Raw genomic sequence first — 61,875 nt, forward strand, 5'->3', positions numbered from 1 at the left:
CAGAACTGTCCACCACTTTTGGCTAAAATATCCCACACTGATGATCAGGAATTTCTTAGAGGACTACTGTATATAAACAAAACAAAAAATCACAAATAAAAAAGACATGACTGAACTACAAACAGCTATGTTGAAACACGGTTCATATTTGTGTACATAAAGCTTTGTTTTTTGTTTTCTGTTTGCCTTCACTTCTAAATCCCTGTTGTGGAGCTTAATAAACCAGATTTCGCTCAGGAGCCCATCGAAGGACAGCTTGGATACAATAATATAACTGGTAACAGATGCAGAAAAAAAGAACATACAGTCATACAATCATATGGACATTAGTAAAGCTGTTTGCCAGATTAACTACAGACAGCAACCACAAACCAACAGATGCAAAGGAGACAAGCACAATTTCTTGGAGAGGAGCTTACAAAGTCACCACTGCTCCTGCTCATCTGTGAGGAGAGATTCTTGGAGAAGTGCCACAGGATCTGTAACAACCAGAACAGGTGGTAATTCTGTTATTCATCTGAACTTAAAGTTAGCACCACTGACATACCCATGCTGGTCCCAGTAGAACTCCAAATAGGACTTTATCCAGGGGCGTTTTCAGTGTGGGACCCCAGTGTTCACATTTGGCGACCTGCTTTGCTGTCCTGCCTTGCGGTACATCCCTTAACATATTTAATGAATGATACAGTATTTATATAAAACGAATACAAAAATAAAAATGAAAAGGTGCTCTACAAGTATTATTTCTCTTATGATAGTTGCTGACCCAGATGTGACACATGCTGAATCATAAGGTTCATCAGATGTTCAGGAAAGGTGTGTGTGTTTTCACAATCTCTTGGGATGGTTTGGTAGCTTACTGAGGTAATGTAGCTTTAACCCTTTCAGCACTTTACAGAAAGACTACCTTGTCTTGTATGGCTTATACTGAAAAACAAATAGATACACTGTACATATCCATATTAGTAGATCATATTAGTTTATTGGCCTTCTGGGTTTCCTATAAGATTAAAGTGGTCTGCAGTTTTAAGTAGAGTGATCTTTTGTAGTCACGCACACCGCATGCTTATGTGATTATAAGAGCTTTTAACATTATCTGAAAGGGGGCACACCAAACACAATTAGAGTAATCAACTGGTCCTACTGACAAAACTTTACCTCGTGGGGTTTTTTAAAGAGTTTTCAGAGTCTTTCATTCAGCTGTTTTTGACTGTTGTTAAAGAAGCATTCTGAAATGAACTCAGAAGTCAAATCTTTGTCAGGCGTGTCATTCTGCAACTGTTAAATGCAATAAACCAATAAAAATGTGTGCTTTTTGTCGGATGACTTGATACTTTTATGATTTGATTACGGTGACGATGAGTTCATTGGGTTGACTGTATGTGTCTGCAGTGATGTGTTGTAAACCCAGGCTATTGATTAAACTTCGGGATCTAAGTTTCAGACTCTGGATCTATAATATGTGTAATATATAAGACAACCAGCTAGATGCTGCACAGTTTTATTGCTTATTTTTGTGTCATTTGCAATAATTTGAGTAAAAGTTTTAAAGCAACTAAGCATGTTAGACCATATTCAATGTGAAAGTACAAGTGATGGAAAACAAGTTTATGGTTGTATTTATAAAAAAAAAAAAAAGTGTGTACTGCAAGCAGCCAGTGATAGCCAATTAAGAAATGTAATTACATTCTGTCTAAAGAGGATATTGATACTGTATAATCAACACGTTTCTTAACATTTGTCTGGGTTTGTTTTCTTCTTGGTTGTATTTTGTTCGTGCACACTAAGCCCTAAGAGAATGTCATTGGCATAGAGGAATGGATTAGCTGAGAGGATTTCAGGGTTTAGAAAAGTGTTATACTGTATTATCAGTATTATCCAGGATATTGTGGAAGTGGATGTATGTTGCAGGTATCTTAGACTTGGTATTTTTGAAACTTGATCAAATACCTTATTTGATACACGCTATTGAGAGTATCATCATCTGGGAATATATGGCGGCACCTGTCTGTTGGTCTGCTTGAAAAACATACATGTGCATACTGTGGATATAGGTCATGGTCATCTACTTTGTCCTGTTACTGATAGCTCTGATTTTGTGTGATGTTTGTTCAATGAGCATAACCAATGCTTATCATGTTAAAAGATAAAGGGGAGAAATCTGTGCATTTTAAAAGTGCACCTTACCTTACTGCATACTGACAAATGAAAGCATTTGTTTTTCTTTTGAGCTTTACTCATTTGCATCTCTTTTCCGGCTAAACTTGATAGCCGTGAAGTAATAAGTTGTAGGAAACATTATTTCAATTGCAAATAGGTTATAGCACTTCTCCATGAAATTAATGGAATGTGCAAATTTTAATCTGACTGGAGCGCCTGTTTTGAATATGTGTCTAATTTGATTTAAATGCAAACATTCAGGGACACAGAAGGAACCTTTTACAGATTTTTTTTAAAATGTAGTGCTTGTTTTATGTTTCCAAATCTGTATACAAATGGATGCGGAAGTAAAATGCATTTAAGCTTAATGCTTCTGGTCTTTAAGTTAGAGATGCTGCAACATCACAGAATACTCTGTTAGTGAATAAAATGCTCTTTTTCAAAAGACAGAGAAAGCCACATCTCTGATTTATTTAATACACCAGACGAGTACTAGATCAAAGTTTGAGAAACCTTTTCAACAAATTACCAGTACAGAAGCCATTACACTGATACCTTAGAAACAGGTCCACTGGATGATCCTGGTCACTCCTAATGGTAAGTTACACTTGAATTGAAGCTGATACATCACACTGATGGGAGTTATCAAACCAAAGTTGCAGACTGCATCAACATTTAAAGGTAGTGTTGGAGCTGAGAGATTTGTAAAGCATTATGTCATTAATATATAAGCAATGTTTCCATTGGCCTCACCTTGCCTGTACAAAGGTTAGGAAGCGTACTACATTTTATTTCATCCACTGACAACAACTTTTCTCATTTACATGGAGGTGTTAGCTAGCTGTAAACACCTGCAATGGATGCTTACAGCACAGACCAAGGTACACAAATAAAAAAGCTAGTTCTAATAAGTGTTTTTATAGGATAGCATATTGCAGGCTATTAGGTACAATATTTATCTAATAATGATGGTGTGCCAGAGATGACGGGAAGGGAATTAGATAAATATTATACCTAATAGCCTGGAATCAGCTAGGTTACTAATATTGTGCACATTGTATCTATGTACATTCAGTTTACTTTGTAAAAATCTATTATGATTTACAGTAATCTAGCAATCGTCATGGATTCTCATTAATGAACGGTAGTTGGAGAAGCAAAGTTAAAGGAAGAAGCCTCAAACGAAATAGGAGCAAGTGCTAAGGCAACCCAGTCATACAAGTCTACACCAGCTTTTTCTTTTTAGTGTAAACAGAAAAAAAATAACTTTAAAATAATTCTCATCGCGAATTACTCCGTGTTTTAAGATGTCGTTTTCCATCTCTGTTATTAGATACAATTTTTAGCTAATAAGTTTTCAAGCAACACTTGTATTTTCTTTGTATTCATTTCCAGTATTACATAAGGAGGTCATCTCTCATGTTATTTGATTTTCCTACATTTACTACCACTGGCCTAGATCATGTGGCAGTACTTCTGCTCCATATAAGTATGGAGTTCTTGCATTTTTTTCTTTTTTTTTTTTTTTTTTTTAAAGCTGCAAGAAATTAAAAGCCACACATTGTAAGTAGCATTATGCACATGGAAATAGTGTTTAGAATTGTGTTTGGGTTTTGTAAATAAAGTTTGTTGAAATGTATATGGTTGTGTTAACCATCCCCCTCCCTGATAAGACAGGAGTGGAATGTGGCCAGGTTTTAATTGGTTTATTACTTATCAATTAGCCCTGGCCACATGCTCTAAAAAAGAGCTGGAAATTCAGGTCCCTAGAGTTGAATGTCAGTGAGAGACAGATCGGCTGTGAATCCTCACAACTGTGTGTTAACCAGGGTGAGCAAGGAAATAGAAGGAACAACATATTGTTATCTTGATCACTGTGTGTATACCGGTATTGTTAGAACTAGGATCACAATGTGTCTACCAGGATCGCTAGTACTGGAAAGAATAGGGAAATAGCTCAAGGGATCTTGATCCCACAATCAGTATAGAGAGCAAGTATCAGGGAGACTCATCCTGTAGGGGGACCTCCTTTCTAGTGGAGCTGCGTGCCACTAGACAACAGTGTTTTCTTTTGAATGTTTTGTGTTTATTTAATCCTGCACTAGGACTACCATTGTTGGTGGTGGTTACCTGACACTGCAATTGATTTTTATTGTCAATTGTAAATCAAACCTTGAGGCCTGTCCCAGCATGCCAGCTGGAGACTGGTGGGCCAATGGGCCACTGCCCACGCACTTTTAACAGCGAGGGCGAGAAGGAAAAAAAAAGTATATATTTGAATACCTTGAATCTCATCATTCTTCCAAAACACAGTGACACAGATAAGCCAAATAAATCCACAAATTAAGACGACACAGGAACTGTGTTGATAGACAATGATCCTAATGTTTCGATAGCTGTGCCACCAGCTTCTACAGAGGTTCATTGAAGCTTTTAACGACCCCCCCACTTCCCCCCCCAAACCCCCGATTCACTTTTAGAAAGGCTCCGGTGTCGTTGATGTCGACCACAATCCCCCCCCCTCTCTCTCTCTTACTCAGTGTTTCACAGCGGATTCCCACATATATACACAGATCAAAATGTGTAAGGAACTGCTTTAATATGTGACTTCTTAACACAATATAGAGAGCGTGTTGTGACTGAGAATTGAACACAAATCTCCAGGTTCAGAGACTGGCTTGGCTCCATTTTCAGAGCAGACCGATCAGCTTTACTAGAATGGAATGCAATATCTTTGCAAATGTTCTTTGTATGTGCCACTGCCCACAATACCATTGCATAGGACAATAACAAAACATTGCCTCAATATCCACGGTACTTTTTAATGCAAGCAGGCTCAGCTGTAACCCTTGTAATGTACTAAACATAGGGGGTTAGTTCCAGGCAGTATTTCTCTGTAGAGTACATGGGGTATATTTTATCCTGATTAGTTTTAAATCTTCAACGGCCTTATGGCATTTTTACATTAGATTGAAAGCATCTATTGTATTTGCTCTAATACCACTTTAAAAAGCATTTTTTTTCCCCCAGAAAAAGCAAATGCAATCAAGCTAGACCTTAAAAAGCATAGTTTTTCCCTTTCATATTTGCAGTTCCGGTTGCAGAGATTTTAAGGCAGCCTTGGAACATCTTATAATGTAGGCTTGTCATGTATTTCAGAGCCCTCTAAATCAAAACGAGATTATTCATGGGCGGCTTCCGAGCCACGTTGCTTTTGAAATGCTAAAACGTGACACCAATGTGACTCTGGCATGAGATAAAATAAAGAGTCCATTTGAAGATGTTTAATAAGCATTAGGGTGTAATGCTGCTCATCTTAAAAGCAGGTGTGTAAAACTGACAAATTCTTATATTTAATGTCCTTCGAGTTAAGAACAGCATCAGTTTCTTTAATCTGTAACCAATATGTAAATAATGGACCACCCCCCACCCCCCACCCCCCCCCCCCCCCCCCTCATTAAGTATGAAAATAAATCACTGTGTGGTACTTTGAAACCTAACCCAGGGAGAAAATGTGCTTCTCATCTGTAACTCTTTTTCTTCTCTGAGAAAGGCTGATTTATTCTCATTTAAATCTGAAATATGTCTCAAGTGTTTCTCCTAAAACCACAATTGAAGAAATACAATGCCTGTTTAACCAACTGGCCATGGCATTGTCCTGCTGTGGGGCATGTTCTCCTGGTATACCCTCAGCCCCTTGATTACTCTGGAAGGACACCCAACAATGCTACACTTGTACCATAATGGTGATGGTCACTTTAAAGACGATAATGGGTAACCGTTTGTAACCCAAAATTAGGTACAGGTCCTAATAAAGTGGCCAGGCCGTGCATGTCAGATTTGTATGGAAAATAAGATTTTCAAACACTTCTCAGAGACGCATATTTTCCCTCAGGGACAGTGTGACAGTATATATATATATATAACTCAAAAGCATTTCTCAAATGAAGAGTTTTTTTGTTTTTTTTCCGTTAAGTCTTTCCAAAAGAGAGGCCAAGCCAGTAACTGGTAGGATTTCAGCCTTCCGGAAAACAGCCTTTGCTTGGCAAGGGCAGTCTTTCAGTGACCGAGCAGAGGAATTCATCATAATTTCTTCCACAAGACTCATTACATCTACAGCTGTTTCGTGCTGTAGTTATGTTATTCTATCAGTTGAGCAGTACATCTCTTAAATCCAGAGATACAACAGTAAACAACACATGGTCAGGAGTGATATTTCAAGTGATTATTTGGGAATAGTCATGTCACTCCAAAACTGTCTCTATGTATCAGCACATATATTAAGGAAAATATCATATTTACTCTGTCAACAACAGAGGCTGCTTCTGAAATGACTCCTAAAGGCTGAATTTCTGTACTGAGATGGTTTTGAGAATTGACCTCTAGGGGTGTGCAACTGTAAACACTGCTCCCTCTGCAACAATTTATCAGGTACTAAAAGCTCTGGGAGCCTCCACACTTTGAATATCATGAAATGGCGCACTTGATAGTAACTTTAAGGTTAGGTTGCAGTTAATGGTTTTGTGAATGATTGCGATTAAAGGTTAAGTTTATGTGCATATGCTCCTGGAAGATTGGGTGCCAACATATAAAAGGACAGCATACAAGGACAAAGGATGAGATTGGCTGGAATCGTTAGCAAACATGGTAAGTAATGATCTAAGAAGAAACAATAAAAATAAATAATAAGGGTATATTGTACTGTAAATATGGACTTGCACAAGGTAACTTTCCTACACTGTAATATAAGTCTGCAGTTCGCTTTCCTGTACCCATATACAGCAGGAATGCATTGAAAACCAACAATGCCTCACATAATATGATTATTTTCAATTACCCTATCTATCTTTGGGGCAGAGTACTCTGAATGTAACAATACTAAGAGAGTAAGAGAGATTGTGCAGCTTGAATTAAACTCGTTTAAACAACTATTGTGTATTTATTTGCATTGCCTTTCTTTCTTAGTGCCGTAATTAACACAAAAAAAGAACACAGGAAAATTGATATCCCATAAGGCTTTACTCAGACTATGTGTGTTAGGCCTGAAGAACTAAAAAACAATGCTTGCATGTGGTGCCCTTCACCTAGCCTTGCTGCATCAGGTGAACGTATATCTACTGTAATTACCAGACAATCTTAGATGTAGCATAACTTATAATACCATGTAAAGCATACTAAGGATCATAACTTTACATATTAATTCAAATAAAAAAATATGTGTGATGAGTGTCATTTTCTCTGTCCTCCCATTATCAGTAATTTTAATATTTTGCAAACACTCATGGTTACATTCAAATGTTTCTACTGCTGTTGGGGTCTATTTTAATGATCTAAACAGTGGTTGAAAGTACTGCCGTCCTATAAAGCTGTTTTTCTTTTTTGCAGACCTCATTCCACTCAACCCAGCTGGATTGATATAGTTAAAGAGCAGAACTTGGCTTTGTCTGGGAGACTCAGCGCTGCCTCACAATATTGATTGACAACATTGAGCGATAGACAGGGAGGCAGTTTGAATGAAAACTCCCTGACAAGGCTGGAAATTAGGTTAAGCATGGCACTGACTGCAAAGAGAGGTAGGTTTACATTTCTCTGGCTTGAATACTATTGAAAATTCACATGAATGTGAAGGTATGGGGTTAAATGTGGGTGTTACCTCCTTTGTCCAATGACAGCTTGACTTTGGGTGATGGTTGCAAGGATTATCCTGTCCATTTTGCAGATGTGTTTTTACCTGTCTTAAATTTGCATGGCTCTACAATCTTTTAACCACACTTTTTCTCCTTGCATATCAAGGATCTGTCTTCAATGCCACTTGTGTTGTCTGCTTAGTAATACAACATCTATTCCAAGGAACATGCATTAACCTAAAACCTGAAGAAGTTTTCAAGAACATTAGGATCAATAGGTGAAAATACCATTCCAATTATAGGTGCTGCGTTGTTATTCTAGTATTACTGCCGTTAATATTGCTTTTCATCTTTTGTGTAATGTGTAACCTGTCCTTTACTACAAAAATAATCCTGTTATCTGAACTTGATTGTGACCTGAAGATATACAGCACATTAACATCTGTTAAAACATTTCTTATTAGCCCTTGTAAAACTTTGCAAAAAGCAAGTTGCTGCACTAAAAGACGCCCAGGCAAATGCTCTTCTTTATATTTTCTGAATCTTAATGACATGAAAGTAGACCACCAAAAATCCTACACATATACATTTACTATGTACACTTGCAACCTTGCTTTCTGTTCTCATCAGAGTCATTTTGATTCATATGTTTTTTTATGTCAAATTATTTTCTTGAAGTCGGTAAATAAGGATTAGTAGCATATCTGATGTATTTGCTATTTATTTTTCCAATTAATCTGGAGGATCAGTGGCTTAATGCAGTAGCTGTCAAATCACCTGTCAGAATGGGTTCAAATCCACCTTAGGTCACTGCAGAACTGATTCTCGTAGTTTCAGTGGAGCAGACAGAAGTCCAGGTCACAAAACCATCATTCAATGTGCTACAACAGAGAGCCTTATGACTTTGCATTCGCTAGCACCTTGAACCCTGGTTTAAAACAAACACTTCCAAGAAGGTGGTCTGTGGCAGGGCTGAAGCTCTGCCCATGTAAATAACATTTTGTATTTTTGGTTTCTTTTTATTTGTATAAATAAAGTTGATATATTTTGAATTTAAGTTAGGCAGGGAATGAGTTAAAATCCCATCCCTGCCAAATCAATGTGCAGAATGCGACTGGGTCTTCATTGATTAATTGATGACTAATTAAGCCCAGCCATATGCTTTAAAAGAAGAGCCAACTCCTTTGTTCTGGGGAGGTTAGTTTAGGGAGCCGACTGGGAGCAGCAGGTTGAGCGCCATGATAGCTTGGCTTAGGTGCTGCTTTTGATTTGGATTTTGTTTTGTCTGTTTGAATCTTGTTTATTTTGTCATTTAATAAAAGTGAGTGAAAAGCTCTGAACTGCAGTCTTCTGCATCTGCTATTTCTGCCGCAGGCCAGCCTTGACCGCAATGCTACCCTACCACACTTTGACTTCTTTGGCAAAACCTAGGGGGTGATTTTATAAACCCCTACAACTTAAACCACAGCTGGGTTTGAGTATTGTACTGCACTGGGTAATCCCCTTGGATTCAAAAACCACCAACCCATTACCCCTAAAAATAAGTGGTGATGCAACTCAGATGGATTCCTTGATGCTGTAAATGGTCTACAATCCAGTTATGATTCATCCCTGTGAGATACAGGCTGCTCAGATCAACCCCTTAGCCATGGTTGCAATGCGTAGCACCACAACGAAAAAAAGGATATCCTTTTTTCAAAATAATATTTTTGTTGTACTGATAACGTTTCACAAGTTATAGTATACTCGACACCAGGGTTAGTTAATGGAAGTAGGTTCCAGAAAAGAGTTGAATTATTGTAAATAGCATTTCATCCGTCAGCAATTGTGAGTCAAGGAACTCTCCTTTTTCCTTTTGTTTTGCAGGAAATTGCATTGGTTTTCCAAGGGAAATTAAAGATGAAACATATGTCAGACCCTAAAGAGCTTGAAGATTGGCTGCTGCAGCAAGTTGTTGTCAGGTTGGTTCAAAACAACGGTATTGGATCCAATTCACACAGCTTTAACACCTAATCATTAATAAAACCTGGTATATAACATGGTATAAAAGCACAGATGGCCTATTTTGTTACATTTTAAGAGAAGAATAAAACAATTATGTGTATGAATATGTATTTAATTTAATTTAGTTGCAGCGTGGAGCTGTTAAATTATTGCTCTGAGTAGTTTCTTTCTGGTTTATTCCTCTCTGAAAATGTCCCTTTGCTTTTGCAATTGCTTCAAAATAGGGCCCAGAGTGCAGTTAAGACAAATAACAGACAGCCACAAAAATCAACTAAGCAGTTAACATTTTTCAAAAAATACCACTTTAAGCAACAGCTGAAGCAGAAACTTGAACACCTAACAGTTCAATAATAGAAAATGAGCAATTAAAGTCATTAAGGAAGTATATGCTGTGAGACATGGGCTTGCCAAACTCTTGTTATTAAGGTGGATTAAAAATCTGGCATAAAAAGCAAACTTTAAAAGAAACTGATTTTTTTTCCCCACCAAAATTCACTTAAAACAATTTTATCAGAATCCAATCCTGGAAATGAGGTCAAGCATAATGCTCTCATGCTCCCTGGGTTGCAAAATACAATTAGCAGAACAGGAATGGGAGTTTTTTTTTTACTTGTAGATAGGACTAGTTCAACAAGTTTACATGAATTACTAAAGACAATAAAGCCAGTGTTCTGAAAACATGAAAATGAATGTTCTTAATGAAATAAGTCATTGCAATTTTAATGTGATACATGTACAGGCTTACTGTACAGTAAAAACACATGGTAGGGGAAAGCTGATAAAATGAATACTTTAATTCTGTACATTTTTTTTTTTTTATTGTCACCTTCATCTGAGTTCAGGAGCTGCTCTTCAGTTCTAGTTGGCTTCCATAGATATATGTAATATAGATGTATTTACAGATGTAAGCGCTAACACCGCCCTTTGATGGTGCATAGATAGCTATAAAGACACATTTGCTGATCTAATATATAATACATATGTTTATGACATGCAATGTGAGGCTAGGGGTGTATGCAAAAATCAAGGCAGTTATTGTGTTCACCATGTGGCTGACTGATTGACGGACATGATCAGCACATAAGGGTTCCCAAGAAAATTACAGGTAATGTTGCATTTTACCCTCTGAAAATATATTTTACTCTCTCAGTGTTTATATTAGAGGGTAAGTTACTCCCAGACCCAAAACTTATCTGGAGTGCTGGTCATGATAATTAGGGGTTTAAGCACTAAGCACATAGAGGGTTCGTTTCACATAGAACATTCGGTAATTACTGTGTATTTACATGATAGTCACTTAGTAAATACATATGCACTTACACATAATTACAATGTTATTATGCATAGTTACAGTGTACTTAAATATTTTTTGCACAATATATGTAAGTACACACTTGTATCAGAAAAGGGTTAGGGTTAGGGGAGTTAGGGTTAAGTTTGGGGTTAGGATTGAATTGTGCAAAATGATTTACAAATTAAGTACATTGTAACTAGGCATAATAACATTGTAATTATGCATTAACGAAGTAACTACTATGTAAATACACAGTAATTAGAGACACTTAACATAAAGTGTTTAACTGTCTTAGAATTATTTAGCACTACATGATCCCTGGTGTTTAAGAAATGTATCCATGAAGCAAGAACACAAAATAAAAGATTTAAAAAAAAATACAAAAATAGAAAAATCACTGCTTTCTCATCCACATGTGTTTTTTTGTTTTCTTCCCACTTGGCTGTTCTGCCAGTGGGTGTCAGCAAAGTGTCACTGACCTGTGTTCACACAAGGCCACGGTCCAGGCACATTCATTCCTTCTAATTATAAAATGACTCTGACATAGCTTTCAATGGCTGGCTATCAACTTGGAGCGCAGTTCATTTTAGCCTAATCTCCCTTCTTGGCAACAGACTTTGTCAGATGCTTAAACCTCACATGACAACAGCTGAGTCCTTGTAAATGGGATTAGACCATATATGCTCACGTACACGCTGGCCACGAAAAAAAAAAAAAGAAAAGAAAAAACATTAAAAGGTCTTTCCTGGTTCCTCAATCTTTAAAGATGGATCGATACCAGCAGAGATGTTTTCTTTTAACCAGTTTACTTTCTGATGCTGATGACTTCTATAAATGAGTCTGGTTTAGGCTCTGTGACCTTAAACTGCAAAATGAGTGGAAAGATACCAGAGGAGAAAGAGTCCCTCAGCTGCAAAGTTTACAATCCAATTAGAAATCTATTGTAAACGTATTGAAGTGAATTCATTAAAGAATGCTGTTTTTTGAATTCGTAAAAACACACTAGGTGTTATTGATTAGACAATTGTAATGGATTATTTAACAAGAAGCATTTATCTAAATAAGTTTGGCTGTTTTTTTCAGTTTGTCGGTTTGAATGATCCTTTTGCTTTGTAATTGGATTCTTTAAAACGTTCATGGAAGCTTCATGGTACCCTGTTTGAATCCAGAAATGTATGTAGTCTTGATTAAAAGCTATTTTAAATTGTAATATAATTTCCCCTAATAAGGCACTACAGTTTAAAAAAAACATACAACTTATATGGTATGTAAACTATATAGAGCTATAAAAAAATGTTGATTTGCTGTACCCATTATTTAAACCCCAACCTAATAATTTCTATATGTCCATTTTTGTAATACTGTAATAATAATATTGTGCTTTTGCTTTTATTAATAATTGCCGGTGTGGAGGTATAAGGTAATGCACTCACACGACAAAGGTGTTCTTCAACGAATTAATTAATAATGAAAAAACACATACAAGCACTGCAAGTAAAGACAACAGTCACGTCGCTCCAGCTCCAGCGTAGTGACTTCACAGGTGGCCCAGCTGGCTGCTCAACTCAATAATACTGTTATTAAAAAATGTAAACATAGATAAAACACTGAACTGATTAAACTACTAACACTGAACATTTAAACTCCAGAAAGTAAACTCACCTAGTAAATACTACACATTTTTAAAAGAAGCAACATCATACAATGACAATCTTTGTTTGTTTGTTTTTTTAGCCCACAGACTGCAGTAAAGAAGGCACTGCTATTTAAATATGTAAATTAGCAATGTGTGTGCTCAACGCTCAACGCATTGGCAAAAGCCGGCTAGGTTTTATAGTTAAGCTTGCCCAACAGAAAGGAAACGTATACCAGTACGGCTGTGGTTTTATTTGAAAGGAGATTCAACAGTGTTTATTCGATACTAAGTCGCAAAGTACTACAACCTGGTAAAGAAAATGCGTTGTCTGCCATTACAGGATTTTTCTCGTTTAACCCGATGTTTGAAAACCACTGCTCTAGAGTACAGTACATACAAACAAGGTCAAACTCATAAGAAGTTAATTAGACAAATGTTACGCCGCGTGTCTTCGTCAGTGTTATTGTCATACCAGAAAACTGTTTAACTTGGTTAAGCAAAAATGAGAAAAATATCTCCTTTTTACCCACCGCACTTATGAAACCATAGACAGGTTGCATCAACGCAACATTTGTTAGGGATGGCTTGTACTTACTGTACCATTTATGAATATTTAAACATTTGTTTGAGTTACAGAAGTTGAACTGGTTATGTGCTAATCCTTTAATGCCAAGTCTTATAGAACCATTCTTTGTTAACAAACACATTAATAATCCATGTTTCGTGTGAGACAGCTAGCTGAAAGAAAAGGAAAGTTGAATAAAGGAGGTAGAGGCTCATCAGACACATATGACAGTTGTTTTCAGAATTCTGCACAACCAAATGGTGTTTTGAAAAGGATTTGATCTTCTTGCTACACTCGTGGGCCGACCTGTATTCTTTATATCCTGTTTCAGCCTGAAAAGTCATAATGATGGATATGCTTGAACTGAATTGAATGAAGCCAGTCTTGCCTAACATAGTTTGTAAAGATAACACAGAAATCAAACTCAGGTTTGGACCTATTCCACTGATAAGCATCATTCTTGTAGCCAATTTGATACTTTTATCACATTTTGCCTTTTTGTTTTTATTATTTCTGTAGTTCACTACTATTTGTACTAAATAACTGGCTGTAAAATATATATTTTCTAACACTTTAGTAGTAAGCTACTTGCTGTCAGCAATGTATTATATGTTTCTTTGCTAAGCTGATTGGTCATTTCATACACCTGCATATAGATGACAGAAAAACAACTTTGAAAAACAAACCAGTGTTTTTATTTAGTAGATTATATGGGGGCATTACCGCTATGGCCAAAAGTTTCCCTATAGAATAAATAATGTTACTTTGATATATTGAAATGACATATCGCTTTGTAGTTTTTCAAAAATTAAAAAAAATGTGACATTTCAAAATCCAACATGAAATACTGCACTAATATTGTAGTTTCCAGTAGACTTTTGAGATACAATTTAGTAGTTTCTTAGATTGCATGATTTTAAATAAAATATTGAAAGTATGTATATATAGGTTTTTTTAAAAAAAATTATGTCTGCATCCTAACATTCTACTAGGTGATGCAAAACTTTTGGCCATAATGTAAATTATATTCAAGTGCATAGCCTAGGTGGTGCTGACAACTCCTGTACGGTACCATTCAATTTTTCTATATTGTACGAAAAGTCAGTTGCGTAGTGTATACCGCTCCTGTGTGTCCGGGTGCAGACGAGCGGGATCGCACCTTGAAAATGCCCAGCGGTGCCGCGCCGCGTCATGCTTGTTTGCCCTGGGCTTTACACAGCACCCTTTCTGGTTGGAAGGGAGATATGCAGCTCAGATTCCTTCTCTCTCTGTCACAGGGTTGCAATAACTGCATTGCTTTAATGTACAGTGGAACAAATGTACATACATAAAGGTTGATTGAGGTAATTTGTTAACAATGAATTAGCCAAAACATGTTTATACTTGACACCTTTTAAGAAATGACAGAAATCTACTTTATTGTCTATAACCTCTAGGATGGTAACTTAATTATCTGTACCTGCTTTACCTACTGAAGGAAATGCTTTTAGCCAATAACATGCTTGACCCAGAAGACACTGCTGAGGTGAAATCACCTATTGGTGTAACAGATTCCCTGAGAATAAAGCATGGAAACTAAGAACTTTCTTTAACCTACCATGTGTCATGTTTTGAAAATACATGTTTGTTAAAAAAGTGTTTCTTTCAAAACTACACATTTGAGAACCATGTAGCTACTGGAAGCACAAAACAAATATGAAACCAGACGGCTGTTTCCCAATTTTGATTTTGCATGTTTCCTGTTATAATTTTAGTTTTAGCTTTTGTTAGGCTTCAGATGACAACATCAATAACTCCTGCCAGAAGGTTGTTATTTGGTTCCCCCTGTAAATCCTACATGTTTTCCTCTTTCTGTAGCCCAATGGTTTCCATGGTGACCAAGAGAATATGTGACTTGACGCAGGAAGTATCTCCATCATCTGTAACTGTGGTCTTGGCAACAGAGGGAAAGAAAAAAAATCTTCCCTCAACCAAAATAGACACACCTATATGGGATAAAGGTTATATAAATCAACCTCAAAGATAAACAATGTAGGTGCTGTTAGGAGATGCTATAAATTCAAATAGCTACTTCACTTTGATTGCTCTCTAAAATGATTTATATTCTGGTACATATTTACAAGTAACACATCAAAATCAATTTAGTTACAGTATTCATTTAGAAAACATCTTTAAATGTGTTATTAAAGGTTTTGAAGATTATTTTAAAAAAGAGTTTTTGAAAGAAACATGTATTTGATATTAAAACATGACATCTGGCATCAGGTTAAAGAAATCTCTATTTTGTAAGCCATGCTTTCAGAGTTGCACTTCCTTGGTCAGTTCACCTGGAGGGTGAACCAACCAGCTACTTTTCTTATTGATGGGCATGTTTTCAGCCAGTAAAATGCTTTAGGCCAAAAGGCACCACTGAGGTGAAATGACCTAAGTAGTGCAGGTGTAACACATTTTCTGATAATAAGGCATGGAAACTGAGAAAGTTCCTAGTGTAGAACCACACATCATGTTTTGAAGAAACAACCTGCTTCTTTCAAAACTGCACATTGGAGACTTAAGTATCTAATGGAAATGCAAAACAGGTAAGATTTATGGAATAATTCTGTTATCTACAATCATTTTAAGACCTACTGTATATTTTCCACATGGGCAAACTGAGGATAAATTACCCACTCTGTAGTAAACGTGTCCTTGGTATTGTATATGTGTACCTAAGTTTGACTTAAGGGAGTGAGCGGTCTACATGGTGACAGTGTGTTACCGTGCTTGCCAGTACAGAGCTGGCATACAATTCTTCAAACGTTTCAACTGTAGTTTGTGACTTCATTTTTATAAGGTACATTAAGAATTAGTGCACAAAGGGGTATTCTTCGTGGGTAACTCAAAAATAATCAATTTGGCTCTCTGTGTTTTCCATCATTCATTGATTTTTTGTCTTACCCACACTCTCTTTATAACATTCGTATTACATGTTGTAGTGGAGTTTAAAAATATATCTTAGTAATAGAAATCCTAGTAAATCAAAGGGCCTGCTTAACTCCAAAGAACACTTTCATAACATTCACTTTGGGTGCCTTGGTCAAAGAGACATATTACATGTTACAAGAAGACCCGCACTCACTTCACATGATTTTATTTATTTCTTCATTAATTATTATTGTTTAAATCCTAGTAACACTCCAGTATGCATAATTTACAATGGTGATACAGAACCAGTAACTTTCCATTCATAGCGGAAGCTGACGAGGAAGCTCATGTTTCACAGCTTCATAGGCCTGTCTACAGTCATTTTCATGCTCCCTTTCAAAGCACTAACGAATACCCTATTGTGGTATTTTTCTCTGCACAGGAAATGATTCTTGCAAATGCATGATAAGTGAGTTACAGCAAGATAAGGACAGCAGCACTTCAGAGCGCTGGTACACATATGAGTAGAGCAATATGTGGTAACATTTATGCCAGAAAATAGAACCCTTTCAGCATAAAAATGTGGGGCAACACTGCCAAATAATTCCTTATCAAATAACACATTGAGGGTGTCATTAAAATGAAAAAATGAAGAACAAAAAAAAAACTCATTTTTTCGTATGGCATTTGAAAAGCAACAGGCTACAGTTGTAATTTTAGTTTTGTAAGCCATGCCACGGCATCCGGGGTAGCTGTGTGGAGTCCGCTTGTTCCGCCAGAATCCGCGTGTACACAGCTTGGTGAGTCCTTGATCACAGTGCAAAGTTCAATCTGCTTTGGGCGCGAAATTGCATTATGGGGCTTGTAGTTTTGCTAATGCAGTTGAATGTGCCCTTTCAACTCTGCCAGCCCCACATGCTCTCACTATATACTCATTAACTCATGATTTGAATGGAATGAGGAAGTAAAGGCAGATTTAGAGAAACATGATAATAAATCAATATGTAACAAACACCATAACATATTCAAACACCATAAAATAGTAAGGGAAATGTTAACAAGCAATGAAAATTACATTTGAAACTACTTACTCTTTAAAAAGACCCAAAAATGTAAATGAATTCCGGATTTATTAAATTCAGTTCATTATTGTAATTGGTAACATTTCTGTGTCCTTTTGTAACCATCATCTAAATCAAAATTTAGCAATATTGTAGCTGTCTTTCAATCTAACTCAACTCTTACACGGTCACCCCTTTAAATATCCTCTTTCCATTTGTGTTTATCTAATTAAAATCGTCTCATTTTTTTTGCAGTACACAGAGCTGACCCCCCCCAGTCTTTTCCCATTGATCACTATATTCCAGAAGCATTGTATTCATTGAAACCATCTGCCTTTCAAATTACATGTTAAGAATCTCTAGCCCTGACAGGTATAATTACATGTACAATGATGGCACAATACAGCCCAAAGTCTTTATTTCTTCCGTAAGGCTGTACATTTTCCCATTTTCGTGAAATGTTAACATTATTGGTAGGTAAATGGTTGCAGAAGACACCTACTGCTTAGAGCTTCATAATAGATCAGGGATTTGTTATTTTAATTTCCTGCTGCTGCAACATCCAATTGTTTGTGCTGTATTGGAAATTGCAAAATAAATAAATAAATAAATAAATAAATAAATAAATAAATAAATGTCCGCAGAACCCCTTTCTGTTCATAGCATCATCCACACTGACTATAAGACTTGGTGTTCATTTTTCTGGTTAACTATTTTCTTATTTATTGTTTGACCTAGTAATATTTCATTTGTATGGAGAAACTACAGTATATGCAGTGTAACATTATGTAAATGTGACCTTTTCCCTCCTCCTATCCCCCAGGTCACGTAAGCCGCTGACTGTGAGAATATTTCCCTGGATAAATAATAACTCCAGGTTTACATCTTAGGAGGTTGACAGCTTTGTAGTTTGTGCCTCCGATAACACTGTATCATTGTAATATAAACAGTTCTGTAACTGCGTGGATGGATGGAGATATAGACACCAAAGAATGTCTGCTGTTGTTTTTTTAGTAACTTTATAACATTAGTTAAAATGGTTCAGACATCTTCAGATATATAAAATTGGCCTCAGTATTTAAAAGTAGGTTTCTGGGGTTCAAATACCCTGCAGCAAAGCTTTGAACCTTACCAGATATTTGGTATGTGGTTTTTGCTAATAGTTTACCACAGTAAAAGCATAGTGAAAGCATGCTAAAGCATTGTAAAGCCCAGAGTGGTATGGTACAGCATATTCTAAAACATGACAAACTATGGTAAATGCATTACATGACCCTGGGAAGATCATGCGAAAACTGTAAAATGACCTCGCAAATTTACCGCAGTAAACTTTTATTAGGGTCTATAGAAGGTATTTTCTCTCAACAGTATGCTAAATCCTGTATTGTATTGTTAGAAACAGACACATAAGAATAGCTTATAATATTGCATGTTATATATATATATATATATATATATATATATATATATATATATATATATATATATATATATATATATACTGTATATATACATATATATATATAGAACCATTGCTATGACCAGAAAAAGTCCTTACCTTATCTGTACCAGTAACTTTGAAGGTTTGCTAACAAGAGGTGAAGGCCTCTTTACTAGTTTCCTAAAACCACTACAAACTGGTTTAACTGGACCTTGTCAGAAGGCCATGAGGTCAAGGGAGGGGAGGGGAGGGGAGGGGTGGGGTGCGGTGGGGGGGGGGGGCAGTGTGACATAATCTCATTTTAACCACCAAGAGAGTGAGACTCCAAGAGACAAAGCTGCTTCTTTATTTCTGTAGGGCTTTGTTCTTAATTAACAGTCAAAACTGGAACACACAATACGCATGTAAAAAAATGCAAACCTTCTATTTTTTTCTTTCCTGGAGGCTTAGTTAAATCAATAAAAACTAGGCCACAATTTTAAGAACTCTTCAAATAGCACTCCATTAAGCCATGAACTGTGCAAAGTCCATTAAATGGAACATATCAACATGTTAATTCAAAACAACTGTACAACGTGAAAACTACAAGACCACAAGTCCCTCATAACTTTCTGTTGGCTGATTCAGTGGGGACAACGGAATTAGCTTTTAGTTATATGATAGGGATTATGAAGAGGGACAAAAATAGGCTTTTTTATTTACTGTGGTTACAGATTGCTGACCTCAAACATGATATATTATTTTAAACAGCAATTTTAAATAGAAGACTAGAAACAAATTATGTGCATTTTACATTTCACTTCAGAAAATGAACTCACAATGATTGAGTTTAAATACTGGTTTGAGGAAGGCCTAGCAAAACCATGCAGGCACACTGAGTTGAGAAACAGAAGCCTACAATATACAGGCAAAATATATTAACGTGGTTGGAGCTCACAAAATAAGTCCATACATCGTACATGTTGTGCACTTCCATTTGCAACATAGGTCTTAAATGTGCAGTATGAAATAAATACACATGCTTTCATTTTAAATCATAATATGTGGTACACTACAGTAGGTTACAGTTCTCACTTTTCATGCCTTTCTCTCAGGAAGTCTGTTACTGCTTCACTGCCTTCGTCATTTCACCTCAGCACTGTCTTTTGGATCAAAGCATGTCAAAGATTGAAAGCATGTAAGTCAATAGGGCAGCTGGCTGGTTAAAGACAGAAAAGCAAGCAACATTTTAACATCCCTTTGCATACCAACATAGATTTTGAGAGGGTTTAAAACAGATGATTGAGTAATTATTATCCGGTGTGTCACTGACTGGCTGTTTCTCATAAAGATAATTATGCAGTATGCGAATCTGTGACGGCGTCATAGTTCAATGAACGGGATGTCATTAAACTAGTATATCTGTAACACGTTCCAAAAAAAAAAGAGTCAGGGTCGTCATATTTGTTTTTGACATTCAAAATCATGTGTTCATACCTCATGATCAGTATTTCTTTTTTAAATTACAAATATAAGGTTATTATTATTATTTATTTCTTAGCAGACGCCCTTATCCAGGGCGACTTACAATTGTTACAAGATATCACATTATTTTTACATAAAATTACCCATTTATACAGTGTCCCCGACCAGGGATTGAACCCACGACCCTCCGGTCAAGAGTCTAGAGCCCTAACCACTACTCCACACTGCTGCAGAATTACTGTCCTGCTTAGCACTAGCAGTATTATCACTAGCTTCCCCTTTACTTCTGCTGAAGCTTGATCCTTTGCTTGTATTTTCTACTTTAGTTTGGTTAATGTAGATACTGCAAAGACAACAAGGTAGATGAAAAGTTACTGCTGCTCCCTGGTACCAAGTCGTCCACACTTGCTCCAATGGTCTAGCAGCAATCCGACCATATGACCTACAGCAAGGATGCAGCAGCTTATAGATTGTATTGCAATAGTATGGAGATTCACAACACAATATAAGGGAGAGTAATACTGTTAATAAATCAAAAAATGGCTCAAGCGCCCTTAAATATGTGTAATAACAAACTTCACTGAGACATACCTGTTTGCTGCTTTAATATAATGGATCATTTCTGAGGAAGAACATATGAAGCTTTTATTGTTTGAGAATTCTTTTTTTTTTCATAAAGGGCTCAGCTGCCTGGTTTGTTTCAAGTAACGTGTAATGGTCATGTTCACCAGGGATCATTGAGGGCTTCTGGCATTTACTATTTTTTTTCAAGTGATTTGCCAAGCTGTTGCATTAACCTTTATGCTAATGACACTAGTGTGTGTTAAGTAAACCACGATGCTCTCTGTATTAAATATGCTTGAGGAATTCAGATTTCTGTGAATTGTCCAAAACCAAAGGTAAGTGCTTACCTTAGTAAGTTCAATCCTAAATGCTGGGACTAACAGTCCTCCTCATTCTATTCAGAATCATGTTACAATATAAGCTTTCAAGTCAGCCCCGCCTACTCTCTCTTTCTATGTATACGTAGAGTAGATGGGGCTAGCAGAGTTTTGAAAGGTCATATTGTCACATGATTTGAATGGAATGAGGAAGACTGTTCAGTCCTGGCAGTTAGGATACTCCCAGACAATGACAAAGTAGGTTCAAAGCCATGTAAAAGCAAATGATACAAACTGAATGTTGGAGAAATTACCCAGAACCACTCAACATGATTAAAAACACCATTAAATAGTAAGGGGCATATAAATAAAACAATTAAAATGACACCTGAAACGGCTTACTTTTTAAGACTTCAGTCTGGTATGTCATAATGAAAGTGAGTTTAAAAGTCAATTGGTTTTACTAATTCAATGATATTCCATGGAAAAGCATGTGAAATAGATCAATGGAATCTGGCATATAACAACAGTAGTCTATAGGGTTGGGATGGTATAGTTAACACCCTGAAGTTACATGCCAGCTGTTAATCGGTAGCATTTCATAAACATATGCTGTTTAGTGTTTACACAGAAATCAAATTTACAGTGTGCTGAATGCAATGTCACATAGTGTTAACTTTGAAAACTCATGAGAAACAGGAACATAAAAAACAAGAACTAAACACATGTTAAAACCCAAGACTTATAAATCATTGTTTGTTCAGATATTGGTTTTTCCTCAGCAAATGAAACACAAATTCCTACAGGGGAAGTAATTATTGAATTAACCAAGGTTTCTACACAGGAATTCAGCTAAAGCATCCAGCTAGTCCAGGTTTTAAGTTGTGATAAGTGAGGCCTTGGAGATTAAGCTATTCTGTAAACTAAACAATGTAAGACTACAGGACATATACCATAAGTAAGGCCCTGTGTAAATCGCGATTTCATTGACTGCATGGAAATTTTTTCAGCATTTTTTATTCAGCATGGTGTGTACTGATAACATAAGACTTGAAGTACAGTTCCAGGAATATTGCCCCCTGGTATGTGGTTTTATAGATAACCACCAAACACCGAGAAAAAAAGTAAACAGAATGTAAATTAGTAGGCAACATTTTTCCACCAAGTCAAATGTTTTATATGGCATTTTGTTAAGGTGGAATATTCCTTCTTCGAACAGGTTGGAAGTAAACAAAGTACTTCCTTAACAGAAAGAAAAACTCTATTCAATCTGGACTTTATAACTTTATTAACATTAAGGAGACTTTTTAACAGGAGCTGGAGTGGAGTAATTGTGGAAAATAGGATTATATTTGGCAAACAGGACCACCAGACAATGTCACGACAGGGGACCCCTATCAACATGTGAAGGCTTGATATGACAACTTTGATGCTCTGTTGCTCCGTTTGTTTTTGCTGTATTATGATTACTCTGCAATGCTGGTACTTGAAATGAAGGCAAAACAGTGAAAAAGGCTAAAACAAATGGTAATATGCTCCAGAAACAAAAACTACTATTTGGAATGTGTTATTCTTTATAGCTCATTTGAAATGATACACCACAGGCCTGCACACTTATATGTGGTTGCTGGGGGTTATACTGTTATCGCTACCATTTTGCACTTTAAAGGAAACAAATGGTGAGATGTTTTTACCATTATTCTGACAGTTTCACACAATTGTCAGCAGTGAGAATGCCAGGCTGCAATGCATGTGTTCATAAAGTATGAGCATTTTTAATATTACACACCTGCCCACTGTACAGTATGTCCAGGAGACTCTTTTCAACATTTACCACTGTAAAATTTGCACAGTAATTTTGCAGTTTTCCTATGGTTATACTACAAGTTTACCATAGTTTAACATACTAGAGGTCCCTGATTTCCGTTGCCCAACTTGGTCAACACTATAACCCTTGACACTGCCATAATACAAATTAACTGAAGAGTAAGTGGCTTCAAATGTCATTGCAGTTGATTCTATACACCTCTTACTATTTATGGTGTTTGCAATCATTTTGAGTGGTTCTGGGTTCTGTTGCGGAAGTATCAGTGCAAGTCATACACAGTTTTCAGGAGTAAGATTGCCAGACTGCAATGCATATGATTATAAATTATGAGCATGCAGGGCATTACATGCTGGTGTTTTGTGGAAATGAACCATGGTGGTGAGTTCAAGACCCTAATTGAATAGTGAATGGTATAAACCAGAACAGGATGGTTCTGTACTAGGGATCAATAGTATCAGAGGGGCAGCAGCAATGGTTTATGCTATTGGGAGAAGGGTTAGGAATCCATAACTGTAAAATAATGTTTCTGTTTTGAAATATCAATGCTATCACAAATAGTGGTGTACAAATGACCCATTACATGTACTCCTCCATCGAGAGCAGAAAAAAATAAGCTCTGTGGATATTATTAAATCTTTGTAAAAAGAAAAGCCATAATCATAACAAACACTTGTATCATCCAAGTTGTCGGCACACCCCCAATATGACCCATATTGCATTTCTAAGGCACCTCATTAGCAGTGTGCAACCTATTTTGAACCACTATCCAATATGTGTTCCAAATCCATTGTAATGTCAGAAGGGTGTATTTGAATTCAAGATAATGTAAAGGCATTTGACACTGCCCTGGAAAAGCTGTTTTTCACAAATGTGTGGTCCCCCTTTTTACAATGGCACCAAATTAACTATTTGTCCGTAGTAGTTGGCCAATAAAGCATTGCATTCTGGTGGTGTGTCAGTTGTTTTAGCATTGCTCAACTAGACACGAAGCAGCTGAGAATCAACACAATGAATCATTTGTTTCTATTATTGTTCCTTAAATTGTGTTATGATTTTATTCAGTCATGTTGGTATACAAAAAGCAAGCATCTCAAACCTGACTGCATTAATAAAGGGCTAGGCCTATGAGGGCACTGCAATCCTTTACATTCCCAAGCAATTTTTGTTCTTAGAAAGGAATTGTGCTCATCAAAAATAAGGAGAAATAATGGGAATTTCACCCAGACTGTATTGTGACACTATGGTGCAGTCCCTGTTGGATGCGATAAACTGCCAGCCGACCCAATTGTTTTACATACTCTCCTAAAGAGGAGGATCTTGCATGTCAGTCAATAGGGGAAGTAGCTGATTGGTTAATGACATGAAAGGAGCTGTTAAAGGGGTGGGAACACCTTCTAGGTGAAATGACCAAGGTAGTGCAACACTATCTGAAAGCTCTCAAACAGAGATTTCTTTCTCCAAGATACTAGATTTTAAAATACAATCCATGTTTGCTGTAACATGTGTTTCTTTCAAAACTGCCCATTTGAGACCCATATGACGAACTGAAGAGCAAACCAGGAAGTATTTATGGAATTATTGCAATCATGTTGAGTAGTTCTGGGTTCTTGTGCTTCAGTATTGAGTTATTATCATTTTTCTCAACAAGCTACAAAAATAGTAAGGGGAATGTAAAACAAAAACAAACAAATAGAATTGACATTTGTACTTATTGCATGATTATAGATTGTACATAATGTTTTGTGTTTCAGAAGAGGCTTATAAGTTGTTGGATGGCTAGTGCACTACTCACAGGATAGAATGAATACTAAGGATAAAGTACAGTCTTCCCTTTGGAAACTGAACCCCAGCTAAAGACAATTAACAATAATAACACAGGGATTTATTAAGAAACATGTTCATTTTTTTTATTAACTGTGTAACAGGTTCCTTTCCTGCTGGAACCACAAGCAAATCATGGGGCTGCATGCTTTCAGGAACTGAAAGTATACAGTTTCCTTTTAACTGAAAGGAAACTGCATGCTTTTACCATGTGGCCTGAGAATACAATATCTGGAAACAAATTAAAAGCAGATTTGTGTGCATATAATATTCCTAAACAGAAGGATTCTTCCAATGTTTTTTATGTTTTAATTTATATGTTTATCTAACTTTGAATGAACATAATCTATTTATTAGTTTTGGCATTACAAGCAGACAATCCTTACAACAACACGTTGCAGCTTTCAACGGCAGGCTTTTTTTCCCTATACTGTGTTGTAAGGAATTACTGTAAATATACACTGCCTAGCCACTTTATAAAATGTGTATGTAATATATGAGTTGGGCCGTCATTTGCTCTGATCACAGCCTTGACACGATGTGCAAGGTGCTAGAGCATGAACTGAGGGATGTTAATCCATGTATTCATTAATATTGCACGCATTGGCACAGAGAGGAAAGCAAAGGATTGTGATAACAAATGTGTTTATCAAGCTCATCTCAAACATGCTCAATTGAATTGAGATCCAGGGACTGTGGTGGAATGCTCCTCAAACCATCCATGTACAATAATGGCACGGTGGATACGTTGGCTTTGCCTTGAAAGTAGCCATCCCATCAGGTGGGTAAAATGATGGGGTGAATATATATGTATTTTAATTGAACATTAATTGAGTTTTTCATTTGTACATTCATACAGCTAAATTATTATCAGATACCACAAGGTGTCAATACCAATCAACAAGGATTCTCCTAGCAATCTCAAATCGAGGTAGAGACATTCAGAGTGGAAAAGTATAAATGTGTGTACATCATGTGTTCTATTATATCAGGACCACTGGGTTTATTTTGATTTTTTTACAAATCCACCATTGCATGTGATATTAGACTGTTTATGGTTCTGCTATGTTTATAGGACAATATCCATGATATCCTAATAGTACCAAATTTTAAAAAAAAACTATTGACCATTGGTAGCTCCATTACTCAGAAAAACAATGATACTGACTTGGCTCTTTTCAAAAAGTTTCCTTGAGTGGATGGCTGCACAGAAAATAGCATCTGCCTGTTGAAGCAGATTGTACTGTATGTCACCATGTGCTTGAATCTTCCCAAGCAGACAAACCACCCTGTACTTTACCAGTACTGGAAACAAGACTAATAAATATCAGGCATTACTGCATAGTATTGATTACTGGAATACTGTATAATGTTACAGATGCATTGCTGGTACACTGTCTGCGTAAAGACTTTGTGAAATCATTTTCATTGTGATATTTTATTAACAGAAATGGGTCAGCGATTTCCTGGCATTTACTGCATCGTATTAGCCACAGTCTGCACTGAAACCTGGTTGGCACTTGCCATCTGGATCTTGTTGAAATTGCAGCAGAGCGATATCAGCTCAGATCGAACTGGGATGCCAATGGTATTGTAGCACACACTGTAGCACTTTTAAGTATCTGGGCTGAAGAAAATATGAGTGCTATGTGAATGGGTTCCAGCTGCATAAAATGACCAACTATTATCAAGATCTGTTTTTAATATCGCTGTTTGTGAAAACTGCATTGGGCTTGGATGTTGGGTCCACTGCCAGTTTTCAACATTGCTCGACAGTAGACACAATGTCGCTGAGGCTGAGAAAAATAAAATGTTGCGAGGAGTCATTTTTTTTTTTTTTTTTTTTATTGTTCCTTAAATTAACTTATGATTTCAGCCAGTCTGACAACAACATTTTACAAAGATTAATGGCTACCATAACAGAATAGTTTTAACCACGGGATGAAATTCTATGAAGAAAGTAACCCAATGGATCTGAAATGAATTTTGCATAGTGGTCCTGAAATGGCACCACACAGGTACGGCAATTACCTGTTTGTGAATTGGTTTATACCATTGTATCCATTGAGAACATATATAAATGTTATAAATAGTGCAGCTCCATTGTAGGTGCTCTGTGCTATCACTGACCCTTGGCATAAAGCAATTGCATTGCCACTGTGGTTGCACTACATTACAATTGTAAGGGCAAAATGTGTTTCCTATGAGTAGGAACTTACATTACCTAAAATTATTTCTCAGTCAAGGTTCATGGGGTTGCAATGCTCTACTCCCTAACAAGATGACATCATACTTCTGGGAAGAGAGCTCTGTTCCCTGACATAATCCATGAAATCAAATGTGATCCAACTGGACTGTTACCGTGTTCTTCTAATACAGCTGATTACTCATTACTTTCAGCAACGTCCACATTCCACCTGTTATGAAGTTCACTGGAAAAAATACAGGCAGCTCCCAGTTTGTAAGAATGTGTTAGTGCCACGTTTAAAGAAACCATGGTATTTTTATTTTTATTTAGTGTGTCAATTATTATTTCTAATTATTATTAATAATTATGATCTTCCTGTTTTTCTCTATATCTGCCTATATCCCTATCATCACAGTAAATGAAAAAGATGTTACTGCATCTGTAATACATTGGTAATAATCACCTAAATGCATGGGCCTCTGGGGGCTGTTACCCAAATATTAAGAGGATTCTACACCACAATCCTCTATTTTCTAAAAGAAAGACTGTAGCATTTAAGCAAACTCAAACAAACTAGCTTATGTCTGCTTTATAGAGAAAGTCGCATCCAGCACACTGCCTATAATAATTAATATTGCTATTTCTAGGAACACAAAAAGAAACTTTGTAAATTCAGTGACAAACATTTAGACCAAAAGTCACTCCCAGTGTCTTCAATTGAGAGAACAAAAATACTTTTAGTCAAAGCATTTGTTTGGATTTCTAAATGAACCAGCATATTACTAGTTCACAAGGGTAAAAAAAACCAACCCTTTCCGTTTGATGATTTCCTTTATTGCTCAGTCCCACTATTGTTAGTAGTAAAGTCAGAATAATTGGAAGAGGCTTGCAAATCTAACCACCTAATAACAGGAAACAAAATGACCGGGTACATGATTTTCTCTTCACTTTGGGTGGTTTTAGAAGTCTGTGTTAAGGTGCTTTCACTTACTTCCAGGAGCTGCTCTTTAGTTCTAGTTGCTTACCATAGACATATACAGCATAGGCTAGATCAGCTAAAATGTCTTTATAGAACAGCAAATGCCATCTAGTGTTCTGCCACTTGAAAAGCCTGCTTCCTTTGTTTTGTTGGCACTAGATGCTGTGGAGGCTTGCCTAATACAGTATAAAGAAACTTGGGCTGATCTAGCAAACGTAATTTGAAGCTATGTTCCAGTTTTTAACTAGTTCAGGACAGTATTGACCACCAACTATTAAAATACTGAATCATGAAATATAATATGTATGAAACAACATACACTATGTCAATATATTGCAAAGTGCATTGAATATATTTAAAATATAATTATGAATATATTATCTTACATATGAGAAGCAGGTACATTGACCAATATATTCAACTAAATATTTCACTGTATGCAGTAGCTACAAATAAAACACAATTGTATGCCAATATATCAGTTTAATTGTTGCAGCATGCTCCATTCCCTCGGAATAATAAACTGTGATTGTTGTACTATTAAAAAAGAAAGTACAATTTTATGACCCATGCAATGATTTTAATCACCATCCAACCATAAGGACACCTCTGATTATACGTGTTTTTCTGGTTTTCTCTATCAACCATAAAGCATGGTGCATATAACTTTAATCCCTGTTCCTACGTATACAGGGTTATTTGCTCATACTGCACCCATATTCATCAAAACCATTGCTTTGAGTAGAAGAAAAATGATTTTGCACACCACTCCCTTTTTCCAAAGCACAGTAACACTTTGTTTAAATATGTTTGCTTAATTGAGGTATTAGCATTTGGTATTACCTTTTATTAAGAGGTACACTCCTGTAAACATTCTGAAGTTATCAATTGTGGAGTTACATGCACACAAGAAACGTGTTAGTGGATTACCTTCATGCTAACATGTAAACATATAAAAGTGGTGCATTCAGAACACTACCTGTGTCAGGTACATGTTTGATACCAATACACAGATATTGCAGTGGCATACAACCACGTGCTTACCATTCAGGTGCATTAGTTTAGCTTATTCACTTTGTGCTCACAGGGCCAGCACTAATACAAAGAGAATCAAACCATGCCTCTGAATTGAAAGACCAGTTCCTGATATACTTAAACATTTCGTTTTATTTGTTAAACATGTACGGAATCTCCTTGATGGGAGCTAACTGGTTGCGTTTTAAACATTGCACAGCATTATTCATGCACCCCCTCCCCTCCCCCAGTAATTTGAAGATTTGTATTTTACTAATTTATGATTTTGCTTATACAGTACCACTTTGTAACATGTTTATAATAACGTGCGTGATTTCACAGCAAACCTGGGGGTTACCTTTCGAGATGTTGCTTACAAATTAAACAGCATTATTGTCAGTTTAAAATGCAGATTATCTCCCTGCTGTCGCCTTTCCTATTTCTATCTTGATAAGCAAATTGATTTGCGATACGTGTCTCTCTATCCTCCTTTCTCTTGCTTAATTAGTGGAACACAAAACGATATTAACTCTTAAAAGTCGCCCAGGTGTGGCCGAATAGAACCCAGCTTTACAATATCAAATAATTAAAACGATTAAAACAAACCTAACCGTTTAAGACGATGTGACGGCCGTCGGCACCTCTTTGCATTGCATTACTGCAGTTAGGATTTAAACTATGCATATACGTAAAATTCGTAGTGGGTATTTAACATGCATAATTAAAGCATATTTATTCGTTGTTTTATTTTTAGACAAAGAATAAACGGAATGTGTGTGTAAACAAGATATGCGTGGTTATACGGTTCTTTTTCAAATTTTTTTTTTTTTTTTTTGTTTTTACATCTTCCTCTCTCCTTTGCTCAGCCTCTGTCTCTGCACAGCACTTCATAATGAAAGTGAAAACGTTGCTGCCGAAGGTTATTTTCAGGCAACTGCCTCTTTAAGAAGAAGATCTGTTGCGCATGCAGGCTGTCGGGCTAGTGTTTTTCCACTCATGCTGCTGTCTAATGGTCACCCATTTTAAGAGACAAAGGTCAGAATGAAAAGCTTATAAATTACATGTAGTCTTGCAATTCTGTTATTCAACACTGAGACATCGCACAAGAGACAAGGGACTGCACATTTGCAAGGAATAAAAAGGAAATAACAATACAGGTAACAACTGCACATTACCTTTGTGTAGCAGATGAAGGGGAGAACAACGCATTGTTTTATTTCCACATGTGTTTAATTGGCTGGAAATTATTATTATTATTATTATTAGGTTCCAGGATTCAGTGTTCCGTGTTTTCTGATCATCGTTATTTTGCGCCACATAGTGCAGTTATGTGGCTGATTTCCTCCCGTGGTTCTGAGGATGCTGTATTGTTTTATATTTGGATAAAGGATCTTATTAGCTTATAGTAGAAAAAAATAAGTACACTACTTGTTATTTTTTATTTGTTGTAGCTAGTAAGGCGTGTAATCTACTGCACAACGGATATTTCTTACTTTAATATTTTTACGACGCGTTTTGTTTTGTCTCTGATTGACATAAGGTAACTACATAACCTATTTATATTGCGTAGACTACTAAACTTTATTTATGTTGCATTTCGCAAGATAGCTTCAAAGGCGGTCTTTGGTACATGGGCGGGAGTCTTTCATTGAAACAAGAATGTTTTTGTTCACAAAGCTATTAAAACCTTTTATTCGTTTATTTTTACAGCGGTATGCACGAGACCCCCTTGATTTATAAGTGGCAGTGTGTAAATTTAACAGGTCTGTTTTTTTCGGGTTTAGACAGCAGCTGTGTGATGTGAATTATAATTGTCTTGCTTCTCCATAGTGTATTTTTTCCCCCTACAGTATGTATTATTTAAATACAGTTTTCGTGTGGTTTTTAATACTATTTTTCATTTTATTTCGGAGATTTTAGACGGGAATGTAAAACTGGCTGTTTTGTTTAAGAAGCGTTGTTTCTACCAACGCCCATCATTGTTCTGCTTTTTCTGAAGGTAACCGGGGGTATATAGCATATGAATGATGGTCAGAAGTGTGTTGATAACATATCATTTAAAGTGTTGTGTTGTCTAGTAGAGTGCGTGGGCTATTGTTTTTATTTTTATTCATCTACTGTATTTTTTTGGCGTATTTGTATTTTTCTGAATCTGTTCCCTTGTCTGGAGCAGAACTTTGCCGAACAGCTACACTGTCTTAGCGGTGCGCGATATGTTTCGGATGTTAAGTCAGTATGTAACCTTAGGTTTTGTTAAGACTTGAAGTAGCATCACTGCTGACAAGGATCAGGTATCATCAACACCACAAAAAAGATTAGTGTCAATTGTTGTTCACCGAGCATGTTTAAATAATTAAAAAAAAAAAACATAATTGAAATGCAAGTTTAGTCTAATGTAGTCATTCTTGTGCGGGTGATTTATTGCTTTTATTTGAACTACAGCAAAATGATGATTTTTCTGAAGAGTGTTTAGCGTGTATTAGCAGTGCCTCAGCATGGACAATGTGATAAACGGGCTGTGGCCCTCGTTTTAATATTTGTGTTTATATGAAATTAGATAGAACGTTACTGCTGGACCTTCTCTGGTTAATTTACACTATTGACGTAGGCTGTAGTGATGCCAGCGTCAATAAACAACTGATAGAGATCCAAGAGTTTAAACATGCCCTACCCGATTTGATTGGGAAGGAGCAGGGGTTTGCTGTACACGAGTGCATGTTAATCCTCTGTCATTGCATTGCATTGCATTGATCGACCAGACTGTTGGACTAAGTACTGCACGGATACCCCCCGTACCTCCTGTCCCCCCAGTCCCCCGCGTCCCGTCACGTCCCGTACCGTACTTGTTTGTTTGCATATATAAATATTTTGGCCATGTGCAGGACAGCATGTTATACTTGCCTGCTTTCTTGTTAGATATGCATGGCATCTCCCTGCACCCAGAACATAGGCTATTTATACAAGTAATTGAGCAACTGTAATAATTTAAATAATACTTACAGTACAGAAAGTTGAAATGAAGGCGCTTGTGTGTTGTGTGAGATAAATTAAGACTTTGCAGGGAGGCGCTGTGCTGGTTCCTATTACCATTAGTGTGTGAGATTGAGCTTGATCATGAGTTTGTGCTTGGTGGTCGAGGTGTCAAACTGTATACTTTTTTTTCCTTCATACTACATCGATCACAAATCTTAGTATACCAATTTAAGTGGTGAAGTAGGTTATGTGAAACCAGCCTTTTTAGGTAGTAAGGTACATTTGTTTATTTTTTTTCCCCCGTAAATGGTGCATTTTATTGATTTCTGTGCTCAGTGATTGGAGCTAATCTATATATTGTATAATTAATTTAGAAAAAAAAACAAAAGACCAGCATTTGCAGTTGCATTGGGCTATCCTGAGGGATTTATGTTCCATTGCAATTTGTACTACTCCCCCTGCTGGTGTATTTAAAAATAAATAAATAAATAAATAAATAAATAGCACGGAAAAAAAAGTCTGTGTACTAGACATTTGAGAATGTAAACACTCACCCCACTAATGACTTTAAATGAACAACACTGCAGAATTTAGCTAATTCTGTTTAGATGAAATGGTTCAGTTATGATAATTCTGTGATCGCTAGACCTCAGAGTTTAACAATGTATTTCCTAGATCCATAAATCCTTATACTGATTTTATATATGTGTGTGTGTGTGTGTGTGTTGACCAAAGCTGTGGGAAATGAACATGGTGTTTGCTGTTTACGGGACTGTTTTTGTCAGCTTGTTTTTTCTTTCCTGGGCCCACAGAAGTTGAGACCCCCAGAGTTGAAGGTTAAACAAATAAACAATACAAAGATCCTGTCTGCCTCTAAATGTGATTTAAACCGTTTTACCTTCTGAGACTTGCTTCTGCATTTCCACACACACAAAAAAGTGAGGCTGCTTTTTATGTTTCTTATAGTTTTACCTTTTTATAATTTAATGTTTTGACGTTCAGAAATGTGATATATAAACTGTAGGGGATCCTAGGATAAGTACATGTAGACTTCCTCTTAAATGTTGATCCACTTCTCCATCACTTCTCTTTTTTATATATATTATATATGCTCAGAGAGCGTCTGTCTCTACTGAAACGTATTTAACATGTAAAGAAGCATAAGCAACTATAGAAAGAAAAATAGATTCTTAAAATTAATTGTAATAAGCAGACTGATTTAGACAAACTAAGCCACAGGAACTGTTAGCTCTTCTAAACCTAAAAAAAATACAGACTGTGATGTCATGTAATTACTCAAGAGGTGCTATGGCAATCAAAAAAGTTTAAATCTTTAAGTTCGGAAATGGGGAAATGGGGAAATGGGGAAATGGGGAAATGGGGAAATGGGGGGGGGGGGGGGGGGGGGTGAGTAGGTTTGGCAAAATTGCCATTGTTCTAGTCTCAAGAGTCCTTGTGTCACCAAGATGACGCTATGCTGTCCAACCCCCTGTATATTAGAGGGTTAAAGCATGCAGCCGAGCACAGCTTGTCAAGTTGCATCTGAATCCTAGGGATACTGACCGGTTTTTTTCTTTTGGACCTTTTACCGGCCACAGTAGCAGCTTGCTTCCCTATTGCTAATAGGGCAAGCATTTAGCTGCTGGAAGAAAGGAAAAGCTGGAGCCAGCTGACATAGCAGAGCTATGCTCTGCACCTTCTGCCGAGACTGGAGCAGGCATTGACAGGTAATACTTGCAGTTTGCAATGAACATTTGTTGCAAAACCAAGCGCAGGCATTGAAAGGTAAATGAAAGTGAGGGTTCTTGGCATTTCTTAAGGTTTGCACTTGTCAACTTATACAGCATAGGGGCTTGTTTTTAATGTTTATTATGAGTAAATATCAGTTTATACAGAAGTGGTTCAAGCAAGCTTTTTTGACAACTAGGCAATTGAAGGATGTATGGCATGTGGCCTGACTGGTCTATATTCCTAAGTTAGATACAGGTTACATAGTCTTGCATGGCAACAAGACTAAACAAGGTGTGGATACAATTGATTTGTCAAGTCAGAAAGCCACTTCTAAACCAATACCCTTATTTGTCAGATATGGGTTTGGTATTTGAAATACAAACACAAATGAAGTAGTAAATGATTACCCCTAAGGTACAACTGATCTAGCTTAGCTCAGTGCACAATAAATCATGATGCAGTACCTACTTTTCAAAGGATATCCTGCACAGATGGGACAAAACACTGGTCACAATTGTGTAGCATTAACACTTTATACATTGGTGTACTACCTTGTTACTGTACATGCAGTTTGTGAATAGCAACCCACCCTACAGCATTGTCCGTAGCAACTCTATCATTGAGATATGGATACATTTAGGTGTCTACATCTAGGACCAGATTCTCAAAGGTTTTCACTGCAAATCTTTATCCTTGCCATGTTTTAGAATTACTTTTTTGTTAACTTTATTCAGATGCATTTTTCCTTTCTGGAAAAGTGTGTTAATGACAGTTTTCCGAAAATTGCATTTAGAATCTAGCCCATAGTGTACTATAGATGGGTGCATAGAAGCATGTTATCCCAGTTAAAAATGAAGTTTTTAAACGATGCTTACTACCAAAGCATGTGTTTGGCTATTAAGTTCCTGCTACATCTTTTGGTATTATGCATGCACAAAGCTGAAGTACGATTTTAAAAGTGTTTTATGTCAGTACAATAGTGCTTTTGCACGACTCAGTCATGTTTTTAGCCACCCCCCCCCCCCCCCCCTTAAATTTGATCTAGAGGGTGAAGAAAACTCGGTTTAATCAATTGTCGTCTTCTGTTTTATTTCATTTTTTTGGTCTGACAAATTTAGAGCCAATATGGTTCTCATAAAATATGTACATACACCAATTAAATATTTTTAATTTGACTTTTTTTTTTTAATTGAAAAACTTGAAGACCAGGTGTATAATATTGCACTCCTGTTTTTAGTTTCATTGATTCTGGTTTCAATTTTGTTTCCTGATTGTGAGACTTGCCAAACGGGAGATCCTTTGTACATCACGTATGATGGTTGAACAACTGTACTACAGTTTCATTCTTGGAGCAGCTTTAATGAATATGATATAAGTGAAATCTGTTTTAATCTGCCTGTCTCATGGATGGCTGTATGTTGTCTTGAAAGATTGTACGACCTGCTTAATCCCTAAACAGAACAGAACAGAACGACACTGTTAATTGATGTGCTAGGCTAACGATACATATTGTAAAGGATAGTAAATGTAATAGTGTATTAGTCTGGTTTCTTAATCTTTGTCTCAGTGACTAGCTTTTGTCGTTGCATTTTGCAGATCATCCTCCACATGCTGTATAATTACATCTGAAATATGCGAGATGAAGTCTAGAAAGACTGCATGTTTCTGCATATAACTTAAAATAGCTTGATGGTTTTTGCCAGCTGATCCCTGTAATCGACCTCCATATTAAAAAGGAATATTGAAAGCAAGGGGCACAGTTCTGTTTCAACTCTGACCTGTCATACAAATATTCTGTTTTTTTTTATTTTTTTGTCACGCCAAGTGTCTGCCACAAATGCAAAACGCAGCTTGCAGCTTCCTTAACCATTTTTAAATGTGTTTTGTGCACTTGAATTCGGAGTACGCGCTCCCGTTTTGAAGTTTACAAATGAAATGAATTGTAACCAAATTGGATACAGTCAGCCAGCTACAGTATCGTTTTCGTAAATATAATTAAACCCTTATCTATCCATAAACAACCAAGAAATCAATGAGATTGATTTTCTTGGGCTCCTGAGTGGCGCATCCAGTAAAGGCGCTCCTCGCAGGATGTGCCCTATAGCCTGGAGATCGCTGGTTCGAATCCAGGCTATGTCACAGCTGACCGTGACCGAGAGTTCCTAGGGGGCGGCGCACAATTGGCTGAGCGCTGTCCAGGTAGGGAGGGCTTAGGTCGGCAGGGGAATCCACGGCTCACCGCGCATCAGCGACCCCTGTGGCCGATAGGGCGCCTGTGGCTCTGCAGCGGAGCCGCCAGATCTGTGTTGTCCTCCGGCACTATAGGTCTGGTAGCATTGCTGTGGATCTGCAGTGCGAAAAATGACGGCTTGGAAGGAGCACGTTTCGGAGGACGCGTGTTTCAGCCTCTGTTTCCTGAGTCGGCAGGGGGGTTGCGAGCGGTGAGCCGGGGATACAGATAATAATTGGGCATGCTAAATTGGGGTGAAAACCGGGGTAAAAATAATTGGCGACGACTAAATTTAAAAAAAAAAAAAAAAAAGAGATTGATTTTCTTTGTTTAAGCAAGCTAATCGCATCTAGGTTTTGGAAAAATCACCTGGTATTAAATATGGATGTGTGTATATCAATCGTGATGCTTTCATTAAATGATATAGTGTGTGGATTTGCACTATGTAGTCCACCAAATAGTTGATGAAAGCTTTACTAAATGCAGTTTATGGTTGGCATGAATACAAGGTGCCCCAATGTCATTTTTTTGATTTTTCCTTTTACGGTCAGTTATTAAACAAAGTAACGTATCAGGATTATTGCATGTCTAGTGATGCAAATCATGTCACGATGTTGCTGAAGGGCAGATTAAAACTCTGCATTAAGCAACAGGTTTTGTAAGTTAAGTTACCTACCACAGAGACATGTTCTAGGTCATTGCTTGATCAGGTAGTTCTTGGTAAAACCATTCTTTTAGCTCAAACCTAATAGTATGGTTCATGGTCAGATCACCCATGGAGTTAATATTGAAGAATGTATTTGTTAATCCATCAACTAATGTCTTTCCTACTTAAATCTACTGTTAGTGCTCTCTTTTGCAGGATTTGATTTATTTTGTTTGCCTGCAAACACGGCTAACTTATTTTTTTAACAATGTTTGGTAAATGAGATAAGTCTCCTTAATGTCGAATCCAGTTTTAATGTGAATATAAAAGCATACAATATAAAGCAGATTTAGAGGCATTAAATCCATGCATAGCTTGGGGCTCTTGGACCCATTTCAGTCTTAAAATGACTCTTATAATGCGGAATAATGGAAAGCAGCATTTTTAGCAGGTCCTGGCATTTCACACAGCTTAATATTATCCACCCCAATTTCTGGAGTCTTATATAATGAATTGTGCAGGGTGTTATTGGGGTTAAGCAGGATTTCTTATTGGTTAGCAAGGGATTACCACTGGAAACCATTCGGTAAATAATGAATTTGAATACAAGAACACAGTGGTATCGGATTTGTATACAGTGTTTGCCTGCATGCAAAACAGTTCCCGTCCATGCACAGGTCAACTGTGACATTCTTTATTTGTCCTGTTTTCATTTTTCTCTAGTGGTGTGTTGTTTTTTTTTTCTTCTAGTTAAAAAAAAAAAAAAGTGTGTGGTGTGTTTTTTTTTTTTTTTTTTTTTTTCTAAAGGCCAACACTAAATCCACCATTTTAATTTTAGAGGGCATTTTGACTTAATGACATGTAGGTGTACTGCATAGGTACTGTTTGTTTTTCTACCAGTAAGGATTGTGCTGGACCACAATGCGGGGGTGGTCAAGTTTTGGGAACCCAAAAATACGACCAGTGGTCTGTGGCCAATAAAATAATGGTTCTCTCACTATATCTCTGTGACAATATATAATGCTTATTCATTTCAAATGTTAGGATTTGCATTTGCAGTGTTTTCACTTGGTTCCAGATTTAAAGCTCATGTATACAGAGTTAATTATTCAGTAGATTCTCCTTGTTGGTAAATAGAAATTTACAGTAGTGTCACGTGAACTGTGCCCAATTTCTAGATTTAATTGTAGTTAGCCTTTGTGGGGGTTGTTGTTTTTATCTGCTTTCCTTTCTTTATCCTGCTGGAGTAAGTACTGTGAGGGAAATGTAAGTGTTAGTCGGTGGTTTAAATATACTGTATATCTGTATTTTTAATTTTGCATTTCATTGCATCTTTAAAGCAATGTGATGCATTTGGAAGTTGATGGACCTGAGGAAAATACAAAGGACAAAAAAATATTTCTTGTCACATTAAAGTGCAATATTCGTATCTTTTTTAATAGTCTAATTTGGCACTCTTTAGTGGAATATAGACATTTCCAGGAGAAAGAAAAGCACACAAAAAAATGCACATATACAGCGCCTCTGATACTGTGTGCACGATTGCTGTAGAACCTCATCACCAGAACCCTCTGCAAGTTAAACTGGTTGAAATAAAAACGTGGACCTATATATTGGTCAGGAGAGCGTACTTGAATCTGACAAGTTTCTTGCTGCAAACAAATCTGCAGTTGCACATTTGCAAACTGTAATTGTTTCTGATATTTCTTAGAGATTCTCTTGCGTGCCAAGGCTACAAACACAAGCCCTTATTTTAGTCCCAACGAACCTGCACAAGCATAGTTAATGGCAGCAGCGTTTAGAATTTAGTGCACCTTGTATTGCTGTTTTACGGTATGTTTAAAGTAGTTGAGGGATTACAAATCACTTGACTGATGACTGATCAATGTTTTAAGGTCTGTAATAGATACAGAAAGCTTTAGCCCACTTCCCAGATAGCAGGTGTTTAAGAAAAGCCACCACAATTAACAGTTTTTAAGTAGTATACTCCACTAACAAAAAGAGGATAACTTACAATGTAAAGTATGTGTGTTTTATGTTTATCCAAAAAACGACTGCAAAATTTGAGCTGGCATAATAATTAAAGAAGCAAGCTAACCCACCGCCCCACCAGTGGTCAAAAAATATACGACAGCAGTTGTACTGCATGATCCAAGTGGGTATAAGTATCAAACATGTATGTGGCGGCCCTTGGAAAAGCATAACCCAATATGCACCCCACTGTGGCTGAAAGAACACCTGCTAGTTCAATAGACCTTTTAGAAGAAACTGCATTTTTATTTGGCAAGAGGTGAAGAATGATTTACCTGCCCATATGAAACCTATTAAGCAGCTTGAATGTATTCCCACTTTTGGGAAATTTACATGATTTGTCATCTTGTGTGTGTGGTGTGTTTTTTTTGTTTTTTTTGTTTTTTTTTTATTAAAGGCTTTGTGCGAACGAGTTATGCAGCAAGTCTTTTGATTGTGCTTCAAGATTGAAAAATAAACTCTTGTTCTGTTTTGGGGATTTGCATCATCTGGTTTCAGGCATGCATCATCTAATGGCAACCTTAAAAATCAAGTGCAGAGCAAGCGATCATTTTTGCTGATTTGGAATGACACAAGTCTGTGAAATAGTGTTAAAGCTCTAGTGGTATGGAGCCAGAGGAAAACAGAAAAACAACTTGTATTTTCAGGGGGGGGGGAGGGAGAGTATGAGAAGCAGAATTCAAGAGTGCTGAAAGGAAATTAGACGTTGCTGCTTTTTGGTACTTTTTAATGAGCTGTATTAACTTTCTTTTGGCTTGGAAGATCATGGCTAGCCATGGACCGTTTAGTCAGGAGTACAGTATAACTAGGCTTGATACTTTTACATTTTAATCGGTAAAGCTTGTTAAACGTCGAATTCCAAAAAAATTTCAACGTTTTATATAGGATAAACGTCTGTAAAACCACTCGCTTTTTTTATTTTCTTACCAAAAAATAATTTAAGAAATCATCTCTAGTCTGTGCAGTTTTTATACTTGCTGTCTGTCCTGTATCCGTTCAGCTCCGAATGGCTAACTGTCGCTGTGAGTCAACTTAGTGGTTCCTTGATAGGCTAGTGTAGTTTCACCGTCAGTCATTTCATCCTGTTCTGACAGATCTCATTGGCTGAAGCAGCTCTAAATGACTGTCAATCATGAAGACCGACTGTGCACTTTCATTTGCCAGCTACAGCACCTGTCATTGAAAGCGCCTACTTTGAAATTAGCGGGTTCAGGTGTAGGTAAGCTTTTGCTATTATTGGTATATACAGTGAGAGTTACTGGTTTTGATTTGAAAATGGGGCGCAAGAGGAGAACCCTTAATGAGTATTGTGCACAATATCCTGATCGAGTCTCCGCAGCAGGACAAAGCGGGCCAGTCTGCCTTGCCTCCAGTGAGTCCAGCTGTGCTTAAGCAGGAGAGGGGCGGAGCTCGAAATAAGAAGTGCAAGTTAGTTCTGTTCAACTATCTAATGTTTTGTTCTATGCATATTATTTTTACTTGTAAATGTATGCTATAAAAATCTGTATAATAAACTTTATATGCTGCATTTTCTACGGTTTGAGACAATTTAAGTTGTGTAGGAACTTTAGCTTTACAAGGTATAGCTTTTTTGTGACCAAATGTTATTTCATTTAGAATGTTGGTAACCATGGTTTTGATAAAGCAGTAAATATGATAAAGGGGTTTCTCCCAAATGAGACGTTTCTCAATTTTAAACATAATGGTCGATTTCACCCATGCTGTGCTTGAATTGAAAAATAAAGATGAAAAAAATGGTAAATTCTTTCAAAAATAAACTGATAATCGTTGATTTGGCAAAAAAAAATAAAAATCGAATAGTAGCAAGCCTAAGTATAACTATGAAAGGTTGTGGCTAAGGATTTGAGAAGATTTTTTACAAGAGCTCAAGTAGAGATTTGCTCTGCTTGTTTCTCACAAAGTGTGATGTATTGAATTGTAAACCTGAAGCAATGCTTAAGGAATATGACCTACAATGAGCAGTAGTAGTGAGATTAATAATAGACAAGTGGTGGACGCTAAGTTAAAATGTATATGTAGGCCAGTGTGTTGTGTGTCCCCCCCACCGCCCCCCGCATTTGAGCGGTCTAACCTGTACTTGGCTTTGAAATTTTAGTGCTGTGTGGCATGTCAAAGTACCTCAAGGGACATGGGGAAATTATGACCCAAAAACCTTTTGAGTAATGCGTCTTCTTCAGAAACGTGTTTGTCACTGGCTGTTGGTTGTCACAAGGAAAGGCCTTCCACATGACTTTTTCTAAGTTCCCTTCAGGGCCATAGAATTTGATTCTGAACTGGGTGCAACACAGAGGTTCTGACTTTTGTCCCCCTTTTTGCATTTTTAGTGGATTCAGGACAAATTAAGTGTCCGTTTTGTGACCTGCATTACACATGGGAATGTGATCTGATAGTCTTTACCAACTAATGTTTTTGAAATACTAAGCAGCTGTCTTCCGACTTTTTGTCTTGGCAATAAGAACTCAAATAATGCTTTTCAAAACAAAAGTATTTAATTCTAAAACGATGTGCCAGACGGGTCACATTAAGGCAGGTTTGTTGGGCTCTGGCACAGTTTATTCACAGGGACTCTGAAACTGCAGTTGGCAATAAACCTTTTTCTTGGGAATAGTGTCTTGCCAGACTCTTAACAAAATGTGCACTGTAAACATAACTTTCATTAAACAGAACACATCTAAACGTGTTTCCAACATTTCTGCCAAACTGTGCTTACTAGTGCTCCCCTCATTCTTCTGTTTACAAAAATTTATAGAAATTGCAGACAGATATTTTTTACTGGAAAAAAAGCTGCGAGGTCCCATAGTGTCGCACTCATTTAGATTTTAATCCGATATGTGGTTATTTAAGAACACGGGTAACTTTAATGGTATTGGTACTGTATTACTATGGCCTCTCACTCTGTAGTCTATAAAACCAAGCATTTAGTGTAATTTATACAGCTGTCGGATGGAAAGTAGTCTACAGCACATGGTAAAAGCACAATGAGCACGTACTACAGAGTATGAGAGACGTTTCTGTTCCTGTTTGGTGTCATCTTGCCTTCAACATGGGAAGCTTCTGCTGTGGCTCAAGGTGACATAACTGGAATGTGAATATTAGATCAGCCCTGCGGTACTGTACATTTGGCATAGGTTTACACCAGGGAGACCATAAACTGGTATTGAAAGTGTGCAATAGCAATACTTTTGCATATGTTCTATGTCATTCTACAGTCATTTCCATACATTTGTCTATTTATTTTTTTAATTTTAAGCAGTGAAGTGGCACATTGTCTAAATGTTTGTATTTTTTTGTATGCAAACTGTACAGGAAGAAACAGTTTCTTTGAATTGATGTCAATTAACCTACTAGACCGTATATTAAGAATGTGGTGCAAACAGCCTTTCATATATGATGGATTAATAACTTTTTGAAGGGCTGAGTCAGCTTCATATGCTACAAGAATTTTGGGAACATTCCTAACTGTAGCAGGGGAGCGGCTGGCGGGGGCTTATCATCCATATATACAGTTGACCCGGCTTCCTGCTTTGTGATGTGGCTACTTGTTCAACAGTGGCTTAATGCCTTTTCCTCAGGACCTAAAGCCTGTTTGTATTTGTTTCTCTTTCTCTGGCACAGCATGTCTCAGAAGGAGAAGCTCCAATGTCTGAAGGATTTCCACAAGGACACCCTGAAGCCGTCTCCTGGGAAGAGCCCCGGGACCAGGCCTGAGGACGAGGCGGAGGGAAAACATCCACAGAGAGAGAAGTGGGCGAGCAAACTCGACTTTGTCCTGTCCGTAGCTGGCGGATTTGTCGGTTTAGGGAATGTGTGGCGCTTTCCATACCTCTGCTATAAAAATGGCGGAGGTGAGTAACCTTTCTTTTTGTTTTGTAATTAAATAAACCAATTTTTTTTTTTTTGTACTGCTGAACTGAAATTCACACAACTAACTCTGTTTTCCAGAGTTAAACTCTGAGAGCACTGTGCCTCTTTGAGCTTCAGTCTGGAAATTGGATGTTGACCCAAGATCACACAGTCAGTCACTGGCTGGGATTTTAACTATGGGTCTCCTGTTTTCTTGGCCCTTTGCTCTGTGAAAGACAACAGCAGTCTTGTTTTAAAAGCATATCTTGCTTTTTGGTCTACAAATAAATGCTGTGTTTTATTTGTTGTAGGCCATCAATTTTATTTTTGCAATTAGAATCAGGAAATGTAGTTAATAATGTAGATGACATGTTGGACAAGTTTTTATCTGTTGTGTCTTTTTAACCGTGAAGAGTATGCATTGTATTTACACCTAAATGTAAATTGAATTGATCACCATGCTTTTATAAATGTGGAATATTTAATACATAAGAAAAAGCTGTTAACAAACTGGGATCAGTGACTTCCAGTTCTAACATTCATATTCACCATGGAGAGTCTACCGTTCTGTGTTAACACAGCAGTCTTTTCAAATCTCCAGGTGCATTTCTCATCCCGTACTTCATTTTCCTGTTTGGTGGAGGTTTGCCTGTGTTTTTCCTGGAGGTGGCCTTAGGCCAGTACACCTCTCAGGGTGGAATTACCTGCTGGGAAAAGCTTTGCCCCATCTTTACAGGTATGTTTTCTATAAATAAGTTATATATATATATATTTTAAAGCATAACTTCTGTATTGCAGTCAGATGAGGAACATAGTCTGTATTTTTTAAACCCGGACCTGAGTTTGTCACAAAAGCATTATGAATGAGCTTGCGTATGTCGGTGTGGAGTTACAATCTCTTAATTCCATTGCAGTGAGTGGTTGTCATGCTGCCATTCTGTGATATGAGCAAGGACAGGAGTGTTCAATAGATAACACAGAATGCTGATAGCCTTGCTCTGCTCCAGCACTGTACAAAATAGAGATTATTAAAAAGTAAATAATAATAATGTATCCTGTATTGTAGTCATAATGCATAAAGTAATTATTTAACAGACACATACATAACTGTAACGACAGTAAGGGGGGTGCAGGGTTGGTCTTTATATTTTGAAACACAAAGAGGTGTGGCCAGGGCTACCACAATGTGCTTCCCCTATGGTACTTTAAAGCATGTGCTGCATTATCCATATATCTACCATGCCAACCAACTGCTGGGCCTGCTCCCAATCCCAACGCCCACCTCTAATTTCCTGTCTGCTTCTGCAAGTAACCATTCAGTACTGTTGTATGTGTGTGGTTTTTGGAAATAATTCCAGGCCTGAAACATTACAGGGCTGCTTTTTTTGTGTGTGTGTGCCTGGATTTAGTGTAAACATACAGGTCTAAAGTCTTGAACATGCATGGGTTATGCTGTATTCGATGTTGCCATGGCAGCAGCTAGAGCAGGAAAACGTCAGCGGCAGGCCTGGGGATTGAAAGCAGACCTAGATGCTTTTTTTTAACCCTTAGTGGTCCATTTATTCAGTGCGTCTCAGGCGCCTCGGGTCCAATTTATTTTCACACGCACAGTTTCTTAGACGTGCTGTTTAAAAGTATTTTTTCACAGTAAAACAGGTAAAAGGCACTGCATACCAACAGGACACTCAGTACTGCATCTCCAGCCCCACCCCACCCCTTGTTCGCTGTATTTTTCACATACCTCTTCATAGTAGTGCATACTTATAAATCATCTCCTGATCACTCGTTTTATCACCAAACTCCTCAATAAGGTCCGACATAGGACTGCAAATGGCTAAGGTTAGACTTCCTACAAGAGGATGTGAAAGACAGCTTGGTAAACAGTATGTTTACCTTATGAACAGCACAGCCTTATCTGGTGAAAAATTCACTTTTTGTGGTATTGTCAATAAGCAATGTTAAGTGTCAGTGTCCAGCCTTAAACCATGAATGTTCTGAGTAAAAACAACACGCACACACAAGGTAGTACTTAAGAAGTTCTCTGTAAAAGGAGGTGGTGAAAGTTGAAAGTTGATCTCTAAGTTTCCATGGCTTTTGACCTCATGGCAAGCTACATGTTTAACCCTCCACACTCTTTGGCTTTGTAGCTATGGCAACACTCTGAGTGTTGAATACCCAACTTCATCACAGTACACTCTCTTAAACCATCTTAAAACCCTTTCTAAATGTAGAGTCCAGTTTAGGTTTGTGATGATGACCCTTTCAATTGGCTTAGAATGCCAACACACACAACAATGTGCTGAATATACCAAAGGATGCAGTTTATATTTATATTGAAGTTCTGGATTATTAAGAGCTATCTGCAGATCTGGGCCAGCTGTTAATTAGCTTGTCTGCTAATCCACTGCAGCTGAAGTGGCTGTCAGTCTGTATCACAGAGACGTGCGAAAATATGAGCGTAAACAGGTGGTGGGATTACTGGCGCCTTCACTCATTTTCAGGTGCCTCAGTACAGGCTACACGCCATCCCTTTTGAGGGAACTTCTACTTTATACAGGATCATCAAATGACCTGTATTGGCAAGGCTGCCTGTCTTAATGGCACGGTGTCACTCAGAGCAAGTCTCTTGCTGTAAAGTTTACGCAAGTCTGTTGCTGTGAAGCAAAATCCCTATATTGTATTATCCTGTTTATTTACAGGATGATTAATAGGAATACTAGATGACAGGGAGAATAAATCACATTTAACTTTAAAGCTTTTCTGGTGTTTTGATACTTGTGTGTGTTTTAAATAAACTTACATTTTATTTATTCAAATAAAGGCAGAGTTTTGTGTGCCACTAATATAAAAAAAAAATGGTATTGACGTGTTGTGTGTGTTTTTTTTTTTTTAAAGGTATTGGTTATGCTTCTATTGTGATCGTCTCGTTGCTGAATGTGTATTACATCGTTATCTTGGCCTGGGGCTTGTACTACCTGTTCCAGTGCTTTCAACCTGAACTGCCTTGGGCCAAGTGCAATCAGCCCTGGAATACAGAGAACTGCATCGAAGACACCCTCCGCAAAAACAAGAGCTATTTGATTGCAGCTAACTTCACCAACTTCACCTCACCAGTCACTGAATTCTGGGAGTAAGCAGCCCTTTCTTTTTCTGCTTTATTTGGTTTGTAAACAGTACAGTATACAAGGCAACACCTGGACAATTTTAAATAGGAAGTGAAACAGACCAGATTGGACTGGATAGAGCAGGAGCGGACTAGTTTTAGGCAACAATAATACTTACTAGCCTTCTAGTCACTGGAGAAAACAATACTTAAATGCCACAGATGAATTGATTTCATTCAGTTTAGACCCAAATGTAATTTTCAAGGCCAAAACGACCCACATTTTAAAATTTATAAAAGTTCAATGAAACCTCTTGTCTTAATGCAGTGTGACCATACGTTTTTTTTTTTTTTTGCTTCTGTCTGTCCATGATGTTACGGCTACTCCAGACTGTTATACATGGTCCCTTGTTTTTTCTCCTCAGACGGAATGTGCTGAGCATCTCCAGTGGCATTGATGACATGGGCGTGGTCAAGTGGGACCTTGCCCTGTGTCTGCTGGCTGTCTGGGTCATCTGTTTCTTCTGCATTTGGAAGGGAGTCAAATCTACAGGGAAGGTGAGAGCTGCTTTTTTTCCCTTTCCTTTCAAAGATGATACTATAAATTGAGAGAAATTAGACTTTCACCAATGGCTAGAAAAAAGGAGGGGAGGGTGAAACTTGTGATACTTCAGTGTGCATGCCACTAACAGAGTATTAACGGCCCCCAGGAATATTGCCAATGTAATAAACATGGCTGGTTTCAAATACCTTAAACAGCACAAATCTTGGACTACCTTATGTAGGCAACATTAGGGTTGGCCAAGTTTGTGCTTAATCTGGTCGTTACAAGTCTGTTCAACTGAAACTTGAACACCTTCAGGGCAGAATGATTTCCATTTCTCGTGTGTTTTGACCAGGTTGTTTACATTACTGCAACGTTCCCGTTTGTCATGCTGATTGTGCTGTTGATCCGAGGGGTGACTCTGCCAGGAGCTTATGAGGGAATCAAGTTCTATCTCTATCCAGACCTCTCCCGCCTAGCAGACCCTGAGGTAGGTGCCACGCTTTACACATCTATTCAGTTACCAGTGGGGTGCTAAATATTATAGGCAAAGCAAACGCACCGTCTCTACAGTAGCAACAGGTACAGTTTACTGATTAAACCTTGCGCTTGGAGCCCTCTAGATAGACTGAAGAATACAGTAACTGTGTTCATGGTTTCAGAATCCTTAACGGTAGTGTATCACACAACACTGCCCATTACACAGATGTTTTAATCTGAATCGCCTAGTTCTTGAAAGCTAACATGTTCCTCTCACCGACTTTAGCCCCTGGGAAAGTGTATATATAAAGTCCCTTCTCCAGAATAGTTTTTTATAATCTCACCTTTGTTCCATGACCCAGATATGACTCGTTGAGATGCATTATCTTTTATAGTGAGGAATCCTGGTGCTGAAAACCGAAGCATACTCCGCTAACCACTAACTTAGACATAAATATCATTAAATGATCAACAGATTATACAGCAAGTGACTCATGAGTCAACCATCTAGTGGGCGTGGACTTGGGTATTAAAAGATTGGATGTATAAGGCTTTTTTAAATGAAGGCTGTTTTGTAGTGCGATACTAACTGTTCCAGTAGTTTGGGTGAGGTAATTTGAAGCATTACTGCTAAATTCCCAAATAGCTTACCCAGCCAGCCAGCAGTCATTGGTCAAATCAACACTAGGCTCTTTCACAATGTGGGGAATTGGAAACCTTTGCTGGGATAAAACACTATGAAGACACTAGCGTGATTGCCGCCTTTGCAGACGTAGTGGCAGAACCTGCACAAACAGTATTAGATTCATGTCGAATTGTGATGAAACTGGAAAAGTTATTGGGAGTATCAAATCTGGTGATAGAAGACCCTGATCGTATACACGGAGCATATTTTTCTTGATCTCTAATTTTGTACTGTCAGCCCTGGTGGGCATGTTATTTTAGTTTTAACCAGGCTGTAAGTGTTACTAATAGCTTGGATTCTACAGAATGTTTGTAACAAGTTTTTTTTATTTTTTATAAATCCATTTTTGGAGTCGTCGGCAGTAAGGCTTCAGAGATTTCTACGCTCTGTAGAGTCTGTTGTCTTGCACAGTGGAGCCTTTGTTAATGCCAATCTGTAGTTGCATTGAACCTTATTCAAAAGCCAAGTGCTTTTTTTCATCTGCAATTCTGTCCATAGGATTTCACTACTAAACTGCTAGTTTTTCTTAGGTGTGGATAGATGCTGGGACTCAAATTTTCTTCTCGTATGCAATCTGCCTGGGTGCGATGACATCACTTGGAAGCTACAACAAATACAGATACAACTGCTATAGGCAAGTTTGCAACCCGTGGGGATGGGAGGGGGAGTAGTGCTGTAAAGTTGGGTTAAAAGAAAAAGTGGGGACCTAGGTTCCATTTGTGTTAATTAACAAACTCCATGACATATGTGTAACTTAGGGACTGTTTGCTGCTGGGAGGCCTGAACAGCGGTACCAGTTTTGTGTCTGGCTTCGCAATATTTTCCGTCCTGGGCTTCATGGCACAAGAGCAAGGGGTGGACATTGCCGATGTGGCAGAGTCAGGTACGATGGTAATAGTAGCAGTGATGGTGGGCACTGCTACTTAAGAGTTGGTCAAACAATTCAATTTCTAGAAAAAAAAAGAAAAAAGAAAAGCCTAACCCAAAATACAAAATTTAAAACGACACTGTGGAAGCTAATTCACGGACGTAGAAAAAGGATATAAACTAAAATGAAGCAATTCTTAAAACCCCTGAGGAAAAGACAATGAATGTACTGTATAAATCTTAAACTGGTTTGTTTTTCTAAAACTGTTTCCAGATATTGGCTTGACAAGCGGACACTGGTAACTTTAATGGACTTTGATTAGAACACTGAAGTTTCTTTTTTTTTTTTTTTTTTTAATATATAACGTAGCAAAAATAAGTCCGCTGTTGGTAAAGTTGATGTCTTTTTTTTCCTCATTTGCTTTAGATTTTAAGTGTACTGCATAGACAGCTTACCGACCAGCTATATATAGTGAAGCAATAAATAAATTAAATAAATAAATAGCTCAACCAGCCAGGACGTCTAGCGATGCACCAAGTAAAAACAATAAAAGAAAGAAAAGCGTTTGTAAACTAGTGCTGTATAATTGCTGTTTTACATGCTTTAATTGCCTGGAACCATGTAAATGTTTGTTAGCAACCACTGGGAATTCTTTGGAATTTCAAGAGATTAAGAACAGCTGGCTGACTCCTGAGATGGATACCATTCTTGTTTCCTTGTCTTTTTTTTTTTAACCAGTTAAACATCTTCATGCCGCATGTTCGCACTCCTTGAATCTTTCTCTTCATATTACAACTTGGCAAAAAAAAAAGTTTCAGTGTGTTTATCAAGTAGTTTTTTTTTTTTTTAAGAAATTGAACATCGGCATTTTGTGTTTGAAAAATAGCCATGCTTTAGTTTTTAAGCAATAGAAAAAAGTGATAGCAGCATAATTTGAAAGGATTGGTGGAATTATCACGTGCTAATTTTATGATCCACAAATAAAGGGACATCAGATCATCAGTACACTTTATTTTTTTGCTTTTGTTTAAATGTGTGGTTGAATGCTCTTACTGTAACCTCTGCAGGAGTCAATTGCAACATCCTTTAGCTGGAAAACCTAAACTGGCACTTCTACAGACCTTGCAAAAGTGTAAAGAAACAGGAAGAATTTGTGCAGTGCCGATGCCTCTGTTGTAACAGCGTAGTTCATTTCCACTTGTTAGTACAGAATGCATGTATCAAAGTAGTTGCAAACGACTAATGTTTATCTGTTTTGTTTTATTGTTTTAATATAGTTTAATTGCTTAAACCTAACTGTAGTTACATCGCTGGAAAGAAGTCACAAGAAACATCAGCTAGACCAGATGTGTTTTAGAGACAACGGTTGTTGCTACAGTTTTAATGAAATTAAATCCCACATTTTAACATTTTAATCTGGTTTGCGCCAAGTGCCATTCAAATGTTTATTTTTTTTACATGGTGCTGGCACATACCAGGTTAAAATAAGAGACAGCTACTTATTACCTTTTCCCCTCCCCCCTCCCCTTTTCTGTTTTTTTCCCCCTCTAGGTCCAGGCTTGGCCTTTATTGCCTACCCTAAAGCGGTGTCGATGATGCCACTGCCCACGTTTTGGGCTATCCTGTTCTTCATAATGCTTCTACTGTTGGGCCTCGACAGTCAGGTGAGTCTTCTGGTCCTCAGAGTTTGTCTAACACAAGAAAGAAACAATAGCTTGGTTTGATTGTTGCTTGTGTCCCCTGCGTTTCCCAACATATTAGCACTCATTTTAAGAATTTTCAACTAAATATTTATGTGCATTAGCTTAGGTAGCTCATACCCTGATTTCATTGTAAAGCACACCCAGTGTACAGCATGCATACCTGAGCAGTCTTGTCTAACTCTACTCTTGTAACGCAACCCTAGCAATAGTATACTTTATAGAATACCTACAGTATACAGCATACAGCCTGTATAACACAGGTAAATATTGTTATACCCCTAATGGGCATGGGAAGTATTGGTGGGCTTATTCTGCTGGTAACCGTGACATATATTTTTAAACATGAACAAAACTTGCAGAGGCAAGACATCTTAGTACAAAGGAAACTACACAGACCGTTTCATCATTTGGTGGGTTTTCTGTGTTTCGTTTCTCAAACAAGGTGTAATTCTGCACTGTGCTGTCATCCCTGTTTTTTGTTTTTTCACCCTGCTGAATAAGGCTTTGGATTGAACTGTTGTAGTTCATTCTTCAAGTCAAGCCAATGGGTTGACCTCAAGCTAACATACAGCGCATTTTGGCCACACTTGCATTGTGTATCAGTACACGGGATACAAGTATCTTTTTGGGGATAAAAAAAGTTTGACACCAGGTGGAATATGATATTTGGCATACAAAACTCCCTGGTAAGTGTTCAGTCCAATGGGAGGATCAGTTGTGGCATACTGTAGTCTGTTGGAGTGAAGCTGGGTGCAGCCACTTAATGTAAACCCATAGAAGGTGGTTGATTGTTTAGCTGTAACCGCTTCCTTGCTGTTAAAATAAATTGTGTATCTTTTAACAGCACTGCAACCCTAAGGAGATCAGTCTGTCTGTAGAAAGGTACTTGTTTAGACTCGTCTCCGATCCAAAGGTCGTTAACTTTATGGAATCCTATTAAATTCCCGTTTTTAACAAGCCTCGTGTCCCATACAAAAAGATCACAGGGGAAAGTGGTACTTTATAATGCAAACAAAAAAGCCATTTTAAGGATATATCCCTGGATGTTGGCATCTCCTACTATGGCTCTTTGCCGGACTCTGCCCATTTATTGACCTCCCTTCCTTCGACTGACCTCAAAGATGCCAAAGAACGTTTGTCAGTTTTATTGGCGAAAGGCAGCACAACTAAGAGGCCCAGCGGTTTGCCAGGAACTTGTGAATAGGCAACCCATTTTCCCATGGGGAATCAACATTTCTAAACAGAGAACGTGTTCTTACTCAGAAATGGATTACACGTTCCTTGTTCTGAGGTTTTGAAAAGGATCCTGGAATATAATCAGTAAAAGAACAGCTAGTTTTTTGTCCAAGCTTGTAATCAGTTAACAGTTACAGAAAAAACAGATCAGGAGCATCATGCGTTGCTGACATTAATAAATTGACTAGCTTTGAGTGCATTATTCTGTTTAGCATGTGATGTAACGCCCTGCACCCTTGGCCGTTGTCTTTGCTCAGTCCACTTGAATCTCAAGCCATTAGTCCCCTAGACTATATGATCTTTTTTCCAGCCCTGTTCTGGTGGTGTTCAATCTTCCCTGTGAAAGATTTACATCTGAAATAAAAGCCTGGTTTTATGAAAGATCATACATTCAAATAACTGATCCAGGGATTACATTTGAACTATGGCACCAGTGTACTCTATAGACCAGTGGTACTCAACTCTGACCCTTGAGATGCATTCCAGTCCTGGTCTTTATTCCAACCAGGTCTTAAATTAGTTAAGTGCCTCTTAGCCATGTCAATTAACTAGATTAGAACCTGTTTGGAGTAAAAAACCTGGACTGGATTGGATCTCGAGGGCCAGAGTTGAGTACTACTGCTACAGACAAGTAACAAAACAAACTGTGATATGTTTCTGGAGCCATTTCATACAGGGTTTTGCGTTCAGTTCCTGCATACAGTGCCATCATTAAAATGTAATTCTGACATTAAGCATCATTACACAGGAGTCCAATTTACTGTGTCAAATCCCCCAATAGGCAGTTCCACAATTTTGATGGGGTCGGTGCAGGTAGCCCAGGTTCCGTGGGGTTTCACCCGAGGGGCGAGTCCATCCACAGTTGGTTACAGATGAGTCCAGGAGTGGTGTCCAGTTCTAATGTGTGTTTTTTTTTCCCTCTCTTGTATTCACAGTTTGTCGAAGTAGAAGGCCAGATCACTTCATTAGTTGATCTGTACCCATCCTTCCTAAGGAAGGGTTACCGGCGGGAAATCTTTATCGCTACAGTGTGTTTCCTCAGTTATATTCTGGGGCTCGCTATGGTTACTAATGTAAGTACACAGTTTCACTTACAAATATAGTATTTTATAATGTTAATGTGTCTAAATTGCCCCCAGCCTACAGAGAGGACAGTTTAGCACCTAATTCTTTTGTCCTTTCATAAGCACCTGCATGTAACTCAAACTAACTGATCAAAGATTTGGATCAGTTTGTCAGTTTGTTCTATTAAAACACAATGCAAATGGCACAAGAGCAAGCGTATCCTAACCGATTTTATATTTAAAAAAAAAAAAAAAAAAAAGCAAATGATTGGTGTTTTTGGTCATGTGTATTTAATGGCATAGTAAATACTCTAGGTTGGTTAGCTGTAACCTGCCTAACCTTTGTTTTAACACCAACCCACTATATATATTTGTATACAGAATCAAGAGAAATCAAGTGTGCCTCCAGTTTCTTCTTTCAGTATGATTAAGACCTTTTTGAAAAGACATTTTGTCCCACTGTTGTGGTCTTCCTGACTTGGTTTCTCTACAAAATGGATATTTTTAGATTTTTCCACACTACAAAAACTAAATTTAAGACATGGGAAAAAGTCCAGTTTTATTTCAAAACAAGGCTTCAAACATGGGAGGGGACACTGGCTCATGTCAGTTTCTCAACTGCTAAATGTCAGTTAGAGAAGAAAACCACAGACTAAAGAAATTTCCATGTGAAACTCCCACCATTTCTTTTTTTTTTTTTTTTTACATTAATTATTTGTTTGACGTCTCCAGCAAGAGACCGGGCATGTTGTCAAACGTATGCTTGAAGCAGCAGCACAATGGGTCTCCAGTGTGCTTTTAAGTTAGTGGCACACTGGGAATGCCATTTGTTTTGCTTGGTCTGGTCTTTCCATTACATCAGATCTCCCTATGCTTATGCGTTTCAGTTCTGCATTGGAAACCATAGGAGCTGAAAATAACCTTCAGTGCAATAAACCAATTTGTTTTGTTTGATAAAGACAACACTACATAAACAAAACCCTCCCTGGCCAAACTTGAACTTTGTCATGAAGCTTGCAGTTGTCGTGTGTGTGTGTGTTTGGGGGGTGGGGGGTGAACTCTTGTTGCTGGAGCACATCTGATGAGTTGATGAGACACAGACTGAGGGAATGTAAACAAACAGGAATATGAAAGGTGCCACCTTCAGTATTTCTGGTGACTTCCATTTCCAACATACTGTATTGTGTAAAACAGGTTTAAAAGAGGTCTTAGTTTGTTTGTTTGTTTTTTTCACTTTGTTTTTAGGGTGGCATGTACGTGTTTCAACTCTTTGACTACTATGCAGCCAGTGGTGTGTGCCTTTTGTGGGTTGCATTCTTTGAATGTATTGCTGTAGCCTGGGTTTATGGTAAGTGTCAAAGTTACTAAAGTCTCAAAGAACAGTTATACATTATTCGTTTGGGTAGTCTGCAGGTTAGTGGGCAGCAGTGTGGAGTAGTGGTTAGGGCTCTGGACTCTTGACCGGAGGGTTGTGGGTTCAATCCCTGGTGGGTGACACTGCTGCTGTACCCTTGAGCAAGGTACTTTACCTAGATTGCTCCAGTAAAAACCCACCTGTATAAATGGGTAATTGTATGTAAAAATAATGTGATATCTTGTAACAATTGTAAGTCGCCCTGGATAAGGGCGTCTGCTAAGAAATAAATAATAATAATAATAAGTTAGAAATGTTTAGTTGAGTTGATGTCACATTAATGTTAAAAACAATATATAGCTTAAAATAGTTCTTAGAATATATATTGTGCAATTAAATCAACATCAATATATATATATATATTGATGTTGATTTAATTGCACAATAGTTACAATTTGTTGTTCTAGAAGGTAAGTGTTGTTGTAATTGGGTCACAGTGTATTGTTAATATTATAATCTATTACAAATCACTTGTGTATGGAGGGGTTTGGTAGGGGTGATTCGAAATCGCTTTCATGAAAAATGGAACTATTTAAGCAAACATGCTGGTATTGGAAAATAAACAGTATATTGTTTCTGCTGATTGGGATTTTTAAAAAAAAAACTGTGTGGGATGTGTTGCCATAACAAACAAATTTGATTGATTGCTCCAAATATTATTTTCTAAATGCAATGTAAGTAATATATAAATATGGGTTGTGTTAATTATAGTTCCTCCATAGTTTTTCATTGTAAAATAACTTTAGTTGCGACTACAGATCATATAAGGACGCAAAGCTGGCTATGACAGGAGCTGTAGATACGATTTAGAAATGTGAACTCCTTAGGGAAATCCGGCTCTAATTCTTCAACCTGAATCCCGGCATGACCTTGAGTTAACCCCCACTGGGACCCGGTGGGAAAGCATTGGAACATAAGCCTCTTGGCGTCCAAAACACTGTGTGTTTTACACAAATAATAGAATTCATGAAATAATATATAGCGTCTCTCCTTGTACTGTTTCTTAATCCAATTGTTCGCATGTTCATTTTCATTTTCTTTTAAAAAGGCGTTGATAATTTCTATGATGCGATTGAAGACATGATTGGTTACCGACCAAATCCCTGGATGAAATGGAGCTGGTCTGTGATCACCCCTGTCCTTTGTATGGTGAGAGTTGTTGTTATTATTATTATTATTATTATTATTATTATTATTATTATTATTATTATTATTCCTACTTGGACATTAAATTAAAAAAAAGGAATGGCTCATTCTAGAAAGTTATAGATATCTCTGTTTCAACTCAGTGTAGGGTATTTATTCAAACAAAGTGCTTTTGTGTAAAACTTGAGTAACATTTGAATAATGCAGACAGAAATCACTTGGTTCCCACGTCTTAAATGGTTCACTGCTGATCCAGGCATCTCATTCAGAGGCAGAAACTTGCCCTTCTATCTCTCAGCATTTTGCTGAATATGATTTCAATCATCATTGGTGGTGTACAGTTGAGTGGGTGTCGCCACTAAAGAATTACAGACATTGCTGAAATACATGTGCATTTTTATCTATTGCCTCATTTCCTCATGTGACAGAGGAGTCACATGTCAAACTGTAGGACAAAACACCAGTCCATTCAATACAGGAGATGGCTCAACATGAGCACATTTCTTTTGGCAGATCAGTACACTGACACTAATCATTGGTCAATCCTTGGTCAGTCACTGCTGTGTATATAGATTTGGTCTGTAGAGGTTCAATCTAGTGATGCCTCACCATCAACACGAAGGGATGTTTTAAAATGGGTTTGTTTAATCAGATCTTTGCAAAATGCTTGGGTGATCAGATATTTGTTTCTAATTAATACAATTCTGACACCTGGTTACCCTTTTAAAGTATTCAATTGTTTTAACCCCCGTCACTTATCATTCAAGCTACAGCACAAAACTGACTTGTGCATTAAAAGCTTTCTCATTGTCATGAGATATAATCTGTGTTTGCTTATCTAGAACGTATCGGTGATGTGTTTCATTGGAAGTGGTGGGTCGTGGCTGTTGCCAGATGAACAAAGTATCTGTTTCCAATGTCATTTCAACATGTCCAATTTCAAACCTGAAATCAATTCCTGCTAAATATAGCACTCCAATGGAATTGACATGATCTCAGATAAAGTTGAGATAATGCCAAGTTTGTAGGGGTTGTTAACAGCATCTTTAAATCAAAAGGGTGATTTTTAGTGTTTGGACACCTGTTTAGTTTTTTTTTTGGTTTTGTTTTGTTTTTTTGTCAATTTTCCTGCCTTTTTATTCCAAACAGGGTTGCTTTATCTTCTCCTTGGCGAAATACACGCCATTGAGGTACAACAAAGTCTATGAGTACCCAGAGTGGTCAATTGGGCTGGGTTGGTTTCTGGCTCTTTCGTCCATGATATGTATCCCGATGGTCGTTGTCATCAAGATCATTCAGTCTGATGGACCTCTCATTGAGGTAAGCTTTCTCGTGAGCTTTGTCTTTATTTCTCTAAAGTGGTATAACACTAGTCCCTCTGCCCAGGAGGTGGATTTAAAGTACTTGGGAATGCAGTTTGGGCCTCCCAATTATTACTATTTTTTTGCACAACACAAGGTTGACTTCAAATCTGTGTGTAAAAGATGTTTTTAAATTGTGGGCTCAGAATAAAGTAGTTAGTGTGCATATGGACAGTTTTTAAATGGACAGTGGAAACTGCACCGAAGATGCAGTGTCCAAGGGCTCCTGGGCTCAATTTGTGTTCACGGTGTCAAAGTTGCTTGCAAGAAACATCTTGGGTTTACAATTGTTTAAATTAAGTACTTTATAAAGCAAGTACTTTCAGCAGTAAATTGTCATCGGTTTACATCGGGTACATTTGCATTAGTACCAGTGATATAAGATGCACAATATTAAGATGGGGACATGTGGACAGTTTATATAACATAGCGGGATAGAAATCCTTGATTTAATGGAATTTTCTTATAGTTTTGCTACAGGTCTTCCAATTGTTTTATAGATAAACAGTGGATACACCATGAATGGAGTACTGTGGTGATACACATTTCACATGCATGAAATAAGCACAGCACTTCATAACATTCATAGTATTATGTTTATATATAAAAAGTACAGTGTATGAAAAAAGGACTTGATGAGTACTCAATAGTAACACAGCGTAGTGTGTGCATTTCGTCTGGTCATTCCATCGATGGATTTGAGTGAATGCAAGATGGATTCCAAATTTTAATCATTCAAAAACCTATTTACTGCTAGATGTCTCAACAGCTGTTGAATAAGGATGACATCCTAAAGTGTCCACGTTTTTGTTCCTTTCCCATTCCCAGCGTATTAAAGCTGTTGCTGCTCCAGCCAGAGGAGCGAGCTCACGCCCTGCTGACTACCACACCAAGGGCAAGGAGAGCGAGATCCTGGATCCCAACGGGAACAACGGTCTGATAAAGCCCACCCACACCATTGTAGAAACCATGATGTGAGCGCTCTCTGTGAGAGGAATAAAGATCTGCTTCTTGTCATATTTGCTAACTGTAGGACCAGGTTTACATTGCTATGTATCTGCACAATAATTTCCTATTTGTATAGGGGAAATTGCATATTGTTTCTGTTGTGTTTTAAATATATATTTTTTTTTTTTTTTATTGCTGTAGTTGGAAGCATTGATCTCATAATGAGTCAGTATTTTCAAATAGGCTATTTTAAAGGCCTGTTTTTTACCTCCTTTTCTGTAGATAGTGGAATGAAAATGGCCACAAGTAGGGGGACGGCCATTTCCAGTATATGAACTAAAGTGTATTGTGTTTGAAAGTGACATTACAATTTGTCGCTGTGTTTAAGAATGTAAACCTCTTGAATCATCATGTTTTTATGCTAAAGTGGTAGTATCCTATATGGCAAGAGTCTTTTTGTTGTTGTTTTGTAAAATACAACTCCATGTAACCTAAGCCAGCAACACAATCAGCCAAGCATATCATTGGGAGATTCTGACCAGTTATAAAATCCAGGATACTCCAGTAGGCACACTGTGTAACCGGCACATCAAAGCAAGTGCTGCCTAGTAGAACCTTTGGGCTAAGTATACTCCTGATCCCAGTGCGTTCAGATATGCACCCTTTGATTTGTGTTGAGTGTTTTTACTAGGTGGGACAGCCACCTAACAACACAACACCCATAGCACTTAACATCAACCCAGCTCTTAAAACACCAATGAACGACATGCCCTTCGTAAACAAAAAGACTACTTTACACAAACATCATTTATATTAACGATGAAGCCTCATTAAGAATACCTGCAATTAAAACTTCCAGTCTGAGCTCACTGCTGACCTTTTTTAATATATATATATATATATATATATATATATATATATATATATATATATATATATATATATATATATATATATATATATTTTAGCTCAAAGAGCCAGCTGCCCAAAAAATATACAAATATTATTTAAATAAGATTTCTCTCTGCAACATTGTGTGTTCACAAACCTTTTTCTTTTAATCCACTATCTTACACAGACAAAAAAAAAAAAAGTTTTTTTATATATATAAAGAGAAAATGCAAGTCCCAGAGAAGTCAGTTTCTAAATGTGGTGTTTTTGTGTGTTTAAGAAATACTAATCAAGGATGGACTAATCGGCATACCCCCATATTATGTTTTCATTTTAACAAATATAATAGTGTGTTTGTACACTACAGCAAAGGTTGTTTACCATACTCCTATCTTTCCAAAATGCTTTTCAAATAGTTTTATTTTAATTATTGTTTTATTATTTACAAACTGGTTATTTGATTTTTAAACTTGTATATATATTGTTTTAGTTTTTTTTAAAATCACACTTGTCTTTTTGTAAAAAAGCTCATCAGTCAAGACAAAGTAATCGGATTCAATAATGTAATTGGCTTAAATTTTGCTTTTGTTGTGCAATACTTTGATAGAAAGACAGCTTTTGTAATGAGTGGTAGAGCAGTGGCTATGTCAATGTTAAGGTAATATTGTGCACTTTTTTATTTTTATAAGAAGAAATATTGTTGAAGACTGAGAAACGAGACTTTAATATAGCTGCATTGTCAACGAAACTTGCAAATTCATATAAACCAGATCCGATAATCTCAAAGAAAAAACAACCCGAATATTTCCATTGTAAAAACGATGCTCATCAGAAATGCATCCAGCAAAATTAATTCACTATTGAAGATACCCTTATTAATTTTAAAAGGGTCTTTTTTTTTTTTAAATAAAGTTTGGACACAAAACTTCCAACGCAGGACTTGAGCAAGGTGCACATAAGCTTTCTCCTTGCATTTAAACCACTGCATGGGCTGGATAAACGATTATCAAACTCCACTTCATGCAGATTTAAACAAGGATGGTTTTGTTATCTGCTGTTGTGCAGTTTATTTGCTCAGTTTCTTAACAGATTTACAAGAGAATTAGGCAACTCGGACTACATGTGTAGGTCTGAAGACTGGCAATGGACCAGAAATCCAAATACTCCAGTCTCCAAGCCCTGTGTCCTTTTATTACTTGACAACAAAGTGCTGGCGTAAGCCGTGGGTATTTGAGTATCGCTGTAAATGCATATCCAACACAATACATTGTACGTGATCTGAAATTAGATGTGAAACTGTAGAAAGAAAAATCCACCAAGTTGGATGGTGACACTACTTTTTGTTGGCCCTTCCACCACCACCACCACCATTACTATCAAGTAAAAGAGCACTTGCTTTCAAAATAGCAACCTGCATTATTAAATGTCAGTTACTTTGCTACAGTTTGAAACTGCTGTAATTTTTCAAATAAACTCTTTTTAACAAAATCTACTGCACCTTAATGTGCTGATTTTAAACTGAAGCTTGTTTGCTCATAATGGATTGTTTTTCCAGTTTCACATTTAACATGGTCACATGGTGTGATTTACTTGGAATGTGTTTCGGTATTTAACCCAGGATGTCTTTCCAGTGCTGTGCGCAGACACGATTGATAGAGAGCACATGTGTCAAGTTCTTGGAAACAATTGGTCTTGGAGCAATGGGTTAAAATAGTAATGGATGACATCAAGCAATTTTAAAAGAACACCGCCCTCATCATTTCAATGAATTTTCCCTTACTTCCCAGATTAGCAATCGATATGTAAACCAATCAAAAATGTTAAGATACTAAAATGATCAGACACTTGTGGCCAATGTCAATATTTGTAATTTTGATTGTAAAATCAAGCTATACTGTTTGAACCATAATGGTTATTCTTTTGGTTTGTATCTATTTATTAAATGAAGTGAAAAGGGAGATTGCTGTGTTTTTCAAACGTAGGAAACTGCACCCGAGCACTTAATCTGAAATTCCACAGAAAGCTCTCTTCAAAACAGAGACCAAAACTGACTGTAATTGCACAGTCTCTGCTCTGAGAAGCCAGGGCCATTGGAAACTTTTTTTTTTTTTTTAAATCCAATTATGACTCCCTTTGCAGGTTGTTTTGGTTTTTTTGAGGGTCAACATAGCACATATTTTAAGGAAAACCAACAAATTGCTGTACAGTTTAATCGCTTTTTACAGAGCTTCTTTATACAACGTGATCAATTTTCTTGAAGTTTGGTTAAGGTTTCAGTCAGGTTTTGGTCCAAAAGGATCATTTAAATAATAAATAAAATTAAAAAAATCAAATGTTACCATGTAAGTGGTTTGCATAATTATCACCCAATCGAATACCAGACGTCATTACTTTTGGCTTAAACTGATCAATAGCAAACTTGCAGTTTTGTCGGTGGAAGGTAATTGTAATGTAATTGTAGTGTTGAGTCATAATTTAGGCTGGAGCGATGCTGGCCTGACAAGATGTTCTTGTTCTACCCATTTCCTGTACTGTAATACCAAACTTAAATCTGTGGCAATATTTCATATAACTGTTTTACACTTCATAGCTTGTGCATTTTATTTAATAATAGTTTTTTGCATTTTTAGAGAAAACAAACATATTTTGGTAATATATTTCTTTGCTTTGATAGACATTTGTAATTTGACAACTTTGTGAGGGGGGGGGGGGGGTAATAAAAAAAAAAAACAAAAAAAAACACATACTGAAAACTATTTTGTGGTCCTGGGGTTTTTTTTGTGTCCTTTACTTGTGTGCATACTAAATTTGTATATTAAAACTATTGATGAAACCGTAATACACCAAATCTCAAATCCCCTTCTACCTGGAGAAAGTCCTGATTTTTTTACAACTGTACCATTGCCTTTGCCTTTCCACAACCACTTTCATTTTAAATCAGGATTTCCAAAAACCCTTGTATGAATTCAGTGTGTTTAGAGATTCTTGTGAGCATTGTTTGCTTTAAGTATGGCTTCAGGGGCATGAATGTTGAACCGTAGTCTGCACGGTGAGTGTGTGTTCTGCTGAAGAAGTTGACACACATTGTAAAACACCAACACTAAACCTGTACCATATTTGTAGTTCAGTACAAGTTTAAGAGTGTTTGGAGACACAGTGGGAGTTCAAACAACACTGACCACTTAGCAGGCAGAGTACCTGCAATTCCATCCTGTTTGTTTGCAATACACAATCACAACTACCTTGTGAAAATCAATGAAACCGACACAAATGGTTTTAACTGTGTTGAGCCTCTCGGAAACCAGAGTCTTGATTATGGAGACCTACTCACGGGACAATAACACACAGACACAATACAAACAGTGAGGGGATGAGTACTAATACTGAACCTATCTTGCATTCTCACAGACTTGTCAAGGTACAAGAACACACAATTGGAACAATCTAGAAGACATAGCGATGGGGATGAATGCGTATTAGTATTAACAAAGTGTTCCCCGGCCGGGAGGAGAGTGGAAGGTGGGTGTGTTGCACCCTGATGGAAGGTAACAAACTTTGTTTACACAAGAAAAAAGTTTGTTACCTTCCATCAGGGTGCAACACACCCACCTTCCACTCTCCTCCCGGCCGGGGGGGGGGGGGGCAGGCAGACTCCCCCCCCTTCTATCTTCTCCTACTTCTTCCTCCTCCTCCAGGGGCAGGTCTTCACTTCCTCCATCTGTGGAAACACAACCAACATCATTACTTACAATCAACATCATTACTTACAACCAACATCATTACTTACCTCAGGAACTCACCTCCGGCAGCGGGATTTGAACCACCGTCTTCTGGGAGAGAAGGCCATGGGACTAACCCACTGCACCACCAGCTCCCACAGGAAAGCTGTGTTTCACACTCACTATAAGGTCACTTAACCAATGTTTTGGAAAAAAAAAATGACAACTGGATTCAATCCCAGTTATCCAAGGCGATCAGCACAACAAACTATTGAATTAGCTCACTGCCATCTCTCTCCCATGGAAGAGCTTACTTTTTCATTTATATAAGGTAAATGAACTAAGTTTTTGAAAATAAAGGAACTCCTCTA

The 61,875-nt window shown here is 37.4% G+C and overlaps 1 protein-coding gene across 3 annotated transcripts; it reads left to right on the plus strand.

Moving 5' to 3' along the window:
- The first annotated feature begins 29,777 nt into the window (after positions 1-29,777).
- Positions 29,778-57,801, plus strand: LOC117414140 (sodium- and chloride-dependent taurine transporter-like). 3 transcript variants are annotated; one of them, XM_058999479.1, is made up of 14 exons: positions 29,778-29,902; positions 42,115-42,344; positions 42,944-43,078; positions 45,238-45,472; positions 45,871-46,003; positions 46,345-46,479; positions 47,685-47,788; positions 47,913-48,037; positions 49,574-49,686; positions 51,897-52,034; positions 53,271-53,373; positions 54,488-54,588; positions 55,735-55,905; positions 56,775-57,801. In XM_058999479.1, the coding sequence occupies exons 1-14, from the start codon at positions 29,832-29,834 to the stop codon at positions 56,922-56,924; spliced, it is 1,944 nt and encodes a 647-aa protein (XP_058855462.1). In that variant the 5' UTR covers positions 29,778-29,831; the 3' UTR covers positions 56,925-57,801. The 3 variants fall into 3 exon arrangements, with proteins under 3 accessions (XP_058855462.1, XP_033879771.1, XP_033879772.1); XM_034023880.3 differs by having other exon boundaries at positions 29,778-30,024; positions 56,775-57,800; XM_034023881.3 differs by lacking the exon at positions 29,778-29,902 and adding an exon at positions 33,427-33,567.
- The last annotated feature ends 4,074 nt before the right edge of the window (positions 57,802-61,875 follow it).

This window comes from Acipenser ruthenus, chromosome 25 (genome assembly GCF_902713425.1).
Source record: "Acipenser ruthenus chromosome 25, fAciRut3.2 maternal haplotype, whole genome shotgun sequence".
NCBI lineage: Eukaryota > Metazoa > Chordata > Actinopteri > Acipenseriformes > Acipenseridae > Acipenser > Acipenser ruthenus.

Excerpts from the sequence above, each read along its gene's own strand:
- LOC117414140 (XM_058999479.1), top strand. The coding sequence starts at position 29,832 with ATGCAGGCTGTCGGGCTAGTGTTTTTCCACTCATGCTGCTGTCTAATG. Across the intron at positions 45,473-45,870 it reads CCAGTCACTGAATTCTGGGA|ACGGAATGTGCTGAGCATCT; the intron begins GTAAGCAGCCCT and ends TTTTCTCCTCAG. Across the intron at positions 48,038-49,573 it reads TGCCGATGTGGCAGAGTCAG|GTCCAGGCTTGGCCTTTATT; the intron begins GTACGATGGTAA and ends TTCCCCCTCTAG.